The sequence below is a fragment of the Phocoena phocoena genome, chromosome 5 (genome assembly GCF_963924675.1).
Source record: "Phocoena phocoena chromosome 5, mPhoPho1.1, whole genome shotgun sequence".
Taxonomy (NCBI): Eukaryota; Metazoa; Chordata; class Mammalia; order Artiodactyla; family Phocoenidae; genus Phocoena; species Phocoena phocoena.
Genome location: NC_089223.1, coordinates 23789952 through 23862040, shown reverse-complemented (window position 1 = coordinate 23862040; position 72089 = coordinate 23789952).

Here is a 72089-nt window from a genome sequence, read left to right as displayed (position 1 = left end):
GCCAACATTGTTCTCAATGGTGAAAAAGTGAAACCATTTCCTCTACAATCAGCAACAAGACAAGGATGCTTACCCTCACCATTATTATTTAACGTAGTTTTGGAAGTTTTAGCCACAGCAATAAGAGAAGAAAAGGAGATAAAAGCAATCCAAATTGGAAGAGAAGAAGTAAAACTGTCACTGTTTGCAGATGACATGATACTATACATAGAGAATTCTAAAGATGCTACCAGAAAACTACTAGAGCTTATCAATGAATTTGGTAAAGTTGCAGGATACAAAATTAGTGCACAGAAATCTCTTGCATTCCTATACACTAATGATGAAAAATCTGAAAGAGAAATTAAGGAAACACTCCCATTTACCATTGCAACAAAAAGAATAAAATACCTAGGAATAAACCTACCTATGGAGACAAAAGACCTATATGCAGAAAACTATAAGACACTAATGAAAGAAATTAAAGATGATACAAACAGATGGAGAGATAGATCATGTTCTTGGATTGGAAGAATCAACATTGTGAAAATGACTATACTACCAAAAGCAATCTACAGATTCAGTGCAATCCCTATCAAACTACCAATGGCATTTTTCACAGAACTAGAACAAAAATTTCACAATTTTTATGGAAACACAAAAGACCCTGAATAGCCAAAGCAATCTTGAGAAACAAAAATGGAACTGGAGGAATCAGGCTCCCTGACTTCAGACTATACTATAAAGCTACAGTAATCAAGACAGTATGGTACTGGTGCAAAAACAGAAATATAGATCAATGGAACAGGATAGAAAGCCCAGAGTTAAACCCATGCACATATGGTCACCTTATGTTTGATAAAGGAGGCAAAAATATTCAATGGAGAAAAGACAGCCTCTTCAATAAGTGTTGCTGGGAAAACTGGACAGCTACATGTAAAAGAATGAAAGTAGAACACTTCCTATCACCATACATAAAAATAAACTCCAAATGGATTAAAGACCTAAATGTAAGACCAGCCACTATAAAACTCTTAGAGGCGAACATAGGCAGAACACTCTATGAAATAAATCACAGCAGGATTGTTTTTGACCCACCTACTAGAGAAATGGAAATAAAAACAAAAATAAACAAATGTGACCTAATGAAACTTAAAAGCTTTTGCACAGTAAAGGAAACCATAAACAAGACAAAAAGACAACCCTCAGAATGGGAGAAAATATTTGCAAATGAAGCAATGATGAAGGATTAATCTCCAAAGTATACAAGCATCTCATGCAGCTCAATATCAAAAAAATGTACAACCCCATCCAAAAATGGGCAGTAGACCTAAATAGACATTTCTCCAAAGAAGATATACAGATTGCCAACAAACACATGAAAGGATGCTCAACATCACTCATCATTGGAGAAATGCAAATCAAAACTACAATGAGGTATCACCACACAACAGTCAGAATGGCCATCAAAAAATCTACAAACAATAAATGTTGGAGAAGTTGTAGAGAAAAGGGAACCCTCCTGCACTGTTGGTGGGAATGTAAATTGATACAGCCAGTATGGAGAACAGTATGGAGGTTCCTTAAAAAACTAAAAATAGAACTACCCTATGACCCAGCAATCCCACTACTCAGCACATACCCTGAGAAAACCATAATACAAAAGAAGTCATGTACCACAAAGCTCATTGCAGCTCCATTTACAATAGTCAGGACATGGAAGCAACCTAGGTGTCCATCAACAGATGAATGGATAAAGAAGATTTGGCACATATATACAATGGAATATTACTCAGCCATAAAAGAAATGAAATTGAGTTATTTGTAGTGAGGTGGATGGACTTAGAGTCTGTCATACAGAGTGAAGTAAGTCAGAAAGAGAAACACAAGTACTGTATGCTAACACATATGTATGGAATCTAAAAAAAAAAAGTGGTTCTGATGAACCTAGGGGCAGGACAGGAATAAATACGCAGATGTAGAGGATGGACTTGAGGACATGGGGAGGGGGAGGGGGAAGCTGGAACAAAGTGAGAGAGTGGCGTGGACATATATACACTACCAAATGTAAAACAGATAGCTAGTGGGAAGCAGTCACATAGCACAGGGAGATAGGCTCAGTGTTTTGTGACCACCTAGAGGGCTGGGATAGGGAGGGTGGGAGGGAGACGCAAGAGGGAGGGGATATGGATATATATATATATACATTGAGCTGATTCATTTTATTATACAGCAAAAACTAACACAACATTGTAAAGCAATTATACTCCAATAAAGATGTTAAAAATAAATAAATAAATAATGGCAACTAAATCCATATGTTTTTAAAAACCCTTAGGGTCAAATCAAATCAAGGGTACATTTGCAATTTCTTATCCACCCCTTAGTTTTCTGATGTGTAAGAGAAGAATGATAATATCTGTTCTGCCTCTGTAACAGGGTTATTTTGAGTGTCAGATCTGTCTAAATTTGTGTTTGTTTTATTTTAATTTTGAAATGATAAGAGAAAACAAGGTCGAGGAAAGAAGTTGAACAACCCTGGCAAAGCAGGCTGGAGATTCGTAAGGTGACAAGACACCAAGAGGCCAACAGTGCAAGCACCGTGTCTCAACTTTCCTCAGCCTCCATAAAAAGCCGACTTCTCCATAGGCAGATCAGACTAGCCTGCAACCATCTTCAGGAATCATGTGATCCTGAAATAGAAGTAATTGACAAAAAGTAACAGTTCCTTGTCTTGAAACAAGTCTGAGCTAGCTTAATAGATCCAGTTTGACTTTCCTCGTTTGCAACATTATAATTCATCTTTCTCCTTGACTAATGACAATACGAAAAAGTAGCCCACGGACATAATGTACCTACAAATGGGATAAGGTTTCCATGTTTGAAGGTATAAACTCAAAATTCTCAAAAGATAGGTAGATTTCTCTGACACCTTTCCACAAAATATCTCACAGGTAGGATTTGTTGGTGATCCTGCACACGTGTCTCAGTAAGAATATAAAGAAAATTGGGGAAATGCCAGAAAGGGAAAAGCGTAAGGTGACGTCCTGTGTTTTTTACTGTTTCATTTTCAGATTTCACATTTTTCCTTCCATTATGCGGATATACCACTAGAGGGCACCATACAGTTCTGCTTCCACACACCCTGTGGTGTAATGCTGGGTCTGACCTCCAGTTACTTCACTGAAAGCCCCACAGCTTTTGTCTATCTTTAATCAGATCACATAGGGTCAACGTGTCTGCCTGAAGGAAGCTGCAGACCCATCCTTGATCCAAGGTCATTTCTCACTCCTCATGTCATTAGGAGCTATCTAATCCTTTCAAGTGACCAAGGGCAAAGCATCCATTCCTGTCCTGTGGCCTCAGGTTCATGTAGGGGGCTACATATGTCATCCAGTTGCCAGTACCGAGGACCATTTCCTGACTGCCCCTCAGCCTCTGTAGGGTGTTCTGCCAGATGCTGGAACTAGAACAAAGATCACAGGACCTACAGATACAAGAAAAGGGGTCGTGCAGGATAACAAATGAACCAGTGTGTGTAAGTACTGCAGGAGCTTCAAGACTGATGAATGAAGTGATTTTCCAGGAAAGCACGAGGTCTTATGAAGAAAAGGAGGCCAATCAGTCCGGGCTGAAGAAGGTAAGAAATTGGATTTTAGGCTGAGTTTCCTTTTCTCCTTCCTGTCTTATTAGGGACCTCCACACAGGGGGAAACCTGAAGCTAAGGTATGATATAGGGAATATCTATCTATCTATCATCTATCTATCTTTCTATATATATATGTATACATATGTATATATTTATGTGTACATATAGAGAGCAGCTTCTGCTCCCCAGGACTGCCTGAGAGAAGTTACTTTCTTCTGCACTGCAATATTCATTTGTCATTTATTGATTTGACAAGTATTTACTATCAACTGTGCCCCAAACACTCAGTGGTAAATAAGATAGCCACAGGCAGGGCATGCCTGCTTAGAACGTATAGTCCACTGGGGACACAAAAATGACTGCAACACAATATGGTAAGTCCTATAAAAAGGGAGGAAGAGGGTACAGTATGAGTATAGAGCAGGGACCCCTGATGCAGATGTTCGAAGTCAGGGAAGACTTCCTGGAAGAAGAACTATTAAATCGAGATCCTAAGCAGAATAGAAGTAGGTCATGTGAGAAGCGCATAAGCAGGTTTCAGGCAGAAGTAACACAGCACAGAGGAAAAAAGAATCAAACCTGATTTTATTTCTGCATATACAGTTTCCGAGCTTGCTGTTTTCCACTTACCTATTTTATCCCAAGTCTCCATATCAAATATTTTTGAAAACATGATTTTAACAGCTGCCTAACAGTCCCTTGTGAGGATAGTAACTAATTTATTTACTGATTTCCAAAGAGACATAGCATTTTCAAGGCTCATGCTAATTGCTTTCCCCTTAAAAATATAAAGTCATGTGAAATAATCTTTATTGCTCATATTAATATCCAAAAAAACTCCTTTACTTGGCTCTCTGTTGAGAACAATTTCTGCAACCCAGCCTGATATTCCCCCCGCAGCAAATACTGAATTTAAGCCAGTCATTGGTTTGCTAAATATTGGTTACTATGAATTATGTGTAAATTTTGCTGCAATTGTCTTGCATTCATCGGTGGGGCCTTCAGAGGGGCTCCAGGATTCCAGGGCTTTCAGATTTTGCACTGTCCCTCCGAGTGCCACTCCGTGCCCCTCAGCCTCCTCCATGTCTGCATCTCAGCTCCCCATCTATCCCTCAATCTCAGGGAGATTGGGATGTTAACAGATATTTATCTCCACCTTTTCCCCAGTAAATATTTTTCTCAGTGGCTCAGTTTCCTGAAGCTGCAAATATCAGTTTCATAAATATTGTTTTAAAACCATCTTTGGGTAAAAATAGAAGCTATTTAACAAGTTGCTGACTTAGCAAATTGATTTTCTGGGCCAAGCAGGAAAGATTTGCACAGACTCTTAGAGGAAGTGAGGTGTTTGAGGTAGAGTACCCAAACACCTTCTTTTGAGCTGTTTCAGATCTAATTCCACCTTTAAAACTGACCTTTAAAACTGACCTTCCTCGGATGGCCATACTTCACATTTATTGTCTCGTCATCCATTTATGCTTCCTTAGTGAGGTGTGTTTGGAGGGAAACTCACCTCGCTGGTTCTGTGTGGGCCCTAGCTGTTCCATTCAAACTCTATTTTGAATTAAAGATTTCTTGCATCGCATGTATTCTTACATTGCTGTATGACTTGCATGGGTTGGAGAGTTTTTTCAAACCTCAGAGCACTCCAGTGGTAATTCCAGTTCTCCAATACATTTATTTCGTGTAAGAAGTCATTTTCTCCCTGGCCCAAAAGAAACTCCACATTTAAAATGAGAATTTTCCTAGCTCTATTATAGTGACCTCAGCCTGGCTCAGACCCTAGTCTCAAGCCTTCACAGTCTAATTCTTGTTTGTCCAATTGGGTGGCTCCTGACTGCTACTACCTTATCAAGCCCACTGAATTTATGCAAAGTAAATTTAACATGTAGCTGCCAGTTCCCTAAAGTGAAGATTTGACTGAACACTTTAATAATCCCAGTTAAGCAGAAAACCACGTATCTTTATGGATAGACGGTTCACAACTTTGCATCATTTAAAAATGCCACCCGGCCTATCACCCAATGCCTGGAGAAGGTGGGCCTGAAAGATAACAGAGTGCAGGCTGAGGCCACAGACGTCACACCAGTCTTCCTTGGCGGATTTCTTGCACTGACCTTGGCAAGCGAGCTCATGATCTCAGGATGCACGGAAAAATGATCTTTGTGCTACTATTGTCAGGTAAGTGGAATTTTTTTTTCGCAGGGTGCTGTAATATGGGATATAGGATTATACATGCAAAGATAAACTATCCCATTTTAGTCCTATCTGACTTAAACGAATACCTAAATGAGTAGTATCTCAGATCCCAGTCTGGAGGATGGATTCTTATTGGGACTCCGTGAAAGAAATGGCTCCAGGGGGCCCAGTAATTGTGACTGGATCACAGCACAGTTCCAGGATGTGAAGCATGCTTCAATCCTATGCCTAGCCAGAATTAAAAGACTTTTACCAAATACACTGAGAAACATCTCTGTGTGAAGGAATGTGTTGCTTTACCGGCGTTTTCACAAGTTTAACTTCTAAGTTAGAAAGTCATTCGTGAAGGTGATAGTGGATATACAGTCTTCAGTTTTCAAAAAAGTCTTCCAAAAAGTTATGATTTCATCCTTCTCCTGACAAAAATGTACAAGCCGCAAGCATGAACCCTGAATCCATGGGGGAGTTATTTCTCACATTGTGGTCCATTACTGAGGTGTAAGGTGGAAAAAACAAAACAAGAAAGAACTCTTATTGGCTAAGGGGTTATGTGGTTTGGGGAGAGATCGAAATCCATTCATTAAAAAAAGAAATAACATAGGCATATTATGAAGTGGTATCAAATTATCATTACTTTTGGCCTCTTCCCGAGAGTGTTAATGGTTAACGTCTTCTCAAATGGAGTGTTTATGTGTCAGAAATACTGGTGCCCGGCACATAGATAAGGAGCAGGCAATGACTTGAAATGTGTTTAGCCCCTCAAACGTGGTTGTAACTCGAGTTACAGCAAGCATCAAGGATCTACCGGGCGCTCTAGGAGATGGGGAAGGGATCCAGCATTTTCTAAGATACATCAGGGGATAGAGTAGTGTCATGGTTAAAGCACGGGCATGAAAGACAGAACTAGGTTCAAACCTGGCTTCATATCTGAAAGCTGGGGAAATTAAGCAACTTACTTACCCTCTCCTGGCCTCAGCATCCATGTCTGTAAAATGCAGACAATGTTGGTACCTGCCTCCTAGTAAGCGCCTAAGGACTAAACAAACTAATTACTGTAATGTCCTTACTCCAGTGCCTGGCACATAGTAAAGTAGTAAATAAGTATTTAGCTACGATGATAGTCATAAACTAGGAAACAAACCTGGGTATGGGATGGGGATTTCTGAGAAGTGATGGAGAATGGGAAAATTCCAGGAAAACAGAAGATTAACAAAGTTGCTCTAATTTTTTTAAGTGGCAAGGAATGAAAACATTTAGCTTGAAGAAAAGAAAACATGTGGAAGGAATGTGGCAGAATATTTAAATATATTCAGACATTTGTAGAGCTCTTACACAGAAGAGACAAGAGGTATTCATTGCGTGGTTCCAGAGGGCAAAGTGGGGTTACTCAATCGAATTAGACACATTACCCATTTGGGGGAGGGGCGGGGAAGAATATGTGGAAAGGATTCCTGGAAAAGAAAGAAATTCATTTTACCAGTGCTCAAGCCGGTAGTGCAGTAAGGCCTTAAATGAGGCTTCAGGAGGTCAGCAAGTTCAAGTGACTCCAAAGGCTGCCTTGGTCTCCAGGGCCAAGGCTGTCATCATCTTTGCATCTTCTGGAATCCTCCAAAGCAGGGATCCCCAACCAGACTGTTAGGAACCAGACTGTACAGCAGGAGGTGAGTGGCAGGCGAGGGAGCGAAGCTTCATCTGTATTTATAGCCGCTCCCCATGGCTCGCATTACCGCCTGAACCATCCCCCCCAACCCCCATCCCCTGGTACATGGAAAAATGGTCTTCCACGAAACCGGTCCCTGGTGCCAAAAAGGTTGGGGACTGCTACTCCAAAGAAACTCTCTTGATGTGACGACTTTATAGAATAATAGAAAGACACTGGAAAAAATTTCCCCCTCTTATTCATTAGTTGAAGAGGAGAATGTGAAAAGTGTGAGGAAATGGGGAAAAAAACTTATTTGCTTCTCCAGTAATCTTAAGGGTAAAGTCAAAACTTCTAAGAGTATCAGATGTCATCCTCCCAACAGAGAGTAAGTTTTTTTGAAATTATTTTATTCCCAGTCCCTGAATTCATTCACTCATTTGTTCGTTCAGTAATTATGTGTCAGATGACAAACACCGAGGCCACAGCAGGGAGATAAATGAGCTCCCAGAGTTGGAGTTCAGGGCGGGTGGGGGCAGATGGGGAGGGGGATACAGACATTCAGCAGAACAAGTAAATTATTAAAAGAAGAAAAGACAGTGAAAAATAGCACACAGAGAATTAAACCAGGGAAGGTAATGAACACAGTGCAGAAGGCTGATGTAGAGAAGAGGAGCAGGAAATATTTCTCTGAGTTCGTGACATTTCTGATGAGAACTGAACAATGAGAAGAGGCCAACCTTGCAAAATCTGGGGAAGGGCACCGGAGGTGGAGGGGACATGAAGGGCGAAAGCTCTAAGGCAGGAGAAGACATAGTGTGTTCAAGGAAAAGCCAAAGCTTTGATTTGAAAATCGGGTCCTGATGCTAAGAAGCCTTTGGAGAGAGCTCTGTGTCCCTGGACCATGACTAGCCATGTGCACCTTACCACACACGCCTGCAGACACACCATTAGAATGACTAAGCAAAGAAACAAGGCTTCTCCTTTTTCTTCAGTGATCCAAGAGGAGACCCTTTCTCTCCACTTAATTGTTATGGGAATGAGTTCTGAACTGGGTTTCAGGGACAACAGCACTCTAAATTTCTTAAAAGTCAAACCTGTGCTTCCTTTATGCATCCTCCACACTGCTAGGCACATAGTAGGCACTCAATTAATAATAGTTGCAGAAATGACAAGTGACCAGAATTTTGCTGCAGGTTAGTTTAACTGTGGAGAATCAATTGACCCCCATGGTTCCTCAGTTTTCTCCTGCCTCTTAAATAAAACACAGACTAGATGGCATCTAAAATCCCTTTCATCTCTAAACTTCAGTGATACCTCAAAGGTCAGCCTGAGATGATCTGTTAGGCTAGCTACCAAATCTATAAATCTCTAGTTTGATGTGAAATTTTTAGAAAGAAATGAACACTCTCACTATGAACTCCTGGAGAAGGATTTCTAAGAGGGGGAAGAAGAGACAGTATCTCAAAATTGACTTACACTGATTTTAAGTTGGGAAGTTGAATTTAACATTCTTGTAATGAATTTCTTTTTACTTTGGTCTCTAGAGGATGACCGAAAACATCTATGAACCTATTGGGGAAGCACATTTTAAATAATTTTCTCAAATGTCTTTATAGGTTATATTTTTACTAAAGCTGTCGCCACAACTACTCCAGAAATAGGTGTTACAACATCAGGTAAGTTACCAACAAAAGCAGACGGGCAATAGATTTCCAGCCATTATTATCATATCTATATATTTAATAAGTACCTTTCTGTGTAGTTTCTGTGATAAATGAACTAAATTAAAACTAAAGCAACAATACTGAAAAGAAATATTCCAGGGTTATCTCTGGGTGTTGGGATTGGAGGTCATTTTTTTCTGCTTTTTCATACTTTCTAAATTCTCTGTGAAAAGAATCACCAAATATAATTAGGAAAAGTTTTTAAAAACTTTTTAAATTAAACTGAACACACACAATCTTTGCTTTCTAAGATGTCTCTATCATTAAGCAATGCTGACAAACATTAACAGAGGAAAACCTAGACACCAGCATATTCATTTCATTGTGCTTATTACTACTGAAATAAACTTGGTTGTGATGTATACTGAAATTGATTTCACGGATCTGACAGACAAAAGAGCAAGAATTGACAGTAAACGTATGAGATAACCCATGGTTACTATTTTCCCATTTTCTGTTTTTTTTTAAATTGAAATATAGTTGATTTACAGTATTATATTAGTTTCAAGTGTGCAACATAGTGATTCAATATTTTTATAGATTATACTCCATTTAAATCTATTATAAAATATTGACTATATTCCCTGTGCTGTACAATATATTCTTGTAGCTTATTTATTTTATACATAGTAGTTTGTACCTCTTAATCCCCTACCTCTATTTTGCCCCTACCCCATTCCCTCTCCCCACTGGTAACCACTAGTTTGTTCTCTATATCTGTGACTCTGTTTCCCTTTTGTTATAGTCATTCATTTGTTTTATTTTTTAGATTCCACATTATAAGTGATAACATATAATATTTGTCCTTCTCTGATTTATTTCACAAGTATAATACCTTTTAGGTCCATCCTTGTTGTTGCAAATGGCAGAGTTTCATTCTTTTTTATGACTGAGTAATATTCCTGTGTGTGTGTGTGTGTGTGTGTGTGTCTGTGTGTGTGTGTGTGTCTGTGTGTGTGTGTACTGCATCTTCTTTACCCATTCATCTCTTGATGGACACTTAGGTTGCCTCCATATCTTGGCTATTGTAAATAGTGCTGCTATGAACATTGGAGTTCATATATTTTTTGAAATTAGTGTTTTCATTTTCTTTCTATATATACCCAGGAGTGGAATTGCTGGATCATACGGTGGTTCTAGTTTTAGTTTTTGGAGGAATCTCTGTACTATTTTCCATAATGGCTGCACCAATTTACATTCCCACCAGCAGTGTACAAGTGTTCCTTTTTCTCCACATCCTTGCCAACATTTTGTTATTTGTAGATTTTTTGATGATAGCCATTCTGACAGGTGTGAGGTGATATTTCATTGTGGTTTTGATTTGCATTTCTCTGATGTTTAGCAATGTTGAGCATGTTTTCATGTGCCTGTTGTCCATATGTATGTCTTCTTTGGAAAAGGTCCATTTTCTGTTTTTTACAGGGCTTGTTTCTGTTATGATACAATAACTCATCTCCAAGCCCCCAGCTGCCACACTTTATTAGCTAAGAGTATCTGGAAAGTGGCAGCATATAGAACCTTAGGATGCTTTATTCACTGAGACTCCTACCACATCTTGGGAGTCAGGCAGTGTTCTGACCCATGTCTGTTTCAGTAAAGTGAATGACTCCAAAAAAACTGCAAGCCCCAAGTCACAAAACATTGTACATTCTTCCTTCAGTCCCCAAGCACCATACCAACCCCCAGTATAAAATGCAGGAGGAGAGTTCTGGCTTCAGCTTGTCTACAGCCTTATCTCCCTTGATATTTTACATCTTTCCCCTTTTAAATGGTCTGGGCACCCTTGCTGAAAATCAATTATCACAGATATATGAGTTTATTTCTAGACTCTCGATTCTATTCCATTGATCCTTAGAGCAGTGCCACACTGTTTTGATTACTGTTGCTTTGTAGTAAGTTTTGAAATTGTGAAACGTAAGTCATCCATCTTTGTACTTTTTCAAGATGATTTTGGCTATTTGGGGTCCCTAGCAATTCCATATGAATTTTAAGATCAGTTTTTCTGTTTTTATAAACATTTATATAAATATATATGTATCTATTTAACTCATTTATCTTAGTCAATAACTCCATATGATAGACAATTATTATCCCCATTTCATAAATTATGAAACAAAGGTACAGAGTGATTAAATCAGCTGCCCAAGGTCTCAGCCAGTAGTTAGTGAAATTAGTTTGAACCCAGGCATTCAGGCTCTAGAGTCTGTGCATTTAATCCATATATGATATTGCCTTATTTGTCATACACATTAATGTTCCGAGCTTGGCCCTTCCTTACTCTTGCGGCATTGTCACTCAGTGTCCTGCTCGTGCTTTCACTAAAATGAAGCCTATAGTGAAGGCTGGTAGTCTGTCTTCTCCTTTTGGTGCAGCTAATGAGCCCTAATTTTATGACTATGATGTTAACCTTCTGCTCCTTTTTATCTGGACTAGATAACTTTTTATCTAGGGCTCTCCCTTTGATATCGCCACTTATTTCTCTGTCATGATGATATTTAAAAATTGAAAGGAAAGGAAATAAACCCAAAGCACAAAATGTGAACATAGTGCATCTGTTGAAGGCAACTGGGAAGATGGATCGCGGCAGTGACATTGCGTCTTACCAGGAGAAACACGGCACAAATTTGCCTCTTGGTACCCTCCCTGTTCTGTCAGGTACAGATCTCAAAATATCTTGTCAAGCAATTCAGCAATGTACCATTTTAATGGTACAGCACACACAGAAACTCTAACTGCTTTTATAGACCTTATATAAGCCGGATAAGGCTGTTGGAGTATGAAGCTAACTGGCCAATAGCTTGTGGGTGCCTTAAGTGGATTTCAATTGTGACAAGGGCTATTGACTCCCTTAGCCCCTCTGGAGGCCAGGTATTCAGATAGGGTATAGCCAGGTGTATCTATCAACAAGACATATTCAAGGACGATTAACACATCGTGAATGTACATTGCAACTCATTGTACACAGAGACAAACACATAAACATATATATGTATGAAACAAACTTTCACAAAATCGTAACTGTCCTTACAGTGTGTGATGTACTTTCACGTACTCTTCTATTTTATACAATTTAATTTTTTAATGCCAGTGACAACTGAGTAAACTGATTTCATGGCCCCTTATAGCAGGAATTCACTATCTTGACTACATGTTGGAATCATTTGAGGGACTCTAAAAAGTATTGATGACTGAGTTCCACATCCAGAGATTCCAAATACACTAATGCCAGGGCCAACAAACTATAGCCCATGAGCCAAATCCAACCCACCACCTGCTTTTGTATAGCCTGAAAATTAAGAATGATTTTTACATTCTTAAGTGCTTAAAAAACCAAAAGAATATTTTGTGACATGTGGATATTATATGAAATTTAACTCTGAGTGTCCATAAATAATTACTGGAACACAGCTGTACTCACTCATTTATACATTGGCTAATATATTGTCAGTGGCTGCTTTTGCCCTGTAACAACAGAATTATAGAGCTGTAACAGAGACTGACCTGCAAAGCCTAAAATCTTTTTTCTTTACCCCTTTAGAGAAAAACTCTTACACTAAGGGATCCCAACCTAAAATTTAAAAACTCAGTTTTAGGCTGAGGATTCTCCAGCTGAGTGCCTGTGGAGTTCCTTGGGGAAGCTCCCAGGTGGCTGTGGACATGGGGTATGAGGCTCCAGGCCTGGAACCCAGGTTTCCACCAGAGCCATTCCACTTTGTCTGTTTCACACACTGAGGAACTTACCCTTGGGAAGTGCATTACAGTGAAATCAAATGTCGGGGAGATGGGGTTTCCTAAGACAAAACCCCAAGAAATACCATCATTTAATATGGAAAAGTGTGAATGGTATTCTTTCTCAAGCAAATCAGGCTAATATCCAATCATTTTATGAATCTGTGCAACACCAGGTAAGGGTGACATAAGAACCTTTGAAAATGTAAGAAAAGATCTTAAAGATTAAGAAAATGAAGTTTCTACATGTTTATCTAGACTGGGACAATGGTTCTTGCTGCAGGCAACATTAGACTCCAATGTCTGGGTACCACAGATGATTCTAACATGCAGTCAAGAGTGAGTATGCTGATCTAATCTCCACTGTTCCTATTCATGGTTGTCCAGCCAGTGACAGGAAGTCTCGGTGGTGTGAGAACTTTGGGGTAAAGTTTTCATTTTTAATTAGAATTTTTCTCATCCAGTCTAACTTCCTTTAACCCCTAACCTAATACGTATAGGGAGTTTAGCTACAGAAATGCCAATATCTTAAAGCTGACACCTCTAAAGTATGTGAAATCTCCTTTAGTTCTGAGGATTTATGATAAGCAAAGAGTAACTGGACTGGAAGATGCTTCACTGGAAAAAGTGAGATTTCGGTTAACAAATTGTTACCAACCAGAAACATCTGGCCTTCCGTAACCTGGATCTGACACTACAGGTCACTCTGTCACTGTATGTTAGAGGAATAACCCTCCTACCCTCAGCTTCTGCACAGGTGAATTATTATTTTTGCATCTTTTCAGTTAGCCCTGATTTGCTGCAAGGGAAGGCTTGCTTGAGAGTTAGTTGCCTAATTTGGTGAGAATTTCATCTTCTCTTAATGAAATTTATTTGGTGTCCTCATTCTTTATATTTTGCATAGATTATGGTAGACCTTGGCAGACAGTTCTGCAGTCAAGGAGATGGGAATTCAAACTCCAGCTCCACCATCTATCAGCTGCGTGATCTTAGGCAAATTAGGCGATGTTTCTGATCTTTGTTTTTCTCCTCTACACATGATGGTTAATATATAATAATATGCTCTCAGCTAATTGTTTTGAAGAGAAAATGCCTATTATGTAGTAAATATACGTGTTGATTATGAATATTACCATCTCAGACATATGAATGTCTATGATTTTGGAATAATGAAGCACCTTAAAGGACATCTGTTCCTTCACTCTCATATTAGAAACGAGACACTGAGGCCCAAAAAAGTTCAGTGACTTACTCAGATCCCCAACCAATTAGTGGCAAAGCCAGGACCAGAATCCTGATCTCCTTTTGCCCTGGGACGATGAACAGAAATATCCCTTGCTTTCTATCTATCCAGGCTGAAGAATGCACAATGGCTGGGATTACGGGCTGGTTTTTCTCTCTCTTATTCGCTGGCTCAGTAATAGTTTGGAGCAATGAGGGTGACTAGAAGCTGGGCAGGACAGAACCAGGCTATAAAGTTCAGGGTTCCATGAGGGAAACCACTGTCCTCCTAAGCCATAGCAGCTCCAAGGCAGACTCAGGGAGGAGCTGTTCTCTACCAAGTTAAGGAAGGCAGAGGTGCAACCCATTGGCTGCTGGGAACTGCCAAAGCAAGCCACTCTGCAGGTGAGCAGAAACTGGGTCATTGCGTTTGACATCTGGCCCACTAATTGCACCAGTGGATATGCTGTGTCCTTCTTTAAGAGCTATTAACCAGAGAGTGCACAAAATTTTGAGGGCTATTCAAAACACTAAGCTCAAATGTTATCCCATCAACAACTTTATCCTTTAGAAAGTTCAATTTTTCTAAACTGTAACTGGCTACTTTGGCTTACTAAAACCTTTCCAAAAAAGAGAAATGAATAACAAGAGACAAGAGGGACATCTAACTATATTATCACAAGTTGACCCAAAATGAGTTTGTCAATCCTTTGGTTCAAGGGCAAAACTGAGTATTTCTTTTAAAATATTGCTTCGTGGCAACAGCCTTCTCCAAACATCTTTTGGAATAGGCAAGAGCTCTGTTTGTACGTTCGTTCTGTAGAAAACAAAGAAGCCTGGCAGAAGGACATTGAGTTGGAAGCCAGCAGATGTGAGTTTTTTGCCCAGTTTTACCACAAATGAGCTGGGCAGAACTTCCACAAATACATTATCTATCAGTTTTCATGGTCATCACAATGCCAGAAAACTGTAGCACTTAGGAAATTTCCTTTTCTGACTTGGAAACTATTGAAAGCATTTCATAGGGGGGGTGTATCCTTATAAGAGTTGGCTTTTGTGAGATAAGACTTCTATCAACTGCAAGTCAGGAGGGAACCAAACTAAAACCAACAGCTGCGTAAAATGACTTTATCACATCCTGACAGGAGCTCGGCAGCTGAAGTTTGGGCAGAGAGCAAAACTGTAGGGTGTTTGTCCAACGTTGCATTTTACCTTCTTTCTGATGACATTCCATGTAAGCAAGGTCAGCTGTTTGGGGGAGCTGTGTGGTTTAGTGGCTGGAACCCAGAGCAGAGTGCCGGGAGACAGGACCTCCGTTCCCAACTATGTCCCTAACCCCCAAGTCACCCCACCTCCTCCACACACTGGGAACAGTGTCAGGGGCCCTGTCATGTCCCTCCTGCAACACCCAGACACGGTTTTCATGACCAACCGTGAGGTCAGAGCAGTGAGGATAAGACACAAAAGGGGTGAATGTTCTGGAACAATTCCGACGTCAGGCAAATATGAGATGACACCACCGTGCAAATTTGGAATGTTTAATATTCTGGGTGGTATATTCATTCATTCACTCCTTCCTTCCCAAATCTAAAATGAAGTGATTCAGTTCCAGTCCCTAATACGTACTTTGTGCAAAGTACCAAAGCAAACGCCATCTCACTTCTTGGAGAATGAAAAAAGCGTTTTTAACTAGGAGATGGAGGCCCTGCTAAACCTACCCTTCTATTCCATTTTGCGCTAATTCGCCACTTGAACATTAAACTCTTGTAGGTCTGAGAGGTTTGCCAACCTTGGCCTGCCAGCTGCCCCCGAGCCTCCACATAAATGCACCTTGTACTCTTTCTTTCTCCACATTTTAGCCCACGTTATTTCTTTACCTTAATTCCTCCTCCTCCACATTTCTACCGAATACTCCACCCATCCTTCAAGCTTCAGCCAGTGATTCATTGCAAGTAGGCACGGGGCAAGAACTTCAGAGTAAGTTTTGAGAGCCCAGTGCAGCTAAGGAAATGAGCAGTGATGGCCCAAGACCCATCTGCTCCTGGGTGGCCAGATGCTGGAATGTCTTCAATGATACCACAAGGTAAATATGCTTCTCTTGGGGAGAAAGGGGGAATTTTTCAGGTATAGTCTGGATGTGTTCCTGCAACAGAAGTAAAGGGATTAAGGAAAAGACTCTCAGGTCAGTATTGCTAGAGCAGAAAACAGTTTTTCTTAGTGGCTATAGCAAGGGGACACTGAGAACTAAGAGATATAATGGAAGTAGTATAATATATTGGTGTGAAAAAATCATCAAGATGAAGACTACATGATTATTATAACAATTCTGGCCCTTAGGATGTCTGGGAATCTCAAGGACTTTAGTTGCCTTTTTTTTGTGTGTACAATGCACCCCAATGTTCACCAGCTAATATGCTAAAACATCAAAAATCTTGCTGACAAGATCTCAACCAGGCAGAGATCTGGAAAGTGGGAATATTATGGGAAAGCAGCAGAATTTGTTCTCCGTTTTGTTCCTTACCGGCTGTGTTAAACTGAGCTAATCATTTAATTTTCAAATTTCTTTTCTATAAAGTAAGGAAGTTGGATTAAATAATCCAAAAGTCTTTGTAAGGTAAAATGTAAAAGTACATTCTGAATTAATTAGGACAATATTGAAATTGACCTTTATTCAGCGAACAAGGCAGACAGATTGAAAGCTGATTTAGCAACAGAAACGGAGGGACCTAGAGCACAAGAGGAAAAGAAGCAGGAGAGAAACCCTTCCTGTAATCCACCCTTTAAGAGGTTCAGGCAAACCGTGTCTGTTGCTTAATGGCTACACATTTCCTTGGAATCTTTCTACCTAGTTGGCCCAACTGAAGACTATGTTGTAAAAAGCCCTGTTTAAAATCTGCTTTTCATAGAAAGTTTGCAACTTCGCATGACTAAATATAGCCCCGCTTGCCTATTAGCCAATTAGGGCCTTAGGAACCTGGGAGAGTAAAATAAATGTGAGCTCTATTGCTATCGATGTAGCACTAGAACATTCTTGGTGGTTGTTGGAGATATGTTTTGTGGGATTTGGGGTTCCTTCTCTTGAATTGTGAAAGGAGCTCAAGCATCTGAGGATGTATCAAGAGATATTTCTTTTGTTTCTCCTAAGTGACATTTTCCAATTAGGGGCTGGTTTATTTAATTTGAGGTGATGGATAAAATTCTTTAAATTGTTCCATATGAATCTATATTAGAATAAAATTTAATTAAAAGTTTGTCTGTATGATCAGAGCCCGTGTTCTTTCAAGCTGACACTGATTGTGAACTCTGGACTTTGAGGTCTCTGAGCCCTTCTCATACCACTAACCAAGCATGGGTATTCGTATCAAAACACTTATAAGGTTATCTCTTTTTTTCAGAAAACGGAAGAATAACTATGACAAAGGTCATTTCACAGATCAGCTACAGAAATTAGATTGTTAAGCCAATGATGTTAAAAAACATTTTTTATCAAGTTCTTCTTAGGTCATTTATTTACTGACTGCAAGTTAGTATTTATTTATTTACTGTGCTGGTGGTTTTAGGTGATGTTAGTAAGAAATTGTATCAGAGAAACTAAACCTGGAGAATTAAAGCAGGTATTTCTAAGAACATACATGGAAAATTTCAGCCTCAAATCCATTTGGCCACCAATCAGTTTTTATAGCACGTGACACTCACCAATGGAACTTGGATAAAGCATGTGCAATTTTTGGAAATTGCCTCAAGGACACTGTTCCTCTGAACAACTTGTTGCCTTCAATGTTAGATATTCCTGAGTTCTGACTACAATTTAGAGGCTTGGGACTCCAGCCTCTGCTTCTTCAGAACAAAATTTCCACCAAATGGTCCTTTCCCTTGAGGAGTAGCTGGTAGAGAAGAAAGAAGTCTATCTCTTTGCTAGAGGGTTAAAATTGTTTTGCTAAAGTTCAAAACTAATTTTAATGATCTCTCTCTCCTTAAGCATTTTCTCATTTTGATAGCAAAAATGTTACAGACTTTGATTATCCCTAGCAAATTCTGTTTTCCCCTTCTCTCACTTTGTTTAAAATTATTCATATTCTTTTTTTGCTGTAATTTTCTGTCCCTTTAAGCCCTTAATCTATATAGGCCTTCTCCACCAAAGGCAATGCTGACAAGTGATAAGGACCCTCTGTAAGGAGGAGTGCCCTGTTTTCAAAAGGACTGCATATCTTGACCACTATTGAACACAAGATGGGATCCTCTTCTAAAGAGTTCTGGGCATGGTTTTTTTGTTTGTTTTTCCCACATCATCCTTCATGCCATGGACGGTGATCCTCCCCAAATGAAAGTCTGGTTCAAACCCTTCATCATCTTCCCAACTGCCTTGGCCCATGGAAATTCCATGTCATGGCCCACAACAAATGGAACTTCACTGCCTTCATTGCTTCTCACACCATATGCTGTAGCCACATAGATTCTTGTAGTTCCTCCAAACTGCCAGGATGTCTCAAGGGCCAGGACATCACTGACCCTGCTGACTCTGTACCTAAATGTCCACATGGTTGGCCGGGTGAAACCCTAGACTTCCTTCAAGGTGGGTTCAGAAAACCCCTCCATGAGGTCTTTCCACCTCCTCATTTTTCAGACAGAACTGACCACTGTCTCCTGTGCCCTCACTTCACCATCCCCTAAAATACTTCATTACACTTAGATTAAATTTTTATCTCTCTTGACTAAGCTGGAATTTCCTTGATGGAAAGACCATGAATTATTTATTAATTCATTGTATTTCCTAGTACAAAAGAGACATGCCTACACACTTTTGTAAATAAACGAACAAGAAAATAAATACCCAAGTTGCCTAGGAACCATTGTCGGCTGAAAAAAATGCACAACCTAAAAGCTGAGAATTATGTTTTATTCGGCGGAATTTCTGAGGACTTAAGCCCAGAAGACAGCCTTTCAGGTCGCTCTGAGGGACTGCTCTGAAGAGGTAAAGGAAGAGCCAAGATATGTACGAGTTTTACAATAAAAACCAAGTAGTCGGAATATCAAAAGATTACTGTTAATTAAAGAAAACCAGACACCTCAAGTTAATAAATTTAGTGCTTCTCCATGTGTGGGAAGATGCAAGAGTCAGGGCCCATTGAAATCATTCCTTTGATCTGTACCTTAACTGTCTAGGGCCAGTAGCCCGCTTTCCTCCATCCTGAATCCCCTCAGGGTGCACAGTCTGGGGCAGCTGCAGTGGCTGACAGCTTGATGGCTGCAATATCCTTTGTTTACTGATATGGCAGGTGACTTTTTTCATCCACACCATCAAGGCCTATGGAACACATCTGGATTCTAACAGTCTATCGTAAGATTTCATTGAGCTTTACCACACCATGCCAAGCACTGGGAACTTTGCAGAGTTTTTAGTCTAAATCTAAGTAGGGGAGATCAGAGAAGATCTCCCAATATTATGCAACAACCTAAATGGGAAAACAGTTTGAAAAAGAATAGATATATGTATATGTATAACTGAATCACTTTGCTGTACACGTGAAACTACCACAACATTGTTAATCAACTATACTCCAATATAAAATTAAAAGTTTAAAAAAAAGAGAAAGAAAGAAAATGGCCTTGAACTGGGACCTGAAAAGCAGATAACTAGGCAAGTTAGGGCCACGAGAGGATATTTCAGGCAAAGAGAAGAATAGGCACACAGGTCTGGGCATGGAGAAGAGTATGGCTCATTTGAGGAACCAAGAGATGACAGCATGGCTGGACCACAAGAGGAAATTGGAGTGGCAAGCAATGAGGATGGGGAGACGGGGGGCTGGGTCACGCAGGGTCTTGAGGGTGTTCACAAACAGGAGGGGGCACTGTCCCATAGACAGAACACACCTCCCTAACTAACCCCTGCAAATCCTGACTCAGACTGTCAGGAAGCCTGGAGGAGGGCCATCTTTGCACTCAATCAAAACTCCTAGGGCTTCCCTGGTGGCGCAGTGGTTGAGAGTCTGCCTGCTGATGTAGGGGACGTGGGTTCGTGCCCCGGTCTGGGAAGATCCCACATGCTGCGCCGAGTGGCTGGGCCCGTGAGCCATGGCCGCTGAGCCTGTGCGTCTGGAGCCTGTGCTCCGCAACAGGAGAGGCCACAACAGTGAGAGGCCCGCATACCGCAAAAAACAAACAAACAAACAAAACTCCTAGATGGCTTCAGTTAAACTTTTAACTTTTTAACTCATTTACCACTTAAAAACTTTAAATTTGGTATGGTTTTGTTTTTTCACTTCGGGATTTCTTTTCTTCTAGTTGTAAAATTGTGTGTGATCGAAATCTCAAAAATATTTTGTTGGTCTTCTGTAGATGCAGGTTTTCACTATCCTTACACTCATTCTGTGCATGCCACTTTGTTATGTGACTTGTTTAATTCATTGTTATGTTCATTTTAGATGCAATCTGGAAACTCACTTATGTGTTTCTTTATAAGAAAGTGCCCAAACAATACATTGCTGTATGTCAATTATATCTCAGTAAAACTGGAAGAAAAAATTTTAAACCAGAAAAGAAACTGGCCAAACATTTACAATTGTTAGTATTTTACTGAATACCTATTATGTACAGAGCCCTGTTCTAGTGCTGAGGAATTCAAAATGTGCCAGCCCTGGGATCTAGGAGCCCAGGACACTTGTTTCAGAAAAGCTCATTGGTATCCACAAGGGGTTATAAACGTGTGCCCTAAATGTGAATGAATGACACTGAACTGAAAGGTGTAAAGAAGATGTAACACTAACTAAGAGAAATAGATGACTTTTGTTCATTACATATCCTTTTTTATAATGTTTACATACTTTCATTGATTCCTAATGAAAATATTTCTTTCCATAATTTTAATCTGGGTATTTGATGAAACCTCAAAATTCCTGTCATCTGGTTATTGTTTAAAAACACTTGTTCTTAACAGATACACACTGCTATATACAAAATAGATGAACAACAAGGACCTACTGTATAGCACAGGGAGCTATACTCAATACCTTGTAATAACCTATAACAGAAAAGAATCTGAAAAAGAATAGATAGATGGATATATGTATAACTGAATTCCTTTGCTGGATACTTAAAACATTTAAAATCAAGTATACAACAATTTAAAAAACACTCTTCTTCTTATATTATCTTTTACACCACCATCCCTGAATGTTGAAGGATAACTTAGAGATACAAGTTATTTGTCACACCATTTGCCTAATTTGTGTGGCAATTGTTTACATTACAAGTAATGAATCAAGCAGTATGACAAGTCAAGGAACAAGGTGAAAATAGGATCTATAGGAGAGGAGAAAATATTTCAGACAGTGTGGGTTCTTGCCTGAACAATCTGAGGGTGAACTGAGTAGCTGGCAGCTGGTAGAAAGAGGCAGGCCTTGGAAATCTGTCTTTCAGTAAACTGAGCAGAAGTGCCAAAGGTATTTTCAGTTCTTTGTGGATTCTCCAGGAAACCTTGAGCACTTAGCTGAGAAGCTAGGATGATGCTGTCCTGAGAAGTGTTTGCAGGGGTCCTTCCACCCCCATACCATCATACTTGGGTACCAGTTCCTTCACTAAAGTGTCTCAAAAGAATGAGCAGAGATACCTCTGCAGAGTTTCGTGCACTGATGTTTGTCTCAGAATGGTATTAACTCTCATAAGAGTAAAAATAATATGAATGTTCAAAGTCAGAGATTCATAAATAAACTACAGTATTCATACAATGGAATACTATGCAGTCATTAAAAATCTTGTAATAGAAGAGTATTCAAAATATAGTCTATATGTTCATGGTATATATGTTTTAAATGCTATTTACATATTTAAACACAATTATTCCATATTTAGATGCAATAGCTAAAAGTTCAGATGATTATATACCAAGATGTTTAAAGTATCTGTCTCTGGGTGGTGGAATGATAGATGACTTTTGTATTTTTCTTTGCCCTTTCTTGTATTTTCCAAGCTTAATTTATTCAATCTATTGCTTTTATAATAAAAATCTTGTTTAATTTATAAAACTTCATAAAAGAATTTATAAATTTATAAAACTTATTTTAAAATAAATGGATAATTGCTTAATTATAAAAACCAATTTATTATGTATTCAATGAGATCTTAAACGATACATGAGAATACATGTTCTGTATTTGTATTTGTGTGCATATATGTTTGGGGTAAAGAATAACCATGACCTAGAATTCATTACATCACTTGGTTATCTGGATCCTTAGCCAGTAATCTTAGATCGGAGCCAGCATTTCCTACAATTCTATTAGAGCTCGGAAATTCTACTTTTGAAAGAGAGAATGGATGGAGAACCTTAGAACTGACTCATCCTCTATCAAGCTAGAAGAAAACTAAATTTAATAGTGTCTTTGTTTTAGTTTTTACTGGGGAAATAGGATCGTACTGGGGAGGTGGAGGCATGGGGCAGAACTTCAGTCTTTGTATAACTGCCGTGAGTCTCCGTCTTTCTTTAACATGGACAGTTTTCCAAAGTTATGTAAAATGGTAGGCACATGCAGCTTCAAGTCGCCCCCCCTTATAAGAACAATAATAATAGTCAAGCTGAATATAACGTCCATTACATGCCAAGTAATGTACTGACCGATGAGTGTGTGAATACACACACATATATATATTTAACTAACTTAGTCCTCACAATGTCATTTTGAGGCAGGTATTATCATTTTACAGATGAGGAAATCAAGGCTCACTTTCCTCCTCTGTAAGGCCCTGTGATATACAAATTCTGGAGCTGCCATTGGGAGAGATGTGGGATAAATTTGTCTTTTGTGACACGCTCTCTGGTCCACTCATCGCCTCATTCTTGATTCCTCTCTCAATTTCTCTCTTGTACAGCTTCGCTTTCCGCCGACGGCTCAATATCAACCACTCCTAGTGGTCCAAAGACAAACTCTCCTAGTACGCCTGTACCTACTACAGAAAAGGAAGAAGGTTTGTTCATATTTTAAAGCAGTTGCTCTGGAGTCATTGTTATGGTGCAACTCTATTTAATGGGACCTACCACTGTGGGGAAACTGTGACAAAGACTGAGAAATGGAAGCAAAGTAGACACAGTCCCTCCCACAGAGGAATTCTCACTTCTGGACTGTCACACTGAAAAAATACTGTGGGTTAAAACAATTAAAACAATCTAGCAAAACACATAAACAACGAATGTGACCATGAAATAGTGGGCCAGATAAAAGGGATCCAGTAGTGCAGTGGTGAAGGGGGCCTTGTGGTTAAACCCAGCTGGACTCAGCCAAGGGCTTGGCCCTGTCCCAGGTGCTGACCCTGAGTGAGCTGAACTCTGAGTTCCCCAAAGGGCCTCTGTCTTCTTAATTTTAAAGTGGGACTCATTATACTTATTTCACAGTGTTCTCTAAGGATTAAATAAGAAAATGTGTGTAAAATTGCTTGGCTCAGAGCCTGGCACATCATAAGCGCCCAGTAAAATATAAGCCATCTGGGTGCTGAGATAAGAACGGTCAGGTGGCATTCACTCTCTCTCTGGTTATTTTTCTAGGGAGAAGAAGATGACTTTACAAGGGCAGGTTGAAAGTAGAAGGGGAGAGGGTTTTTTGTAGGTGGGGTTTAGGCAGGGTCCTCTGGATTTAAAATAAAGCCTCAAAGAAGACTTAGCGTGGCTACCGGATCTTTAGCTAATAGAATCATTGAAAAAATACACTGAGATAAATGGAAGCAATGGATTTTCAGAAGGACAGAGAGCAAGAGAGGAAAATTAGGCTGAGTGCTTGGAACTAATTATTAGGTTTCTGGGTCCAGTTAAACAATCTAATTTTCAAAGTGACTGCAGTGTGAAGCCAACATGTTAGTGTCAAACCAGAAAGCATTGATGGGTCAACTCCAGACACACATAGTGCTACATGCCTTGAATCCTATGAATGAAGAATGGCATGGTGGGTGGGGCATTGTACTAAGTGTTTTCATGCATTAGCTGGTCTTATCCTCATAGGAACTCAAAGAGATGGGTATTATAATCTTCATTTGCCAAGAGAATACTGAAGCACAGAGAAACTAAGTAACTTAGCAAGGCCACACAATGAGTAAGAGGCATACAGATGACTGAAACCCTATCTGTTTTATTCCAGAGCTCATACACCAGCCACAACTATAAACTGCCACAAAGATAGAGAAGACAAGTCCAGTTAACCTTTATGCATAAGTGCAAAAGAATGACCAAATATAACCAAGTCCTTGATTTGTATGTCATACAACATAGTGTGATATGTTATTCATAATATTTAAATTCAAGAAAATTGTGTGGCTACAGTAGTAAGGCAGCTTCTTGACATGAAATGACGTTTGGAGACAGCAGAAAAAGAAATATTAGCTGTGGACTGATAAGGGGGAGGTTAACTCCAGCGGAGCCTTAAAGCAACCGTATTAGAAACTTCTACAGAAAGGGAATCCAGTGGGACTGCTGGCAAAAACTTAGCTGAGACACAGTAAGGGTTTGGATCCTCATGGTGGCTGTGGCATAAATCTGGAAAATTGATAGCAACATGGCCTCTTTTGGGGTTGGACTGATGTCCATGCAGGATGATGGCTCAATATGTCTCCTTTCTGATCACCGTTTTTACATTTTTAAAAAATGCACTGCTTCTTGTGGAAGTCCACGGATGGTTCTTCCAATACTTTTTCACACCCTTCCCTTTAGTTCATGAGATGGTTTACTAATTTCTGAGTCATGAAAACTTGTTGGGTAGTTGAAAGTAGATACTGGAATTACTAATAAGACTGACATTACCTCATACATTTTACTAGCTCACTGCTGAAAGTTGAACATTAGCTCTCTAAGCACAGTTAAGAAAAAGAAATCCACTAGACAGTCTGATTCCAAAATGGTATTTTTAAAACATGCCTTATGTTTTCTAACTTTATTTTGAAACGCTATCCTTTTAGCCGCAAGACAAAGATATCCACACAATTTCTCACAACCAGGTATGGTAATATTTGACGTGGAATGATGATCATTCCATTTAAAATTTTGTTTTGCTAGTTTTAAATGCCTATGAAAATAGAAATGTCAATTTTATTTTCTATGTTTATTTTCTTTCTTTTTTTGCTGTTTTTTTTAATTCAAGTATAATTGCTGTATGATATTATATAAGTTACAGGTGTACTATATAGTGATTCACAATTTTTAAAAGTCATACTCCATTTATAGTTATTGTAAAATATTGGCTATATTCCCTGTGCTGTACAGTATATCCTGGTAGCTTATTTTATACATGATAGTTTGTACCTCTTACTCTCCTACCCCAATATTGACTGTCCTCCTTCCCTCTCCCCACTGGTAACCACTAGTTTATTTTAAAAACAAGAGAGTATATGTTATTAACTTTAGTCATACAAAATTATAAAGGCAAACAAAATATGCTCTTTTCAAAATTAAAATAGGCATCTATAATTTCCTTAAACATTTTGGAAACAGCAATACATAATTTGATCATCATTTCTCTTTTAAGTCAGATATTTTTTTAGCTTTCTAAGTAACTATGGGTACTTGAGAAAAGTCTAGAGCTTATAAAACACTGGAACTTCTCCCCTCCCTACTATAAAGAAAGCAAGGGGCTTAGAAATCACCTACTTAATTGGCACCAATCCAGAATAAATACAGACCATTTGTGTCTCCATCCGGATTTGTTCCGGGCCCTGTGCTATCAATTTGGAGCTATCTTCCCAATCCTCTCTATCTGGGGACTGTCGCTTCCCCACTTAGGTGCTGCTGTCGCTTTGGCTCTGGTTCATTTATGTGCTTGTTTACTACTCTGCATCTCTAGGCCTCCCTTCCCACTTGGCCTGTGTCCATACTCACACCAGAAAAATGGATTGTATAACTGAGTCACTATCTCATAAATTAAAGCTAAGTGGAGAAGAAGGCTGGACAATACCAGTGATAGGAAAAGCCACTTTTACTTTTTTACCAGTAATAAGGCTTTTAAATATAAACTAGCCAAATAAATATGCTCTTTTCCCTGTATGTCTTGCCCTCAGTTCTATATACTTCATTTGGAAGCACTGCAAATATGCCGTGAATATGTGAGAGTACCTCTAACTTAAATTCTGTCTCACTCCCAACGTGTAAAAGATTTGAAAAAGATTTTTAGTGATTTTATTATAGACTACGCATAAAGATACTATAGAGGGAACAGAGGCTTAGAATATAGGTGAGCTGGATAGTAGTTACCAGTCTACTTCTAACTAGTTATCTCACCTAGTGTAACTTGAACTCATTAGACTTCTTTTCCTTTCACAACGTGATTATACCAGGTTCCTTCCAAATTTTTGATTCTATGATCTGTCCAATACTCTTTTATACATCAAGACATTATTTTCTCCCATATCACTGAAACTATGAAAGAGTCTGTGGTTTCTCCCTTGTTGGGTAGAAGGTCCACATAGCTCTTATCCGTAATTAAACCTCTGAGGTCCTATAAACTCCACCGGACTTGGAGTTGAAACCCCTGGGTCTTGGTGCTGTCGTTAGTTGTGTGACCTTGGACAAAAGATTTTACCACTTAAAGTCCCAGTTTCCCACGTGGTTACTGTGAAAAACCTAATTTTTGAAAAACTAAAATATACATAAAAGTTTATTAATGTACTTTCTATAAAAAAGACAAAGTGATATTACCCTGATTTTACCTGCTTTACTTTTCAATTGCTATGTCATTTACTTCACACTTTTGTAATTTGCTGCTTTATTTTTCTCTCATAGTAATAACAGTCATTATTTATTCTGTGATGGCTGTTATCATTGGAATTATCCTCATAAGTGCTCAGCTTATTGGCCTGCTGATAAAGGTGAGGACTCAGTTTTTAATTTTGCTGTAAATGCTGGTGTAAATAGCTCTAGGAGGGTTTAGTCCTCTGCGTTCAACTAAACTCAAAGAGAAACAAAACTGTGTAAAACTCATCTTTTTCAACTGGACACATAGAAGTCACTGCATTACTCTAACAGAATTTTTTTTTTTTTTGCACTTGCCCTATAAAGAAACCCCAAATATAAATCTATCCCCCCCTTCCAATGAAAGATCCTCCAAACTTTTTGTCTAACTTGATTTAATATATTTTGATGGATATGGATGAAATAGTCAAATTTCTAATTATAGTATCTAGTTTAATTTGTGTATGAAAAATAGTTAAAATAACATGATATATTCATGCATGTTTAAAATGTTTGCTTTTTTAAATTCTCATATTTCCTGAGACAGATTTTTCAAACTCCACCTATGATTTTTCCAGCATGAATGATTTTTTTCACCCCTAAAATTAATTTTGAGTCTGTATGACAGAGTCCAACGCACACAACCTTTACTGTAACTTTCTTTATAAGACAGTTCGGACGCAACATTGGTGTGTGTGATTATAATGCTAGTAATTGGAACTATAATCATAGATCATTAAGTCCCTAGTCACAAAAGAATGGTACAATTGAGTTCTTTTTCACACTATTTGTGATCTCCATACTATAAACACTATATATTCTTTTAAAAAGGCTTGTTTAGATAGATAGCAATATTGCAATGGCAGGGCTATAACAAGTTTGACAGTAAATCTACATAAAGTTCCTTTGCCCTTTTCTTTTTTAACTATTTTTATTAGGTGATTTTGATAATCATACAAATCTATGATTGATTAGCATGACTCCATGTCAACGTATCTTCTCTAAATAATACTTTCTTAATAAAAGCAAAGTAATTGAGAGCAGCTACTCTAATATGAAAGATTTTGTAACGACTTGAATGGGAGATGACCCCTCGTCTACAGTTTAAATGTTGGGGAAAATAATCTCCTTGGGTTTGGGCATAGATGGCGAACTTAAATTTAGTTGTCTTCTCTCTTGGTTGATGATCTAAAATCTGAAAAAGTCAATGACATACTTAGTTGACAAAATTCAGAGAAAATCTTCTATATGGATATAGAAGAATTGGGTCATGGTTAATATGACTAAAAGAACTTATCTCTTTTTAAAAAATTTCCATTTCGTCTTCTCATTACAGCAGGGAAATATGACAGAGTGAAGGTTTGGGGTAATAATTCACCTACAGAAATAACAAATACTATTTAGAAATACAAATACAAGTTTAAATCAAAGTTTGTAAATATCTACAAAATAATGACTTCTCCCACAAAAGAACTCTGCAAAGTGAAGTTTAATCAAAAGAAAACAAACTTTAGCCAAAAAATACATATTTTTAATCTGAGGTATTTTTTCTTTATTGTGTCTAAGTTTATAAAACTGTGGTATTAACATTATTCTGGTTTTTATTCATAGAGAAATCCAACTCCTGGAACAAGCGATCCTTTAACTTCTGTAAAAATAGGAGAAACAGGTTGGTGCTAATATTTTTATTGCCTTTTGTGTTTTTGAAAGGGAAGTAAATTAATGACTTACTTCTTTCTGAGTTAGGAAGGGTGCACCCAATTAGGATTCATTTATATTCTATTTTATCAACGCCTCCTCTGTAAGAATTTTTTTTGTGAATGTTTATCTACAGCATAATGAAATTCTCCCTTAGGCATAATGTATCTTTTAAAAAGAAAAAAGTAAAACAAATATGATAAGTAAAGTAAAAACCAAGTTATTTGTGTACTTCTTATTTTCCAAACTGCAAAGTTGTGTATAGGAGACCCTCCAGTGGGTATAGTTTAATAGTCCCGTATCTGGAGCCAGACCTGGATTTGAATACATACTCCAACACTTATCAGCTGTGTAATAGCTGAGAGAGCTATTCACGTGGAGATGATGACAGTGAATGTGGAGATAATTTAACATGGACATGGTGATGGCCTTCATCTCATAGAGTTTCATGAGGATTAAATGAACCAGCTCAAGTAAAGCACCTAGAACAGTGCTTGGCCATAGTAAGTACCTATGGCCTATTTATATTATAAATAGTGCAGGCTCCATTTCCAAATGACTTCTGCACAAATGGCCAGTCACTTGGCTCTGTTCTCATTTCCACTCCCAGGCGCAAAGGGGGACACGAACACGGGGAAAATAGCGGGTGTATCTTGCTCACCCAGAATAGTATCGACTCACCCAATACTCTTTCCAAAAAGAGCACTCATGCCAACCTTAAAAAGTGTGAGATTTTTACATTTAAAAACATCCAGATATTAGTACTCTCTTGCAGAAAAGAAAACAAAGTAAACTCTAACAATGCTGGAGCATCCATACCAGCATGAGAGCAATTCATAAGAGCTGTGTAGTAGTTGCTGCCTCTATGTGTTTAAATACCTAGCCAATTTTATTAAATATGGCCTGTTGTATAATCTCACTAATTGAGTATATAGTTCTATTAAAATTTGCCTCAGACATAAATGCAAGTGACATCTATTTGGGGATATGTCCACCAAGAACAAGTCTCTGTGGAATGGGCTTTTTTTTTTTTTTTTTTTTCGGTAGGCGGGCCTCTCACTGTTGTGGCCTCTCCCGTTGCGGAGCACAGGCTCCGGATGCGCCAGCTCAGCGGCTATGGCTCACGGGCCCAGCCGCTCCGCGGCATGTGGGATCTTCCCGGACCGGGGCACGAACCCGTGTCCCCTGCATCGGCAGGCGGACTCTCAACCATTGCGCCACCAGGGAAGCCCTGGAATGGGCTTTAAATGCTCAAGCAAAAGGGAACTGATTCTGCCTTCTACAAAATCGATTGAAGTTTTTCCCATAATTAACAAGGGCTATAAATTTCTAGATTCCAGTTTTAACCCTATACCTAACATCTATCTTCAAAGGACTTGCTAGGACTTTGGGGTCACAAAAAATAGAGAGTTTTAAACTTCTACCCCCAACCACATATGCGGAACTAGCCTCATCACATTATCTTATAGCTTCTTAAAGCTTAATGATGATCGTTACATAATTGTTTAGTCCTAGGAAATTCATGCTCGGTAGGCTGAATGGCCTACATGTAATTCTCAGCTAACAGGATTCATAAAACCCAATCTGCAGATACTTAAAACAACAAAAGTTTTGAGTCATGTAACAGATTCACTTCATTTACTAAGGTTACTTCCTTATAGGACTTGCAGCTAGAACAAATATGCGTTAAGTATTTATTTTATCTACATTATGCATTGCTTAAAAAAAATGTTTTGAAGCTGCTTTTAAAATGGAGAATTTGCCAGTCAAAACCTTTTTGTTGTTGTTGTTACCTAAATTTCTATATGCTTTTAACTACTGATTTATTTTGATGACAAATTTAGCGTTTAGTGTTTTGTCTGCTTTTTTTTTCTTTTTTTTTTTCCATACAATCTTGAGCCTCTCTGTGGAATAGCCCACAAAAGTTTGGGACAATTTAATCCATCAAAGCGCATTAATATATCCTTGTTAGTTATTTACCACATGCTTACTGTGGGCTGGGCACCACACTCGCATTAGATATACCAATAGGAATCTCTGTCCTCTAGAAGCTGAGAATCTAGTTGGGGAAACAGACTGTGGTCATTGTAGGGAACAAGTTTTAAGGTAGCAGAGGCGTTAGCGTCTAAAAAAGACCGGGGCAGGTAGCAAAAGCTTCTGGAAATGAAATCACCAGAGGGCAGTCTTAGGGGACAGAGAAACATTTCTGGGGGAAAGTCAGTTCTAAGCAAAAGGGGAGCTTGAGCAAAAGCATAAAAGAAGACAGGATATGGTGTAGTCAAGGAATTGGGTGCATTTCCACACTAGCAAGATTAATGCCTCAGTTCGCCATTCATTTCCCAAATATTTGTAAAGGCAATGGGAAGTCAGATGAATCAGATTTTAGGCTCAATTCATTTCCCCATATTTGTGCAAATGAAGTTATTAAATGTGTCTTAGTAAGTTAATGAAATTGTTACTGGAGAGTAGGTTCTTGTCTCATCGCAGAAAGAATTCAGATACGAGACACGGAGGTCAAGAAAATAAAGTGAGGATTTATTAAGCGATAGTGTGCTATCAAGGGGAGAGCGGGCAGACTCAGGTGAGTAGCTGCCCTGAATTCCTTTAGCAATCTGGTTATACGGGGTACAAAAATGAATGGGCAGAATATTCACTGGGGAGGGAAAAGTTTGGAGTTGCATTCCCTGATTTTCATCCCAGCTCCACCTTTCCAAGGAGAGGAGAGATTTTTGTCCTTATTTAGCCTTGATCAGAAGTGTCACAGCTTCGGTGCATGATGGCAACATTTTATCTGCAAGGCTAATTTTATTGTAATGAGGGCATAATGAGCAAAAGGTTACGTTTGGACACTGGAGATTCCTGACTTTTCCCACCTTTCTTTGTCTGCCTCCTGGACACCTGTTACCCCAAAATGTGTGGTTTCCTGTCAGTCCTGGGTTTTTTTGTCTGCCCAAAGACCCCCTTGTTTATAAACTGTATGGTTTCCTGCTGTTTGGCCTGTGCTTCCCTTTCTCTTCTCTTATCTAGCTATCTGTCTGCCCTAACAAAATAGGTTATAAAATCTAATCCCAAAAAAAAAAAAAAAAAAAAAAATCTAATCCCCACACCTCACAGGAAATTTTGGGAAACACATAAGATTCCAAAAAACTGTTTTAGCCCTACTTTTGTAGAATACTGCTCTAAAGTAACTTACAAGTCAAAGGCAATAAGAGATTACAGTGATTGTACCATCTCAATGAGAACTAGAAATGGTAGGGTATAAAGAATGAATTGCTTTAACCTCCTTGAACTTGCACACAAGTCATGGTTGGTGGGAAATGAGAATAAGTGAATCTGAGTTAGCGGCCCACAGTGGCGGCCACATGTGACCCCTGCCAGCCCATTTTGTATGGGAGAATTTTGAATTGCACAGTTCCTATAATTCCCCAATAGAAGGAAACTGTGAAGAATGCTCTGCTTCCATAACAGCAAAAGTTCATCCCATCCCTTTCACACAGTCTGCGGAAGTAACATAAATCCAACCTACCAGCCAAGAAAGCTGGAACGTCAGATTTGGTGCAGGAGATCAGCCCTTCTTTCACATGCTAGAATCAGAGAGGAATCTAGCAGTGAGTTTCTGTACAGACTTGCCCTTGCTTACGTCTAAGAAAAAAAAATTATTCCTAAAAGAGATTACAGACTACTTGTCTTAAATTCAAACACACATCTGTAATTCAACTCACTTATCATTTATGGCCTTCCCACTATATTCTACCCCTACACGAGTTCTCTCTTAGTTGCTCATCTCTGCAGAAACTAGAAACAGAGTGATTATGTTTGTTCCTTACCTAAGGTTTTTACAATAGATTTCCTAAGAAATTTTTTTTCATTACACATAACTCTAATAGAGCTAATATGAAAAGAAATTCCTTTCATTTCTTAACAATTGTATTCCAGGACAACTCTGATAGAATATAGAATCCTGAAATTTTTTTATGCATTAATTTCCTGTTGTATTTAAATATAACTACGTTTTATACTACTGTTTTGTTTTGTTTTTCTCTATAATCCTTCTACAGTATAGTAACTGATGAGAATCTGTTCACCAAGCCAAATTTTGGAAGAACTCAAAGACAAGACTTCAGTCAAGTGAAAAATAAACATGTAAATTTTGGTCAAGTGAAAAATGAGCATGTAAAAAAAACCCAATAAATTGTATATCTTCCAAAGTTGTACAATTTCAGGATGAAAATTTCATTGTAATGAGTCCGGTGACAAATATTTTCTTTCACGCTTGTTTTTGTGTGTTAGCATAATTTTTATAATTAAGTAACTTGGAATTCTTATCCAAAACTTTAGTTGGCTTCGTCCACAATTCTTTAAGACTGACATTCTATTCTTTTGTATTTTAATGATTGTGCTGTCAAATGAAAGGCTTGTAACATCTAGATAAAATCTAAGTTCTCTTCTCATTCTAAACTTCCAAGTCTATTTTCATTGTTTTGAACAAATTAAGAGGACAGCGAAATGCTATTATTTCCTTCATTGCTGAACAGGCAGGGTATGTATTACACTAATGATGATGATGTTTTAGTCACACTAATAAAGCTTGTGCTTGGAAATGCCTTGCATCATACATACATACACACACATATACATACATACACATATGTACATATACATAAAGATGTTTTAGTCACACTAATAAAGCTTGTGCTTGGAAATGCCTTGCATCATACATACATACACACACATATACATACATACACATATGTACATATACATAAAGATGTTTTAGTCACACTAATAAAGCTTGTGCTTGGAAATGCCTTGCATCATACATACATACACACACATATACATACATACACATATGTACATATACATAAAGACATGGACATAGATATAGATGTATGAAATGACACCTACTTTCATCCTATAATGCATAAATCAACACAAAAGATTTTTCCCATTAAAAAAGTGAGGTGTTACACATGTGTAAATGGCTCATTTAAAATAACTGTCTGATAGTCTAGAGCATTAACTTGTTCAGGGCACTGACTGATGCATTGTGTTCGACTGGGAGAGTTAGTTATGTCAGTGGGCAGAGTATCCTGAGAAAGAATTAATGATTTTTTTCTTCCTAATAACTCTGTAAATGCAACAAAATGTGAAAATTTAACATGCAGGTAAATATATTAAAAGGTTACTCTGTATTGTCAATTAAATTCTTTAATCTGTCCAGTCCTAGTTTCTCTTATTAGTAAAGTTTTGGAAACTGGTTTAAATAATCTAAAAGAAATTTCTGGATACGAGACTAAGGCTTTGTGACTATACAGTTATCACTCATTTACAGTAAAACTTGAAAAGCAATGTAAAAACAAAGTACCTTCTTGTGATGTTCTATTTCCAAACGAACAAAAATCCATATAGCTTTTCATTGTTGTGTGATAATTAAGTAAATAATATTATGTACATATTTGAGCCTGGGAATGTAGATTTACTTTTTAATAAGTTAAAAAAATCTAAATCTTAACCTATTTGTATGTTCAGAGAGTATTCTTGTACTAAATTGATTATATAAAAATAAAGAATAAGAACAACATATTTCTGTTGGTATATGTATTTAAAAGTTGTTTTAACAGTATTATTGGGTTAAATTAATCAAAAGAATGACCCAAGCATCAAGCCAACTTTAAATGTATTTTTAAAATAAAAACAAAATGTTGAACCAAGAGAGAACATGAGACTAACCTTGTCTCTAAAGTAATTTACGACTCAGAGGCAATAAGTGATCAGAGTGACTGTGCCATCTCTACCAGGGCAAGAGAGGCCAGAGAATAACTGAAATAGGAATTGCTTTAACCTCCTTTAACTTTTCCTCAATTTCTCTGTACTTCTATCAAAGGATTTTTCACATTTAAATTTAATATTTGTGGTGGAAAAAATGACCTTTACTCTTCATATTTTTATAATTAAATCATCATAAGATTATAGAAAAGAAATCTCACCTATGAGGTCATCATGCCCCTATGAATGGTTCACTTAGAATTTTTTAAACTTTGGGACTGGAGTGGGGGTGGGAGGGAAGCTGATTAGGAAACGTCATCCTTCAGGCCTGGGTGTTTGTTTGCCTAAGTGTGAGCAAAGGGTCTACAGTAGGGAGAAAATGAATGGAGAAAGGGGAGAGATGCTTGAAGGCAGAACATGGGGAGGCGAGGAATGACGTGGTTAAAGGGTTATTGTAATGATACCCATAATAGTAATTGAGGGAGAGCCTTCCGAGTTATTCTAAGTATTTGTCTTATCAAATTTTGCAAATTTCATACAAGAAACTCCTAAGAGCCAAATGTCACTTAAACAAAAATCAGTACAAAATTCTGTCCAGTATCATGCATAAGCCTCTTATTATGTCAACACAGTTCTAATGAATCTGTGTTCTCAGCTCTATTTAGCTGGACTTTGTCTACTGGCAACTGATAAAAGATTTTCAGCCTCTAGCTTTAAACAAGTGCTCTGAATTCTCATGTGTTGCTTGTACTATTATTTGGGTTCCATCCCCTACTTAACTGGGTGTCATTGAGAGCAGGGACTTTTCATTCGTTTTTGTAATTCCTGTGAGGCTTGATAAAACTCGCTTCTTATTTCATGACGCTTTTCTTAATATTTAAAATGCCATTATACATAGTGATATCTTGAAAGTTTCACGTGGCATGATATGGAAAGAGAATCGATCTTGGAGCCAGAGTTTGAACCCTTGCTTATTTATTCACATAATTTCTGTTTCCTTATCTGTAATGTGAGGATGAGAATAACCACCTTGCAAAACTGTCTTGAGATTTATTCAAAATGAAGTGCATAGGGTGGTCAGCACCAAGGGAGCGCTTGTGTCCTCTGAACACTACAGAAGTCTGACTCTCACTTGGGAATCTAAACAATAGATGCCCCAGTCCTGCTCCGACAGTGCAGCCAGGACAGGTAGTGATGCTGGGGATGACAAGCATTCCTAAATTTGGTGGGGAGGGGCCAATGGGAAAAAGACTTTCCTATGGGCTTTCTATGGGTTCTGGGTTGTGGGGGACTGTTGGGCATATCAGACATGAATTCCTAGAGGAGGGACTAGCTTTAAATAGAAAGTAGAAGTGCTGCCAGATACCTTAGGAGTGAAGAAGATGGAGACAACCAACTGAGACAAAGATGGATTTACAGAAGCCAAGAGAATAGTAGGTGAGCAGTCCCCAGTGATGGGAACGTTTTGCAGAACCCACAAAAGCACCTACAAAAGAAAGATTTGAATGGAAAGCTCTGCCAAGAGTAGAAAGCTGGGCCGCTGTGAAGATATTGGTCTAGTCAGAACTTTCCTACCCCCTTACCCAATTTTTCCCTTACTGTGTTCGTATGAGAGAGGGGTCAGAAACTTTGGGTAGCAAGATGCAGGAAGAGGAGTGAAAGCTCTAGGTGGGGTGAGGGAAGGAATTTGACCATCTCTTTCCTGATCTTAGGTGGGAGAAGGAGTAAAAATATTAATTTAAAATCAGAATGGAAATTTTGATTATTGCATTGGTATAAATTAAAAAAATTTTTTTTAGTTTTTTGTACAATTTTTAAAGGTTACCCTCCATTTACAGTTGTTAGAAAATATTGGCTGTACTCCTCATGCTGTACAATATATCCCTGTAGCCTATCTTACACCTAATAGTTAGTATCTCCCACTCCCCCACCCTTATATTGCCCCTCCCCCACACTGATAACCACTATTTTCTTCTCTCTATCTGTGAGTCTGCTTCTCTTTTTTTGGTATATTCACTAGTCTGTTGTAGTTTTTAGATTCCACATATAAGTGATATCATATAGTATCTGTTTTTCTCTGTCCAACTTATTTCCAAGTCCATCCATGTTGCTGCAAATGGCAAAATTTTGTTCTTTTTTATGGCTGAATAGTGTTCCATTGTATATAAACACCACATCTTCTTTATCCATTCATCTATTGATGGACACTTAGTTCACTTCCATATCTTGGTGATTGTAAATAATGTTGCTATGAACACTGGGGTGCATATATCTTTTTGAATTAGTGTTTCTGTTTTTTTCGGATATATACCTAGGAGCAGAATTGCTGGGTCATATGGTATAGATATTTTAATTACTAACTGGAGGACTATTTGTATTACTTAATAGTGACCAGAATAGTAATGGAGTCTACCCAGGTTTTGACAGAACAGTGGAAGAACCAGTTCCATAGAATACATTTTAAATGACACAGGAGACATAACTAAAGTTATTTTTAATTTTCTTCTGTGAGTCTTATTCATTCAATTTAACCATTATACTGATAGAATTATTAACGTAGGAAAACCATTTGTTGATGAAAAATAGATAAGGCATAAGGATAAAAACACATACATTATCAGTATAACTCTCTAAATTGACTCAGAAACAGTAGAAAAATGTATCCCCAAATTTACAAGTTTGCCCATACATTTTGGCTCAGTATTTCCATTTTGAAGAAGGTACTCCAATAAAAAATAGAAGAGCAATTTGTAATTTATTATCTTGTAATTTATTACAAAATAATATATACTCATAGCAGTGGCTAATAACATGAATAAAGAAAACAGCACAAATGTCCAACAACTCAGTACTGTCTGTATGTCAGTCATATTTTTGTTAGTATCTTAACAAAATAGACTGTTCCATAACCATAAAAAGTTACAAGTATGTTGACTCTGTTTCCGTGTGAAAATGTGTGTATAAATTACTTTTTAAGTGAAAAGGTAGAAAACATAGCCTGTTTACTCTGAACAAATCAGAAGTACAGGTGCATAAACGAACAAGTTCAGAAAAAAATGGGCAACAATATTCAATAGTTTCTTTCTTCCTGTTGTTGTTTAAGAACTAGTGCCACTAGTTTAAAAGTAAAATGCTACCAGTGTTTGTGGGTTCTTGCTGAATATCTTTAAGCTAGGGCTCTATTTCAAAACTGAACACCAGAGACATTTTGGCATACCATTACCCGTATCTCATGAAACATGTTTTTGGGTGTGATTGAAATGTGTGGTGACTCTGCAAATATAGTTCTTGGAAGTTGAAAGAGAAATGTTTCAAAAAAGGGTGAAACAGAAAGATTTTGTTTCCTAGTTCATCAATAAGATAACTTAGTCTGTACACCTTAGGAGGAATGTGATCCTATTTTTTTAATGTGCTGTAGTCTTAAAAACTTTTCTTTTCATATTAAGATGTATATCTGTTTGTTGTAATGTTAGCAGCCAGTGTGCATATGATATTTCAACAACTTAACAAATTTTACCTCATTCAAATCCTAGTTTAAAAGAATCAAATGAAATGTCATCTGCAGCAACATGGATGGACCTAGAGATTATTATACTAATGAAGTAAGTCAGAAAGAGAAAGACAAATACCACTTATATGTGGAATCTAAAATATGATACAAATCAACATATCTATGAAACAGAAACAGACTCACAGATATAGAAAATAGACTTGTGGTTGCCAAGGGGAAGGGTCTAGGGGAGGGAAGGATGGGAGTTTGGGATTAGCAGAGGCAAAATATTATATATAGGATGGATAAATAACAAGGTCTTACTGATATATTCAATATCTTGTGACAAATCATAATGGAAAAGAACATGAAAAAGAATATATATGTATGTATAACTGAGTCACTTTGCTGTACAGCAGTAATTAACACAACACTATAAATCAACTATGCTTCAATAAAATTTTTTTAAAATTTAAAAAATGAGAAGAATCAGGCTACTTTTCCCTCTTGGAAATCCAAAGAAACAACAGCAATGTCACCCCAGCAACAGAAGGCAGAAAACTGTGTCTGTTTCCCCTTCCAACAATGCAACTCCAGAACAGTGTTTATTTCTAGTTATCTAATGGCCACCTCATATAGCAGTAACCATGGTTCCCACAGAGGCTTATAAAGAAAACACAAAAGGAAAGCAAATGAAGCCCTCATCTCTCTCACTGGGATCATGCGACCAAAAGATATAGGAGTTTGTGTTCCCCATTGATCCTGACATGTAATAGTTCTTGTTCGCTTCTAAAGCTAAACACAATCCACTAAGAAATGATAACCTGTAATAATTTCAAAACCCTTTAATAATTTGTTTTGATTTACTTACCGCGAGGTTTTCACAAAACTTCCAGTATATTGGAGGTAAAAGTTCCCAGCGTTCTTCCTCATTCCTATTTAATACAGCTACACAGCATGAACTTCTATCATCATGTGATTTGCCTATTCTTTCTTCCATGAGAGTCTCAAGGCAATGACAGAGCATCTTCCCATCCTAACTTCTTCACTGTTCCTAGAGCAGAGCCCACCAAAATGGTACATTATTACATAGATGACTCGTAACTCTTTTTGAAATCACAACTAAGACAGACCAGGAGTTCATGTACTTTTTTCTCAAATATTCTATAGGTAGATAGGGAAATACAACTAGTACTGTGTTTCCTCGTAGTTTAAAAAAATTTTTAAAGCAAAGTGATTGATACTTTATTCATATTCTTTTCCATTCTGGTGTATTACAAGATACTGAATATAGTTCCCTTTTCTACACAATAGGACCTTGTTCTGTATCTATTTTATATATAGTGCTGTGTATATGTTAATCCCAAACTCCTAATTTATCCCTCCCCACCTTTGCCCTTTGGTAACTGTAAGTTCGTCTTCTATGACTGTGAGTCTATTTCTGTTTTGTAAGTCTGTTTTCATTTGTATCATATTTTAGATTCCACAAATAAGTGATATCATATGATATTTGTCCTTCTCTGTCTGACTTACTACAAAAAGTGATCAATATTGATTTAAAAAATGGCTTATGAAATCCTGGCTCAGGGTCTCTTCCCTCTGCTGTCACGGAACTTCCCCAGAGCCCGAGGGGAGGGCGGCCTCACTGAGGCTGCCGGCTCTGGAGGTGTCCCAGCAGCCAAAGCCGTGACACTCCTGGGGACAGCGGGCCAGTTGTTTCAACAAGTAACTTAAAGACAAAATGGAAAACCAAGGAGGTTTGTGCCTGAGATCATGTTGATGTGAACCCAGGGATGGCCACCTTGTGCCAGACGTCAGGGCTGTGCCTCTGAGGTGGGAGAGCCAAGTTCAGGACTCTGGTCCACCAGAGACCTCCCAGCTCCACGTAATATCAAACGGCAAAAATCTCCCAGAGATCTCCATCTCAACACCAAGACCCAGCTCCACTCAACGACCAGCAAGCTACAGTGCTGGACACCCTATGCCAAACAACTAGCAAGACAGGAACACAATCCCACCCATTAGCAGAGAGGCCACATAAAATCATAATAAGGTCACAGACACTGCAAAACACACCACCAGATGTGGACCTGCCCACCAGAATGACAAGATCCAGCCTCATCCATCAGAACACAGGCACTAGTCCCCTCAACCAGGAAGCCCACACAACCCACTGAACCAAACTTAGCCACTGGGGGCAGACACCAAAAACAATGGGAACAATGAACCTGCAGCCTGTGAAAAGGAGACTCCAAACACAGTAAGGTAAGCAAAATGAGAAGACAAAGAAACACATAGCAGAGGAAGGAGCAAGGTAAAAACCCACCAGACCCAACAAATGAAGAACAAATAGGCAGTCTACCTGAAAAAGAATTCAGAATAATGATAGTAAAGATGATCCAAAATCTTGGAAATAGAATAGAGAAAATGCAAGAAACATTTAACAAGGACCTAGAAGAACTAAAGAGCAAACAAACAATCATGAACAACACAATAAATGAAATTAAAAATTCTCAAGAAGGGATCAATAGCAGAATAACTGAGGCAGAAGAACAGATAAGTGACCTGGAATATAAAATAGTGGAAATAACTACTGCAGAACAGAAAAAAGAAAAAAGAATGAAAAGAATTGAAGACAGTCTCAGAGACCTCTGGGACAATATTAAACGGACCAACATTCTAATTATAGGGGTTCCAGAAGAAGAAGAGAAAAAGAAAGGGTCTGAGAAGTTATTTGAAGAGATTATAGTTGAAAACTTCCCTAATATGGGAAAGGAAATAGTTAATCAACTCCAGGAAGCACAGAGAGTCTCATACAGGATAAATCCAAGGAGAAACACACCAAGACACATATTAATCAAACTGTCAAAAATTAAATACAAAGAAAACATATTAAAAGCAGCAAGGGAAAAATAACATAGAAGGGAATCCCATTATGGTTAACAGCTGATCTTTCAGCAGAACTCTGCAAGCCAGAAGGGAGTGGCAGGACAAATTTAAAGTGATGAAAGGGAAAAACCTACAGCAAGGATTACTCTACACAGCAAAGATTTCATTCATATTACATGGAGAAATTAAAACCTTTACAGACAAGCAAAAGCTAAGAGAATTCAGCACCACCAAACCAGCTTTACAACAAATGCCAAAGGAACTTCTCTAGGCAGGAAACACAAGAGAAGGAAAGGACCTACAATAACAAACCCAAAACAATTAAGAAAATGGTAACAGGAACATACAAATCGATAATTACCTTAAATGTAAATGGATTAAATGCTCCAACCAAAAGACATAGACTGGCTGAATGGATGCAAACACAAGACCATATATATGCTGTCTATAAGAGACCCACTTCAGACCTAGGGACACATACCGACTGAAAGTGAGGGGATGGAAATGGAAATTCCATTTCCATGCAAATGGAAATCGAAAGAAAGCTGGAGTAGCAATTCTCATATCAGACAAAATAGACATTAAAACAAAGAATATTACAAGAGACAAAGAAGGACACTACATAGTGATCAAGGGATCAATCCAAGAAGAATATATAACAATTGTAAATATTTATGCACTCAACATAGGAGCACCTCAATACATAAGGCAAATGCTAACAGCCATAAAAGGGGAAATCGACAATAACACAATCATAGTAGGGGGCTTTAACACCCCACTTTCACCAATGGACAGATCATCCAAAATGAAAATAAATAAGGAAACACGAGCTTTAAATGATACATTAAACAAGATGGACTTAATTGATATTTATATGACATTCCATCCGGAAACAACAGAATACACTTTCTTCTCAAGTGCTCATGGAACATTCTCCAGGATAGAATGTATCTTGGGTCACAAATCAAGCCTTGTTAAAGTTAAGAATATTGAAATTGTATAAGTATCTTTTCTTACAACAATGCTATGAGACTAGATATCAATTAGAGGGAACAATCTGTAAAAAATACAAACACATGGAGGCTAAACAATACACTACTTAATAACCAAGAGATCACTGAAGAAATAAAAGAGGAATACAAAAAATACCTAGAGACAAATGACAATGAAAACACGACAGCCCAAAACCTATGTGATGCAGCAAAAGCAGTTCTAAGAGGGAAGTTTATAGCAATACAATCCTACCGTAAGAAACAAGAAACATCTCAAATAAACACCCTAATCTTACACCTAAAGCAACTAGAGAAAGAAGAACCAAAAAACCCCAAAGTTAGCAGAAGGAAAGAAATCATAAAGATCAGATCAGAAATAAATGAAAAAGAAATGAAGGAAATGATAGCAAAGATCAATAAAGCTAAAAGATGGTTCTTTGAGCAGATAAACAAAATTGATAAACCATTAGCCAGACTCATCAAGAAAAAAAGGGAGAAGACTCAAATAAATAGAATTAGAAATGAAAAAGGCGAAGTAACAACTGACACTGCAGAAATACAAAGGACTATGAGAGATTACTACAAGCAACTATACGCCAATAAAATGGATAACCTGGAGAAGTGGAGAAATTCTTAGAAATGCACAACCTTCCAACACTGAACCAGGAAGAAATAGAAAATATGAACAGACCAATCACAAGCACTGCAATTGAAACTATGATTAAAATTCTTCCAACAAACAAAAGCCCAGGACCACATGGCTTCACAGGCAAATTCTATCAAACATTTAGAGAAGAGCTAACACCTATCCTTCCCAGAGTCTTCCAAAATATAGCAGAGGGAGGGACACTCCCAAACTCATTCTACGAGGCCACCATCACCCTGATACCGAAACCAGACAAAGATGTCACAAAAAAAGAAAACTACAGACCAATATCACTGATGAACATCATAGATGCAAAAATCCTCAACAAAATACTAGCAAACAGAATCCAACAGCACACTAAAAGAATCATACACCATGATCAAGTGGGGTTTAGCCCAGGAATGCAAGGATTCCTCAATATATTCAAATCAATCAATGTGATACACCATATTAACAAACTGAAGGAGAAAAACCATATGATCATCTCAATAGATGCAGAAAAAGCTTTCGACAAAATTCAACACCCATTTATGATAAAAAACCCTCCAGAGAGTAAGCATAGAAGGAACTTAGCTCAAAATAATAAAGGCCACATATGACAAACCCACAGCCAACATCATCCTCAATGGTGAAAAACTGAAACCATTTCCACTAAGATCAGGAACAAGACAAGGTTGCCTACTCTCAACACTATTATTCAACATAGTTTTGGAAGTTTTAGCCACAGCATTCAGAGAATAAAAAGAAATAAAAGGAATTCAAATGGGAAAAGAAGAATTAAAGCTGTTACTGCAGATGACAAGATACTATATGTAGAGAATCCTAAAGATGCTACCAGAAAACTGCTAGAGCTAATCAACGAATTTGGTAAAGTAGCAGGATACAATATTAATGCACAGAAATCTCTGGCATTCCTATACACTAATGATGAAAAATCTGAAAGTGAAATTAAGAAAACACTCACATTTACCATTGCAACAGAAAGAATAAAATACCTAGGAATAAACCTACCCAAGGAGAGAAAAGACCTATATGCAGAAAAGTATATGACATTGATGAAAGAAATTAAAGAGGATACAAATAGATGGAGAGATATACAGTGTTCTTGGATTGGAAGAATGAACATAGTGAAAATGACTATACTACCCAAAGCAATCTACAGATTCAATGTAATCCCTATCAAACTACCAGTGGCATTATTCACAGAATTAGAACAAAAATTTTCACAATTTGTATGGAAAAACAAAAGACCCCGAATATCTAAAGCAATCTTGAGAAAGAAAAAAGGAGCTGGAGGAATCAGGCTCCTGGACTTCAGACTATACTACAAAGCTACAGTAATCAAGACAGTATGGTACTGGTGCAAAAACAGAAATATAGATCAATGGAACAGGATGGAAAGCCCAGAGATAAACCCATGCACATATGGTCACCTTATCTTTGATAAAGGAGGCAAGAATATACAATGGAGAAAAGACAGCTCTTCAATAAGTGGTGGTGGGAAAATTGGACAGCTACATGTAAAAGAATGAAATTGGAACACTCCCTAACATCATACACAAAAATAAGCTCAAAATGGATTAAAGACCTAAATGTAAGGCCAGACACTATCAAACTCTTAGTGGAAAACATAGGCAGAACACTCTATGACATAAATCACAGCATGATCCTTTGTGACCCACCTCCTAGAGAAATGGAAATAAAAACAAAAATAAACAAATGGGACCTAATGAAACTTCAAAGCTTTTGCACAGCAAAGGAAACCATAAACAAGACGAAAAGACAACCCTCAGAATGAGAGAAAATATTTGCAAATGAAGCAACGGACAAAGGATTAATCTCCAAAATTTACAAGCAGCTCATGCAGCTCAATAACAAAAAAACAAACTACCCAATCCAAAAATGGGCAGAAGACCTTAATAGACATTTCTCCAAAGAAGATATACAGATTGCCAACAAACACATGAAAGAATGTTCAACATGATTAATCATTAGAGAAATGCAATTCAAATCTCACACCGGTCAGAATGGCCATCATCAAAAAATCTACAAACAATAAACGCTGGAGAGGGTGTGGAGAAAAGGGAACCCTCATACACTGTTGGTAGGAATGTAAATTGATACAGTCACTATGGAGAACAGTATGGAGGTTCCTTAAAAACTACAAATAGAACTACCATATGACCCAGCAATCCCACTACTGGGTATATACCCTGAGAAAACCATAATTCAAAAAGAGTCATGTACCACAATGTTCATTGCAGCTCTATTTACAATAGCCAGGACAAGGAAGCAACCTAAGTGTCCATTGACAGATGAATGGATAAAGAAGAGGTGGCACATATATACAATGGAATATTACTCAGCCATAAAAAGAAACAAAATTGAGTTATTTGTAGTGAGGTGGATGGACCTAGAGTCTGTCATACAGAGTGAAGTAAGTCAGAAAGAGAAAAACAAATACCATATGCTAACACGTATATACAGAATCTAAAAAAGAAAAAATAAGGTCATGAAGAACCTAGAGGCACGACGGGAATAAAGACACAGACCTACTAGAGAATGGACTTGAGGACATGGGGAGGGGGAAGAGTAGCTCGGACAAAGTGAGAGAGTGGTAGAGTATATATGGACATATATACACTACCAAATGTAAAATAGACAGCTAGTGGGAAGCAGTCGCATAGCACAGGGAGATCAGCTCAGTTCTTTGTGACCAGCTAGAAGGGTGGGAGAGGGAGGGTTGGAGGGAGGGAGACACAAGAGGGAAGAGATATGGGGATATATGTACACGTATAACTGATTCACTTTGTTATAAAGCAGAAACTAACACACCATTGTAAAGCAATTATACTCCAATAAAAATGTTAAGAAAAAAAAAAGGCTTATCCCATAATTCCTCTACCAGGTTTGGAAAATGAACTTCAATCCTAACTCTTTTGTCTGGTTTCTGACCACTTGGATAGCCCTCGTCTTGTGAGTAGATATTTCTCTGTATCCTCAGGCCCTGATGACATTGTGGGCCCAAACCTACTTAGTCTGTTTGCTGTCACCCATTTGAGTCGGTGTATTTTCACTGCTTGAGATTACTGCTAAAATATCCCATGGACTTGATTGTATATGGTATTAATTAGGGCAGCTTAAAACCCAACTTATAATGGTGCTAACACAAAAGTTGATTTCTTGCTCAGGTAATGGTACAGAAATATTCCAGGTCAGCAGGGAATAGAGATTATCTTTCATGTAGCCATTCATGCATCTAAGCCAATGGCACCTCTGCCATCTTCAACACATGGTTTCCAAAGTTACCCTGGGCATCATTATTCCAGTCAAGAGGGAAATAGTAAGAAGGAATACACATGGGAGGCTTAATCACTACGAACTAAAAGGGAGTGGAGGGGGAAGTGGGGGAGAGGATATATCATCTTCACTCACATTCTGTTGATTAGTACTCAGTCTCATTCTTCACTTAACTGCAATGGAGTCTGGGAAAAATCAAGCCCTATGCCCAGTACTAAGGGTAGAATGGATCTTAGTGGACAGTTGACAGTCCCTGCCATGACCTCATGCTTCTGGTCATGAGATACTCGTGTACTTCCCTATTCTCACACAAAAATCACACTCTCCTCCTCTCCCCTCTAGCACAGCATGTAGCTGAAAGCCTAGGATCTCTTGATGGTGAACGGTTTTCTCATGAGGTTAAAATGTAGTTCCTCATGGTCAAACTATCAAGAAACTAAGAAGACAAGCTATCTGTCCCTGCCACCCCCCATACACAATGGTGGAGCTGGGCTAGGATGTTAGCCGTAAAAATTACCATTCAAAAAAAGAGATGAATGTGAAACACACGTCAGTCATTGGTGCAAAGCAATGAGAGAATCTTATGGACAAGAACTGTGAAGCCCAGGATGGAGAAGATGTGTCTATTGTTCTCCATAGCACTTGGCTTTGCATTTTGAAAGGCTCTTCCTGGTGATTAAATATCACAGTCACATTGAAGTGAGTTTTGAGCAGTGGGCCCTTCCTGAAAACTGTACACATTTTGCAACACATTTTCTAATGGTGCCAGGGTTGTTTTAGATAAGAAATAGGCAAAGGCTTTTTCAAGCCAGGCTCAGGGTTACTTTGGTAACACAAATCCCTTAGAAACTTAAGTGACTTCTAGTCAATTTGCTTTCAATCAGCTCCATCTGCCTGTAACTACACCCAAAATTATTTCTGAGACACAATTCCAAATCTCTTAATTTCTCTGTGTACTTGCATTAATCCTTGCCTCTAACTTAATGATAGCTCCTTCGAGACACCTTCAATAATGGGCTAAGATGAAAAGCAATATTCTTGATATAATCTTAGCCATAGGGATGGATTATTTTGGTTAATGAGAAGCACCGATACATCTTTTTCCTCTAAGTTTTTTTCAGTCTTATCTTCTACTGTTTTAGGTCCAGAAGCGTTTGGTTTCTCCAGCATTCTGAGATCCTTAATTTCTTCTTAAAAATAAAAGCCAATTCTTTCCTGAACTAATTATTTTCTTAAAATATATTGCTAAAGGCAGTGTTTAAGGAAGGAGGGAATGAAAAGTGTCCACCAAGCTAAGAAGACATCTTGAGACCAAAAAATGAGGCAGGCAGCTCCATATAATCAATAGATCAATTTATTATTGGGTAACTAACTCACAAGGTGGGATTGGCAGGCAATGATCCAGAAGCATTCACAGCTGCACTCTGCACCAGTGAGGGGCCATAGGGACAATTTTACAGTTAACCGAGGTATGGGGTAGGTGCTTGGAAACAGGACAAGTATTCCTAAGTCAAGATTCATGAAAGGGTAACTAGTCTCATGGGATCCTGGAATACATCAGCAAAGGTTTTCATCATTGTTTGGGGACTAACAGAGCATAGAGGCCACCTGATTCTGATTATTGTTAAACAATATCTATTAACTACAAAGCCCTTGATGACAGAGAAGTGATTTACTGCACAGTATAGTTCTGGGTAGAGTCAACGGAAGAAAAGGAAAAACTGTAAGTGCCCAAGATAGTGTCAGTTATGATAACAGCCATGCAAGCAGTAAAAATTAACAAACACCAGAATTTGGGCTCTCTCTAACCACTCTCCTAAACTACAGATGCAGAAGGCACATTCCTTCTAAGTTGTTGTAGATAACACTCACCAAATAATAATATCTAATTCTTTGTCTCCTGACACCCAAATACTAACCCAATGCCATATATTTCAGGGGTTCGCTATGGTAGCATCCCTATTTCTGTATTAGATAGGTTAAATGCTATAACAAAGAGGCCCCAACTTTAAGGGCTCAGCACAATTAAAGTTGGTAATTTTGCTCATATAAGTGTGCAGTGTGAATCTGGGTGGGGAGGAGAGAGATTTCTGCTCCACACAGTCATTCAGGGATCTAGGCTTAGTGCCTCTTCAACCTGCAAAGTCACCTAGCCAGGAAAAAGAATGGAGAAATGCTCAGGTGAAGTTTTCTGGGCCAGACTGGCAAATGGAAGAAGTGGTAACCTTCACTTACATGCAATTGGCCAGACTTAGATGCACAACCACAACTAAATGCCATGGAGGCTAAGACATGTTGTTTTAGCCACTATGTCCAGTAATACATTATATAATGGCAGTGACAGTTGGCATCCTTCTTGCTCCTTTTCTTAAAGGGAATATGTCTGAACTAAAGTTTCTTCATTGAGAATGATGTTTCCTATAAGTTTTCAGTCTATAACCATTATTGTTTAAGAAGCTCACTCCTAGTTGTTAGGGGATTTTTTTTTCATTGTAAGTAGTTATTAAACCCTACCAAGTGCTTTTTTTCCCACAGCTCTTGAGAATTTGTAAATTTAAATCTTCCTTTGTCTTGTAATTATCATTTGAACACAACTGCACCTGGTTTCAAGCCCAGGTTTCTTCCACTCCAAAAGCATCTGCCAACTACTCATAAGAAGCTTCTGTGCAATGTAGAAAGGAAATTATGAACAGGCATGATTATAATAAAGAGAAAACATGATGCACATCACTAGTGAAGTACCACAAGTGTTCCAGGAATTGAGATGGGGGAGAAAGATTATCTTCATCTGTGGGTTATACAATAAAAGTCATTAATGTTTTCAAAGTTAAAAAAAAAAAATCATGACAAGACAGGTGCTAGAGCACATTTCCCTAATGGATAGCCTGCATTAATCTGCATGGGGTTTTACTTATAACTGATAAAAACGGTCATCCAAATCTATGAGTTCTTTAACTCTGTTGCACGTCTAATATGTTTCAGAGACTGTTTAGTTGTGTCTTACTGAGAACTTAAGAGTAAGTTCAAATTAGACACAAGAATTTCATTTCCACAGTGGAGATCCAAAAAGTTCTTCAGTACAGAAGGGTTTAGGAATAGAACTTGAGATGATGAACATCTGTTGAGTGGTTCCTATTTTTTTGAGTTTAGCCTTGAACTTATCTGCCTCTTAGAGTCATTCTTAGAATTGATCTCATGGCCAGGTCAGTCACTGCACAATGAACAATATATAATTTCTCAAACTTCCCTTTTTCCAAGTTCTACGACTAGACTTCAACCTGAGTTCACATTATCAGTTAAAGAACATCACTCAGTGGAGCTTATTGACTAGGGTTGTTGTCTCAGTTTGGGTCTCTTCCAAATGCTTTTGCCAGATGCTATCAGTGCATCATATATTAGGAGAATGTGTTATTTCAGCCTCTATTTAAGTTACTCATAGGATGCCCTTGAACCATCTCATGGCTCTTTTCTCTTGTGGGTGGTATTATTTGTAATAAGATGTGCTCTGAGGAAAGCTAATAAAGTAATTTTTAGACCTTCTGTTTTAACTGGAGTTGAGTAATTATTTCAAATATTTCCAACTATATGAAAATTATTTCTATTCTCAATTCAAAGGTATCATCTTTAAATCGAAAGCAATCAGTTTAATGTAAGTCTTACTTAACCTAAATCAATGAACTTCATTCTAGGCCCACTCAAGCATAAAAGTGCTGAATATTTTAATTTCCTCAGGTCAAAGTACCCCTATCCCTAGGTATTTTGAAATTAAGAAAAGGGAGGGCACTGAAAAGCGACCAGTATCATTTATTCCTACTAAAAAGAATAGGTGAGATTATCTGTATCAGCCCCACGTTTTGTCTTCCAGCCTCTACTCATGTTTCTTACACTCTCTCCGTCACAAAGCAATGAGAGTAATTTTTCTAGAATGTAAGTTAGATCATGTACTTCCCCTACTTAAAATGTTTAGTGGGCTTCTCATTACACCAGAGTAAACCCCACTCCTTAGCGTGCTCTTCAAGGATCTGATCAGCCTTATCTTCCCTGCCCCATCCCTCTCCAACCCGCTCCTTGTTCACTGGTCTCCAGCCAAACCCTTTCCCTGAAACGCCAACACAGTTCACTTGCTCCTTTCTCAGGAATTGTATTCTTTTTTTTCCTCCTTTTTACCTCATACCTTTGCTGGGCTGCCTCCTTCACATCATTCCTGCCTCACACCTTCAAAGAAGATTGTTGATTTTATTTTTTTGTCTGCTTTGCTTACTACTATATCCCCAAACCTGGGAACAGTGAATGAAATACAGAAAAATTCAATAAAATGTTGTTGAATGAACTAGGTCTCCCCAGCCACGCCAAGGCAAAGCAGCTTCTTCTCTCCTCCTTCCATTCAATTCTACCTCTTTTCTTTCCTTTATTTTCTTCATAGCACTCAGTCCCTAGGACTATCCTCTTTATTTGTAAACTGGTTATAAAGAAGTCTCATTTCGGGCTTTCCTGGTGGCGCAGTGGTTGAGAATCTGCCTGCCAATGCAGGGGACACGGGTTCGAGCCCTGGTCTGGGAAGATCCTACATGCCACGGAGCAACTAGGCCCGTGAGCCACAACTACTGAGCCTGCGCGTCTGGAGCCTGTGCTCCGCAACAAGAGAGGCCGCGACAGTAAGAGGCCCGCGCACCGCGATGAAGAGTAGCCCTCACTCGCCGCAACTAGAGAAAGCCCCCACACAGAAACGAAGACCCAACACATCCCAAAATAAATAAATAAATAAATTTATTTAAAAAAAAAAAAAGTCTCATTTCTTTAAAGTAAAAAAATTCAATCTTTTATTCACTTAGGCTATATGGAATATACCTTTCTTATTCCTTAGATACATCTTGGAGAGTTAATAAACTTTCCAGTCCCTTTTGTTATTAAAATGATTCCAATTTCAAAATGCTAATCTCGTACCTAATTCAAAGTTCCATGGCTACTACCCTCTTCCTTCTAGGCTTTAGCTCCCCTGGGTTGGAAGCAGAGAACAAAAAGCATAGAACGGACATCGTTTTATTTAACTGTATGTGGTTGTGGTCATTTGCTTAATGGTTGTAGCTGCTGACCTGGCTTACACAATCCAGCCACCAGTGGACTCTGGGAGTCAAAGTTCAGTGCTGGATTATTAAAGAACATATATGAAACAAAAAATAAAATAAGATTAAAAAAAAATTTTTGTTTGTTGGAAAGGTTAAAAAAAAAGGTCAGGGACTTCCCTGGTGGTCCAGTGGTAAAGAATCCACCTTCCAATGCAGAGGACGGGGGTTTTGATCCCTGGCCGGGATCAAACATAAGATCCCACATGCCTCAGGGCAACTAAGTCCACGTGCCACAACTACTGAGCTCGCACGCCTCAATGAGAGAGCCCACATACCACAAACTACAGAGCCCACATGTCCTGGAACCCGCCCGGCACAACTATAGAGAGAAAACCCGCACACCACAACTAGAAAGAAGCCCACGTGCCACAACGAAGAGCCTGCACGCCGCAACAAAAAAAGATCCCGCATGCCACAACTAAGACCTGACACAGCCAAAAAAATAAAGAAAATTTTAAAATAAATATTAAAAAAAAATTTCAATGCTGGATTTCTCAAAGTCATAGAGGTAATCTCAGAGGGCTTTGCCATAACGTGGGGATTCATGCCAGCTCTGCCTCTTCCATTCTTGTTCAATTCCCATCACCAAGTTCTTATCCCAAGGCTCTTACTGTTAGTGTCTCCTGGCCTGGGGGGCAGGCTTCTTGTGTAAGATACCAACAGGGTAATTCTTCAGCTACTTTCCACTTGATCCCTTGGCTATTCTGGCATCTTTTTTTTTTTTTTTTTTTTTTTTTGCGGTACGCGGGCCTCTCACTGCTGTGGCCTCTCCCGTTGCGGAGCACAGGCTCCAGACACGCAGGCTCAGCGGCCATGGCTCACAGGCCCAGCCGCTCCGCGGTATGTGGGATCTTCCGGGACCGGGGCATGAACCCGCGTCCCCTGCATCGGCAGGCGGACTCTCAACCACTGTGCCACCAGGGAAGCCCTATTCTGGCATCTTTACACATCAAATGGATGGTGCTCAGCCACTCAACCCCTGCCCTTCTCTGAGCCCTCTTGTCCAGCCCCAATTCTCTCCCCGCTACTCATGTAGCAATAGGAGCATCCTGGCAAAATGCTGCCCAAACAGAATGTTAGTCTTGCCCACCTCTTCTGCAAGCATCACCAGTCTTTATAAGCTTTTCTTTCAGAGCTTCCTTCTGCCTTTTCCCACTTAGATTCTGGGAATGGGGTGGAGTGGGCCTCACCCTTTACCACACCAAGTCACTGACAATGAAGCCCCAGTGAATCTCTTCTGTCTACTTTCCTCTTATATAGACTAGCCCAGTAGAAGGTCTGGTTCTATAAACTTTAAGAAAGCCCTGTGAGGAGGTCTGGCACCAGCAGTGAGACCACCTCAGTGGTTCCCTTTAGAAAGGGGTGGTTTTCAGTCATTCTTGTTTTCAGTTATGGATCTTAGTGGGCAATTCCAAGAGAATAGAATAGTCTCACAACATCCTGTAGCATTGGTTTCCCCACTTATTATATGCCACCTACAGACACCAGCATGTAAGTTTCTCGAGGGCAATGACTGGGGGGGACCTCTCTGTGCCTAGAATAGTGAGTAGAAAAGAGATATCATTACAAAAATTATTTGTGGAATGACTGATGGACTGACTAGAAAGTTTCAGACACTTCGGACAGGTAAAATTTGCTAGAGCAATTATAACATCTTATGAAAATATTTAACACTTCAATGTTGTTTTTCAAAACATCTAACTTGTTCCAAACTCATTCTACCTTCTGACCGATAAACTTTTATTCAACTTTTTAGGCACGCATATTTCAAAATTGCATTAATTTATTTTCAGCCTCGCTAATGTTTTAAAATGCAAATTAAAACAATAGGAAATTGCTTGATTATCTATGAAACTGAAAGTGTTATTTTTAGTATAATACCACATATGCTGAGGCTCTCATTGTTATAGTAAAGTAATTTGGAGCAATCTTTTAGAAAAATGTTTAGAAATATCTTCCAGCATCTCCAAAATATCCACTAATTTTCCCCCTTTATAAACTCTGATAAATATTAAAACTTTATAGGGCAGACATATGCTGTTGTATACTGATTACTTCTTCCTGTCTCACACCCTACACACACACCCATATGAAGTTTTTCATATAAGATTGATACATTTCCTCTATTTTTATACTAGTAGCTACAAGAGAACTGCCAACAAGCTGGAAATGAATTTACACATACAAAAGCAAGGAAAACATTTGGATAGGTCGATGGTAAATAAAAGAAAATAAATGCTGCTGTAACTATAAAGAAAAATTACTAAGAGCAAAATGACTAAGAGATGAGTAGCAAGACCTCAGCTTTTGCCTGTATCAAAGCAATGTATGGGAGATGGAGATGGAGTTACAGGGCAAATAGAGGGGACTGCATGGTGCATACACTGGCCCCAGGCAGGAAGACATCATCCCAACATATCCATCCTCCTCAGATAACACGAAATGTTTAGTGATTTATTCTACCATCTTCAAGTATGAAAAAAAAAGGCAATTAGTGTGTTTATATATCAGGTTACATGGGGCTGCTTGCAAGAGGCAACCACAACTCTTTTTTAAAAAGGGCTACTTCTATGTCTCTATCTTGTAAATAAATTCATTTGTATTATTTTTTAGATTTCACATATAAGTGATATCATACAATATTTGTCTTTGTCTGACCTATTTCACTTAGTATGATATTGTCTATGTCCATCCATGTTGCTGCAAATGGACTATATAAAATAAACAACAAAGATTTAATGTACAGCACAGGTCACTATATTCAATATCTTGTAATAACCTATAATGGAAAAGAATCTGAAAATATATGTATATAACTGAATCACTATGCTGTACACCTGAAACTAACACAATGTTATAAATCAACTGCACTTCAATTTTTTTAAAAAAAATCTTTTTGCAGTTTAGTGTAAGGAGGGGAATGACAATTTTTATACAATTTTAGTTGTTTGTGGTAAATACTAAGGAAAGTGCCATAAGCTTGTAAGAAGCCAAAATAATTGCACAAAAGGTAAAAATCACAGTCCATTTTTGTACTAGTTCCCATTGATTTCCAACAAAACAGTTGCTTCCAATCCCAAATTCACTATTAACATCACCCCCTAATGAAAAAGGATAAAATAATAAATCATTTGGAAACCGCAAACATTAGCAGACTAATTAAAAACAGATGAAGAAAAAGAAAAATTTTAAGTAGTTCTGTAAAAAGCTGAACATGTCTAGAGAAGTTAGCAGTTTAAGAAAACACTCACAAAGTCCTTCTATTTGAAATGTGCTTGAATGAACCAAAAGAATAAAGAAAACTGTAAAATAAAAGCTAATATTGTTCAAAATTAGGAAATAACCCCAACTTCATACTAGAAGCTCTGTAGACTATTTGCTTTGGACCAAACAGAGAGAGGGCACTGGCGTTGGCGTAACATTTCTACCTGAGGGCACAGAGTAGAGCTTCAAGAAATAAACAGAGGAAATTGGAAGGACCCTACTTCTATTTTTCGTTTATGTGTGCTGATTAAGAAAGAAGCACGACCCTATGAAAAAAGCTGTGAAGCTACTGAGGAAGCTAGAAGAGAACTAGAATAATGGAAAGGCCATGTCTGGTTCTTTGAAAGGAGGCTGCAATGTCCCAAAGAGATCACTTCTGCCCCCAGATCAGTTAATCCCCCAAATCAATGCAATTAAAATATCAATGATATATGATATCATGTATATGTAGAATCTAAATTATGATACAAACGAACTTAAATTTAAAAAACAGAAAAGACTTACAGACATAGAAAACAACCTTACGGTTACCAAAGGGGGAAGGAGGGGAGGGATAAATTAGGATATATACTAATATATACATACTACTATATTTAAAATAGACAAATAACAAGGTCCTACTGTACAGCACAGGGAACAATATTCAGTATCTTGTAATAACCTATAATGGAAAATAATCTGAAAAAGAATTATATATAATATATAATGTATATATATATTTCATATTATAATGTATATATAAAATATATATGCATTATATATAAAACAATCACTTTGCTGTACACCAGAAACTAACACAACGCTGTAAGCCAACTGTACTTCAATTAAGAAAATAAGATTACAAGAAAACCATAGCTAAAAAAATAAATTAAATAAAATATCAAAGATATATTTTGGAAAGTGAAAAACTGTAAGTTGATATTTATTGAAAACTTACTACATTCCAGGCACTATATTCTGTGCATTTTATAAAAACAACTCAATTAATTCTCACTATAACCTGTCAGGTATATTAATTCCCATTTTACAGATGACAAAACTGAGACACACAGAGCCTGAGTAATTTTCCAAGAGTGTGAGTATGTAGCAGAGTCAGGGTTCAAGCCCAGGCAGCCTGACTCCACAGCCTGCACAGATAACCACTGTGCTCTGCTGTCCCTCTGACAAAATTATTACTAAATTTAGTAGACAGTGGTTCTCATACAGGCCAATTTCCCCCCTGGAGACATTTGGCAATGTCTGGAGACATTTTTGGTTGTCCCAACTGGTGGGGTGGGGCTACTGGCATCTAGTGGGTAAAGGTCAGGGATGCCATGAAACATCTACAATGCACAGGTCAGACACCCACAACAAAGAATCATCCAGCCCAAAATGTCAATAATGCTGAGGGTGAGAAATCCTGACCTTGAAGAATTAAAGTGTGCTAATAGCCAGGAAAATCCTGACACTAAAGAACAATGAATGGGAAATTCTCCAGGTGTGTATTATAACATAACATAAAGCTATGTTCATTAAATGTTAACCAAAAGAACATAGTGTAGGTAAAGAAATAGATATTCTGATAAATAGAATGTAACAGAGACTATAGTTCATGTATAGACACAAATGTACATAATAATTTAATGTGAAAGGAAAGTTGTTTTCAGATCAATAAAAAAGGTAGATTGTTCTTTGTATTAAGAAAACTTGTTAGAATCCTCAAGAAGAAAAAAAACGGATGTCTATTAATTATTCTTTACCACATTATACATTTAGCATAATTAAGTTGAAGATGTAAAAATAAAACCAGAAAAATACTAAAAGAAAATACGGATTGAGTCTTTTAGCATAAGCAGTTAAGGACACCCTTTTGCAGACACACAGAAATTCTCAATAATTATTGCTAACCTACTTTTACTCATGGGGGAGACCAGGGATGAAGGATGTTGCTGATATCTAGTGGCTTAGGTTTTAATGTAATTTTATATAAATAAATAAATACATTTTATTGATTGAATATAAATATCTATTTACTACAGTTTTGGGAAAAGTTACACATTGTTTAAAAGAAAAATCTTTCAAACTAACGACACAGAGGGGTTGAAAGTAAAGGGAATGAAAAAGATGTACACAGAAAATATCAACTGAAAAAAATGCTGGTGACTCTCTGGGATGCTTAGAAAAGTTCTCTCTCTTGATCCACATGGTGTGTACATGGCTGTGTACTTAAAAATTTCATCGAGCTCAACCCTTAAGATTAGCGCCCTCCATGCTCTTTGCTGTATGTGTATTAAATCTCAATAAGAATGTAAAGAAACTATAAAAATATAGAAAGCTGGTGCAGCTATATCAACATCAGATAAAATAGACTTATGGATAAAGCATTTTCAGAGATAAATAGGACCATCACATGATGAGAAAAAAATAATTTTCTAGTAAGTCATAACAATTATTAAATAGCTTACCAAAATATAAAGCAGCAAATAGGAAAACATTAAGCATTTTAAACCATTCAATACATCATTTAGAAAGGCTAAAAGTTAACTAAATATGTTAACATATTTAGAAAAAGAACAACAGAATAACCAAAAGAAAGGAGAGGGAAGGAAATAATAAAGAGCAGAAGTTAATAAAACAGAAGGTGAACTGAACTGCCTGGATCAAACAGCTGGAGGGAAGATGGAGAAACGGGCGAGGTTTATTCTCCTGTGTGAAACAATGACACTAAATAAAGAAGCTAACAAACAAAATATATGAAACAATGCTTTTCAGACACTGGACATCAGGCAGCAGCAGGACAGTGACTCCCAAGAGAGGGGAAACAAACTCTTACAGCCTTACAGATGCATTTCCCAAGAGAGGGGAAACAAACTCTTACAGCCTGATGCATTTCCAGAACACCTGCTGGGACTCCACAAGATGAGGAGACAGCTGAGTCCAGGAAAAGCTGAAGCAGCTGCAGTTCACAGGGCAGAGGATCCCAGAGGAAAATCCTGCACAGAGACCTCTAGAAATGTGCAGAGGTTCCCCTGAAGTCTTCAGTTGAGCACTGAATAACACAAGCATTTGAGAACACTATGCATATGTTTCAAAACTTTTCTGACATCACAATGACCAACTGAAAAGTCTGGAGCTTCCTCTGGGTCTTAATTTTCTCATTTAGAATATAAGGTAAGGGTGGAGTGACTGTCAGCACTAAAATGCTATGACCTTCCTGTAAGCTATTTCTTTAAATGGATCCCTTTTTGTTCTTTTGGGGGCATACACATTGATATTTTTTGCTCCTAATTCAGGTGAAAGAAAAACTCAGCCTCTCCCAAGATGCCTTTCAGTGTAACCCTACAGCTTTTCTACCTTTCATGTGTAATTCTGGATACCATCAAATTCTTCCAATCGTGAGAGAAAAGTGAGCCTCAGAGCATTAGCAAAGCTTTGTCCCTCCTGGAAACAAGTGTTTAAAGTCAAGAGCAGAAGGCATAAATGAAAGGGCATAGTAAATACAGATACCATTTTCAATGACTTAATAACCGCCTTTTACCCTGTTTTTCACTCAGTGCAATAAACCCAGAGGTCAAAACGCAGATGTTTTCTAAGTATTATTCTCCAGAAATGTTAGAAACTACAGGAACAAAGGAGAAATTTTAGAGGATACTAAGTCATTTTGTCCTTAATTAATTTTGTCACTGTCATTGGTAACAAAAGTGAGACTCTCAAGAATACATAAGAATGTGGATGAATGAAAACTCAGAGTTTTATTTCATTTTTCTGACTCTGATTTCCAGCCTGTTCTAGAAGTGACCCTATCAAAGGAAAGGAAAAGTTGTACATGGAGATACAGATTTTTATAGATTAAAATTCAAAAAATTGCTGTGAACATGGAAAACAAATGAAATTTTAGAGATATCTCTTCAGCAAGCTGACTTTTTGAGTGCACTATTACATTTTTTTTTATTTTAAGTACCACCTCTGAGTCAAGGAATGCAAATGGAAACAGGGGAAGCCGGTGGAATTTCAATTTTCCGGCCCACACTGACATTGCTATTTATAGCTGTGTGTTCTTGGAGCAGTGTCAGCAGATCTGGATTTAACTCCACCCAAAGGAGTTGAAAATTTATATCTACACAAAAACCTGCACTTGGATTTTCATAGCAGCTTCATTCTTTTTTTTTTTTTTTTTTAATTTATTTATTTATTTTTGGCTGTGTTGGGTCTTCGTTTCTCTACCAAGGGCTTTCTCTAGTTGCGGCAAGTGGGGGCCACTCCTCATCGCGGTGCGCGGGCCTCTCACTATCGTGGCCTCTCGTTGCGGAGCACAGGCTCCAGACGCACAGGCTCAGTAATTGTGGCTCACGGGGCCAGCTGCTCCGCGGCATGTGGGATCTTCCCTGACCAGGGCTCGAACCGGTGTCCCCCGCATTGGCAGGCAGATTCTCAACCAGTGCGCCACCAGGGAAGCCCCGCAGCTTCATTCTTAATCGCCAAAACTTGGAAACGACCAAGATGTTCCCCAGTAGGTTAATGGATAGATAAACCACGGTACATCCAGACAATGGAATATTATTCAGCGCTAACAAGAAATGAGCTATCAAGCCATAAAAAGACACTGAGAAACCTTAAATGCATATTACTAAGTGAAAGAATCCTTCTGAAAGGGCTACGTACCATACAATCCCAACTACATGACATTCTGGAAAAGGCAAAACTATGGAGACAGTGAAAAGATCAGTGGTTATCAAGGGTTGATGGGGGGAAGAATAGGTGGAGCACACAGGATTTTAGGACAGTGAAAATAATCTGTATGAAACTATAATGATGAATACATGTCATTATACACTTTTGCAAACCTACAGAAATGTATAACATCAGGAGTAAAATCTAGGGTAAACCCTGAACTTTAGGTGATTATGATGTGTCAATGTAGGTTCATCAGTTGTAACAAATGTACCACTCTGTTAGGGGATATTGATAGTGGGCAAGATTATGCATGTGTGGAGACAGGAGAAATCTTTATACTTGCCTTCTAATTTTGCTGTGAACCTAAAGATGCTCTAAAAAATTGTCTAAAAAATTAATTAATTAAAATTAATTTTATAAATAAATTTTATTATAATTTTATAATAAAATTAATCAATTTTACATTTTGACTTTTTTTGCACACCTGATTTTTGCTTACCAGTGTACTAACTGAGCATACAAGAGAACATCCAAGCATCTACACCTTATGAGGGCTTGTCTTAGTCTGCTCAGGCTGCTGTAACAAAATACCACAGACTGCATGGCTTAAACAACAGAAATTTATGTTCTCAGAGTTTTGGAGGCTGGAAAGTCCATGCTCAAGGTGCAACACAGTTCACTTCTTGGCTTGTATATGGCTGCCTTGTTGTTATGTCCTCATACGGTGGAGAGAGAGAGAGACAGAGCAAGCTCTCTGGTGTCTGTTCTTATAAGGACACTGATTCTATTGGATCAGGGTCCTACCCTTATAACCTCATTTAACCTTAATTACTTCCGTGAAGGCCCTATCTCCAAATAGTCACATTGGGAATTACGCCTTCACATATGAATTTTGGAAGAACACAAACATTCAGTGCATAACATAGCCCAAGCCTGAAAAAAAAGAATGCATCTAAATATTGAATAATATGCTCTCGAGGAAGGATCTTGGGGGTAACTGAATATACAGCATTCAGTACCCCAAATTCACTCCAGGTGAGGCATGCCACTATCCAGATAGCAGCTAAGGTGTTACACAAGTCCACACATCACAGTAAACTTAGCTGATGTTAGTTAATAAGTCATTTTATCTAAGCCTCGATTTCCTTATCTGAAAAATAGAAATATTATTTACCTCAATATTAATCCTGTAAGGATTAAACAAAATTAGAATATGAATACTAACTAAAGAGCTTGCACATAAACTTGATAAATATTAGTAGAAATGAAGGAATGACAACTGTGTCAGATCACCTCAAAGAATATCCAGTTGCTTCTGTATTTGCTAAGGTTTATTAAGGTGTGCTCCAGAGTTCCCACCAAGAACCAAGGAAAGAGCTAGATTTACTCCCCGATGACCATATACCGAACACCTGCTTACTCCACCCCAGGATCTGTACTAGGTACCGGGTTCACTAAAGCATATTAGCTTAGGTAGAAACGATCAGATTTAAGGTGTTTAATTACAGCTAAAATAGAGTTAGGCATGCACACTGAAGGGCAGTGTCTACTGGTTACAGTCTTTTAGGGCCTTGGAGCTGCAAGTCACTTGTTGTAAGAAGTGAGTCACTCTTTTTAATGGTTAGTAAACCCAACAACAGTGACCACACGTCCTGAGTGCGTCTCAGTACTAGAGCTCATTCGCTTTCAGATGCCTCTGGTTGGTTGCTCATACCCGAGAAGGGGAGCTTCAGTAGCTATAAGACTGGAAATACCCCTTTATGACACCATCAGCAACATCATGAAAATTGTAGCTTTCCACTGAGCAATTCCCAAGTAACAGACTCTGAGCTAGGTTCCCTGCTTATGTTATCTCATTTAAGTCTCACAACTACAATCTTGAGAAGGAAAAATGGAGCTGGAGAAATCAAGCTCCTAACTTCAGACTATACTTCAAAGTTACAGTAATCAAAACAGTATGATACTCACACAAAAACAGAAATATTGGTCAATGGAATAGGATAGAAAGCCCAGAAATAAACCCACGCACTTATGGTCAATTAATCTACAACAAAGGAGGCAAGAATATACAATGGAGAAAAGACAGTCTCTTCAATAAGTGGTGCTGGGAAAACTGGACAGCTACATGCAAAAGAATAAAATTAGAACATTTTCTAACACTATACACAAAAATAAACTCAAAATGGATTAAAGACCTAAATGTAAAATCAGATACTATAAAACTCACAGGGAAAACATTGGCAGAACACTCTTTGACATAATCTCAACAATATCTTTTTGGAACTGACTCCTAGAATAATGGAAATAAAAATAAACAAATGGGACCTAAGTCTCACAACTCCATGAGGTTGGCATATTCATTATCCCATTCCATGGGTGAAGAAAAAAGCATGGCTTCAAAAGAGACCTGGTAAATTAAAACCACAAGTAAGGAGATGAGTAAAGTTTCAACCCCAAATATGAGCAATTCCAAAGACCATGAGTAAGTCTACCACAGGTTGGTCTGGGAGGAGCAACCTAAAATCCAGAAAGACTGACCATTTAGAATTCTAAATTGCTGGCAAAGACATCTCCTTTCATAACTTTCATAAAGACTTAGAGCTGGACTATATCATACTACTCCAACTTTGTATCAGAGCTCTGACAGGAATGACATAAAACAACTATTATAGGCAGAGTGTGGGGGAAAAAATGAGAAAGTTGACTCTTCAGAGCTATTTATTTTCACCCAGAGATGGAACCAATATTAAACTCTTGTTTATATTGGGTAAGGATTCACCCTTATTGTTGAGATCTGTACTTCAGTATAAACAGAATAATTCTGAACCTGATTTAAAAAACAAAACACTTTTTTAAAACTACCTGCAAGGGGAAATTATAATTTTTTTTTGGTCGCTTTCTTCTTTATTGGTGAGCATTTTTGCATTTTCAAAGACATCGAAGTAACTTCTTTAAGGCTCAACTCACATGTGACTTGTGCTATATCTTTCAGTGCTGCCGAAAGGCTGTATGATGACAAAGCCTATCTCCTTTGGTGGGAGGTTGGTCAAAGTAGAATCACTGGGCTTGAAAACAAGGCAGAATTTTGGGGTGTGCTGAAGATAGCCCATGTTTTTCTCTAGGGAATGTAAAAGTTGTAAAGGTGAAAAATAAATGATTGGGAGAAAAAGGATGAAGGAAAAGTGCTTTTTTTGTTAATATGTAAATATTTAAAAACAAATTCTATCCTGAAATATGAATCATACAAGAAAATTAATGTCGTACTACTAGCAAGATCATCCACTTTATGGCTCACTCTTTTCCATAAAGCTTTCCCAAGTTTGGAGAACATGAAGAATATTATTTGGAAAAATAGATGAGATAACTTCATAAATACTTTTCAAATATCCCTTTGCCACCAGAATTTAAAATAGATCTGCCTGCCATGGCCTCAGTGAAGTTAATGAGTGTTACCCTTTCCCCTTCTAGTGATTCTCACAGACTTCTACATCTTTTTAAACCAAGAAGTCACAATGCATCTGCCTGAACAAAATATATACAGCTATCTCAAAGGCACATCTTCCAAGAAAATAACGTTAAAAATGCAACTCCTTTAAGATAAAAATTTATTGACTTTTTTTTTCTTCAGGGTTTCACCTATGTTCTTCAAGTCCATTTTAACATCCTCTAGGTCTTAGGATAACGGGTACATTAAACCAATAGATCTTGTTCACATATTTAAAGAAAATGTGTAGCCTAAAAGAAACGAAGCGAAGAGAGGATATAAGCGTAAATTTTATGCATAGATGCAGGATAGAGTCAATTTTATGCACTGGTACAGATGTCATCTACAGGAGTAGATATAGCCCTTCTTTCACGACTGCTTCTGATCGTGCGTTATAGGCATCTTATACTCAGTGTAACACAAGGTAGCATTCGTCACTGACAAAAGTGTATTCCAGGACATCTTCATGATGCCAGCTAGAAAAAGGGATCTGGGCTTAGTTCTCTTTGTTCAGTGTAATTATAGCCCTGAGTCTCTCCACCTACCACTTTTCACTTATTTTATTGAAATTTCAGGGTTATGAGCAACTAAATCCTGGCTAAGATAAATATTTCCTCCATCCTCTTCGACATACCCAGTTCCCGATTTAATCTCAAACTCTGATTAAATTGCACACCGTAAACTTAATTCTTGAAGACTTACAATGTCTTAAACTTTCTTTAAGTAGACTTTCAAATCCTAGGGAGACCCAAAGATAATTACTTTTAAAATCTTTATAACTCTCCTCACAGCCATGTGCAAATAGATGCTCTGTTATCAAGAAATAGCTAGATTAATGCCCAGGAGCTGTCAGCCTATCTTTTGAGCAGGGGAAGCAAAGCACCACAGTGATTAGTTTGAGTGGCAAGCTGTCTAATTTATTTCTGCTGAGTGAAATTTATTCATTTGCCAGGAATAATAGTAACACAAAATAAAAAGCCCATGCAAATGCCAAGAAATTAAGCATGGTAATAGAATTACATCATGCTGCTCTGTGGGGTTCAGGTTTCAGTACAAGGATAGGAAATTGATTTTTATTATCTAGATGATCATGTCTTCATATGTCTTATACTACCAAGTTGAAATATTTTGATCTTCTTCATTGTTTTTTCCTAAGATTAAGGCAGCTGAAGGACACATTCTTTTACATTTACATGTATAGTCTGTCAATGTACAGAAATTTTCTTGTCATCCAGAGATACAACAATAATATAAAACACTGAAGTTTCTCTGCCTATAGAATTACCTTAAATATTTGACTGATAAGTTTTCAAATTAAAAATCAGACCAGCGGGGCTTCCCTGGTGGCGCAGTGGTTGAGAGTCTGCCTGCCGATGCAGGGGACACGGGTTTGTGACCCGGTCCGGGAAGATCCCACATGCCGTGCAGCAGCTGGGCCCGTGAGCCATGGCCGCTGAGCCTGCGCGTCCGGAGCCTGTGCTCCGCAACGGGAGAGGCCACAACAGTAAGAGGCCCGCGTACCGCCAAAAAAAAAAAAAAAAAAAAAAAAAAAAAAAAAAAATCAGACCATCAAGACTCTATTATCTATCCATATTCTAAGTAGAAATTGCAAAACATGTTGTCACAGGGATAAATAATAGAATAATAAGGACCCAGTTTACAGAAAATAGTGATTGACTCTATCCTGTTTTTATATCCTTCATACCCTTTAGAATTTTTAGTACTTTTATGGGTGGGAACATGGAGATATTTAGAAATGGGTTCTTTAAGGAAAGCAGCTCAACAGCGCACACATCTCTTAAAAAGGCAATAATATCTTGGTGTCTTGGCCCCAGTTAAAATGATAATTACTCACACATTATATTCTGATGGGTCTCCTACTCTCCCATCCTCCCACACACCCCCATCCCATAAAATGATAGTCCATCAAGAGGTATTGTGTGTATATGGGATACTTTTCCTCTTTTAATTATTCCTCTTCTAAATAAAAGGTATAAACATTTATGTAGAATTGTATGTGAAAATAGAATATGGAGTTTGTACAACTCTCTTAGTAGATTCAGTAATGGAGCAACAAAATTTTGCTAAGGAATAAATAAGCAAGTTCCCACAGATCATCGATCCAGTCTAGTGAGAAAATACAATAGGTGATTGCTATGTCTGTGTTCCCTATCCTAGAGAAAAAACAGATGTGATCCCTCATAATGTCATAAAACTAAACTGCAGAAGTCCATCTTCTCCTTTCTTACCCTTCTACTGTTCACAGAAGGAAAAAAAAAAATGTCCTCACTGGCAAGAAATTTCTAGTGCCAGGATCTAGAGCTTTCAAGCCTTAATATTTTCACATTGAGGTATGTCACTTTGCAGACAATGTATTTCATTGTTTGCTTTATTTAGAAAGTGGAGTTTTCTACAGATAGCAATCAATGTGTGTTTCCCAGCTAACCCAGGGATCACCTCCAGTTGTTGTTAACAGGCTACAGCAGGAATGAGAAAAACATTTCTCAGTATTTTACTACTGTTTAGAATAACACTGATTTATTAGATTAATTTGTTTCCTTTTTTTTTTCTGAGTGGAAAAAGAGCCGTGTTCATATTTCTTACCTAAGTACTAGTTTAAGGTTAAATGAAGAATCAATACACCAAAGATATCTTTACAGGAGTAAGGGAGGCAGTGTAGAAATTGGAGAACGTGTAATCACATTTTGACACAACCTTATGAATCCAGAATCAACACATTTAAATAGAGCCAGACCATTAGTTTCATTTGGAAACTTGGGCTTAACTACCTGACTTAGAAGAAATTCAATACTCTATTTTGGCTCTGAAGCAGCATAATATAAACAACAATTTCATTAAAGCAGCTAAGTGTCAAACCATACAATTTTACAAAGCAAGACCTTTCTGTCCCCAAAGTTTTTGCATTAGTCTCAACATTTCCTACCTTCCCACAGAAAAGTTAAAATTGGAAATGGCACAAAATTATTCAGTATTACTTGAAATCAAGCTCCATTTTGTGAGCACTTGAAAACTGAGTGTGTGGCTATTGGGGAAAACGAGTTCCATTGATGTTGGTGTTTTTGTTCCTTGGACAGTATGGTGAGATTTGCCTGGTGGCCCAATACATTGCTCTTTATCAATGTACTTAAACTATCTACATTTTTTCCCTTGGACGAAACTCCACATATATATATAACTCCTGTTCGCTCAACTGGCTATGGGGCTGACTCATATCATCAGTTTGGCGGGCAACTGGCCCTTATCTCCTTCCCTGAAGTCCCTTTACGTTTTCCTCAATTAGAGTTGAGACAACTTGTGTTTCCTGGGAACTAGAAGATAAGAGAGTCTCAGAATAACTTCCCTAGCAAGGAAATGTTTACTCATCTAGAATGACATTTCCCAATTTATAGGACCCTCTCCTCTGAGCCAGAATCCTCTCCCATTTCCAGCTCTCTCCCACCCAGAATCCCAGAGAATATTGGAGATATCGGACAGTGGAATGACCCACAGCGAACACTCGGATCCACATCAGGGTTGAGTCAGTTCCAAATTAGTATTTTTTTAGAATAGCTCTGACTGGATTAAATATGTTTTGTAATGTTTTAAAGAAAACCTGATGCCATTTTCTGAATGCCACCTGTTTATAACTTGATCACTGATGATAATTTTACCACTGATTATAACTAATCACAATTCTTAAGGACAGGAAAGCTGAGTGATGTATGGGAAAAGCACTGGATTAGGAAATTTGGCTTCTCACACCATTCTTACAAATTATGTGCTGGGTTTCCATAGTTAATTATCTTAACTTCTCTGTGCCTCATACCCTCATTGGTAAGCGGAGAATGATGATAACTATCCCACCTACTACATACAGTTCTTAGGAAGATTAAACAAGATAAGAGATTCCAAAGTGATTTGAAAACTATAAAACACTGTGTAAATTCAAAAAATTACTTTTAATAACCTCAGAGACATATAACCTACCAAAATTTTTAAGCCAATGGTAACTAAAGGAAAAACATGCTATTGAGAAGCAGCTACATATTTCTCATTTACTACCTTATAGTTTGTGATTTAAATATGTTTTTCTATGTGGATTGGATATGTGAAAGGAAAAATTGTTTTTTCATCAATCATATCTCTCCTTGGGTTAAAAACATCACAAGCTATTCAAATGACTTCAAAGTCAGCTTTGTGTCCTCTTTCTCCCACAGCCTCCACGTCCAGCCAATCGAGTCGTCAATTCCTCTTGATCCTCTTCCTGAGAGGTCTTTACCTCCTCCCCCCACACCCACTGGTACTCTCCATGTCATCAGGCCTATTTTAGCTGCAAGCGGCTTGAGGAGAAAAAGAATGAACTGATTTACCTATCCAAAACTTTCAGAAGGAAACCTAGCTTCAGGCACATTTGGATTCAGGAGATCAGATGATATTGTCCTGACTCTGTTGTCTCCATCAAAGGGCTCTGCTTGCCCCAATGTCACTCACAGGCCCTACACTTGCAAGGGCAAAAAGGCCACCAGCAGCTCGGGCTTATACTCCCAGCTGAGCAACTTCAGCGGAAACACTACCTCTCTCCCAGTAATTTTTTTTTTTTTTTTTTTTTTTGGCCACCACGCAGCTTGCAGGATCTCAACTCCCCAACCAGGGATTGAACCTGGGTCACAGGCAATGAAAGCCCAGAATCCTAACCACTAGGCCAGCAGGGAACTTCTCCCAGTAATTTTGATAGAAGTCCAGCACTGACTTTCTTTGTGCTGACTTGGTCCCTTTTCTATCCCAGAACCAAGTCCTCTGACCAGAGAGATGGAACAACTCATTGGTCAGCCTGGATCACATGCCTGCCACACACACTCACCTCCAAATATCAGGCCCCAGGGACTGCGTCAGTTCCACCCCCAATCACACGGACTGAGAGTGTACAGGAAGTGGCTTTCCATATAATAAAAATGATAAAATAATCAGAGGAAGAAGAACAGAGGCTGGTCAAGCAAAACTTATGTGCGTTATACTCTCCTAGCCTACGGTCTCATAATATACTATCCACCTGCAGGTTTAATAAAACTGACCTAAGGTTACTCTTTGGTAATATTAATTTTAAAAGAATTTTTAAATATATTTTTTAATTTTCAAAAATATTAAATTTATTTTTTTTTAATTTTTAAATTAAAAGAAGCCACATGTATGTATTATCCCCAAAGTTATCTAACCAGGCTGCATCCATCTATATATCGTTACAAAACCACAATCCTGGTTGCATTGTTTCCTTGTGTTTCCTCTTCTCAGGTTCCCAATCAATTCCTCCTTCTGCACTGGATAACCCTAATACAAATTCTTTTTTTCTTTTCAAGTGTGTACACATCATAATTTACTTCTGTCGTCAAGATTATGCAAAAGTCCAGACACTTTCCTTTAAAACTTATAGACATTATTTGGGGTTAAACTGACCCATCTGCTTTTTTCTACTGTTTTGCTTCCTTAGGCTCTTTTTTTTGATGCAAGATTTTTTTTTTTCATATTTATGAGTCTATTTGTTCTAAAATATTATTTGAATTTGAACAAATGCATCCATGTTATGTTAAAATTCCCTCGTCCTTCTTCACTTCCTGTGTTGAGTATCTTTTGTTGTCTTACAACCTCTAGGCCTATCATTTTTCTCCAGAGATTGCTATACTAACCAGTTGCAAACAGGTGTAGTCTGACCCCTCATTTCATCTGGGCCCCATTTCTCTTGCTTTCTTCCTGGCGCTTCTCTTCCTCCTCGGTGTACAGTGGCTACAGGAACACACTAAGCCATGCTGGTCTGTACAAAAACCTGAAGGTGTGAGAATTTAATCCCCTTTGGGTCAATACTTGATTAATGAGGGCAAGAGCCAGTGAACATATATTCCCCTCTTGCACACTTTGAGCAAGCAATACCAAGAGACATTTTCCATGGTTCCCCAGAGGGACCCCAGTGGAACTGAATGAACCCCAGTTGTCCACACCAGTAATCCAATTTAGTATATTCCCTTGAATTTGCTTTCCTTCTTTCCCTATTTAACTATTCTCAGTGCCCTTTCTCCAATTTCCCAGTATTACCAAACCCCCCAATAGTCTACCTGCACCCAAATCACTAAACAGTGCTCAATTTGGGGGCTTATAGGAGCATCCCAAGTAAGATACTCCAATTACAGTTCTTACCTCCCCTAACAAATATGAACCCTTTGATGCCAGAAATTATATTTTATTCATCCTTATAACTCTGACATTTAATACAATATTTGGAATATAGCAAGTATTCAATAAATATTTGTTTCAACAGTAAATAATCAGTTGAATAAGTATGATCACTTTTACCTGCAATGAAAGTTGCTTGTTGCAGACCATTCTTCATGCCAAGAACAATAAGAAATTCCAACTAAAAAAAAATTTTTTTAAGTTATTTGTTTGAAGGCACTGGAGAGCTGCCAAGGCAGCCAGAACTTGAGGTGTCAAGATCCTAGTGAGAAGAGAAGTGCAGAAAGGTGAGATGACAGTTCTAGAAAGATATAGGCTTAGAACTCGATTTTGGTTTTTTGACTATCTAATTCCTCAGTTGGAAACCAGGACGACTGAAGGCTGGTGGGGCAGGTTTTCTGTAGTTGAAGGAATTATACACATGCAGACATTAAATATCTATGCAACACACTGTCTAGAGGCATAAATCTACAGTGATTCACATGAAAAGAAAGATTTAGACTTTAAAAAAAAAAAGAAAGGTGAGATGAATTCTGAATGCTACTTGCACCTCAGGGCATTTGCCAATTCTAGATTTCAGCAGATAGGTTTAGAATCCTTAGCCACTGCTATAAAGTAGATAATGTTAGGGAGTTTTTGGTAATCTCACAAGGCTTGAAAAACAGCAATTAGAGTTTGGTGCTGTCAAGGCAGCCAAGATTTGAGAGTATTGACTGGAGGGAAGAGAGATGTAAAAAGATAAACATGATACTCAGCTGGTTTTCCTGTCAAGACATTTTCTGAATTAAGCTGATTAGGGCAAGAAGCTAAGAAGCCAAACATAAAGCCACTGAAAATAAAAACAGATTTAAAAAAAATCTTTTAGTGTTAAGAAGACAAAATTGGAGGCCATGATCCACCAAGGGAGATTCACTCTAGTGACTACTTCATGCACTCATTCGAAAACTTCAGGATGCTGTACCAATCAAGAAGGAGGTTAAATCTTCAGAAGACTGAAATCCAGATTCCAGTCTTCTAAGTTCACTTGATTAAGGTGATTTGCCTCCACTAGAGCTACCTAGCAGAGGATAGAGTAAACTCTCTTTAGATAGAGATAACACAATCCAGATCACCTCCAATTTTTCATATGCAGTGCCTGGTAGTTAATAAAAATATACCAGGTATGCAAAACAAAACAACATCACAATAACAAACAGGAGCAAGAGAATAGGAATAGAATCAGAGTTAGAATAGAAAAGAATAGAGAAGAATAGAATAGAATAGAAAAGAATCAGAAATGATTCAGATAAACTTCCTCCCTCTAGGGTTTGCAAATATCCCAAGTCATGGCCTAGAGTCAGACCCAGGTAGGAATGGGGAGTTTCATACTCCCCATCACACCACCATTGCAACCTCTTGGAAACAAACCAAGGATGTATTGGCAGAGAACCATTGTCATTTTGTTAGTTGGAGGCGTCATTTCTGATTATTTATGTTCTTTCAAACTAATAAAAATCAGTGTCTAACAGTTGACAAACCAACAAGAGAAAGGGCAGGCTGCCCAGGGAATATAATCTAAGAAAGGAGATTGAAATAGTTAAGACATTCCAAATTCAACCATGGGCAGTTACTGAAAGAGAACCCTGGGGCAAAGCACTTATCAGAAATATATCTTAGTCTCTGTCTCAACACTAAAACCCAGCTACAACCAACGGCCAGCCAGCACCAGTGCTGGACGCCCCATGCCAAACAACTAGCAAGACAGGAACACAACCCCACACATTAGCAGAAAGGCCGCATAAAATCATATTAAGTTCATAGACACCCCAAAACACACCACCAGACACAGCCCTGCCCCCCAGAAAGACAAGATCCAGCCCCACCAACCATAATACAGGCACCAGTCCCCTCCACCTGGAAGCATACACAAGCCACTGAACCAATCTTACCCACTGGGGGCAGACACCAAAAACAACAGGAACTATGAACTTGCAGCCTGCAAAAAGGAGACCACAAACACAGTAAGCTAAGCAAAAAGGGAAGACAGAGAAATATGCAGCAGATGAAGGAGCAAGGTAAAAACTCACCAGACCAAACAAATGAAGAAATAGGCAGTCTACCTGAAAGAGTATTGAGAGTAATGATAGTAAAGATGATCCAAAATCTTGGAAATAGAATGGAGAAAATACAAGAAACGTTTAACAAGGACCTAGAAGAACTAAAGAGCAAACAAACAATCATGAACAACACAATAAATGAAATTAAAAATTCTCTAGAAGGGACCAATAGCAGAATAACTGAGGCAGAAGAACAGATAAGTGACCTGGAAGATAAAATAGTGGAAATAACTACTGCAGAGCAGAATAAAGAAAAAAGAATGGGAAGAATTGAGGAGAGTCTCAGAGACCTCTGCGACAACATTAAATGTACCAACATTCTAATTATAGGGGTTCCAGAAGAAGAAGAGAAAAAGAAAGGGTCTGAGAAAATATTTGAAAAGATTATAGTTGAAAACTTCCCTAACATGGGAAAGGAAATATTCAGTCAAGTCCAGGAAGGGCAGAGGGTCCATACAGGATAAATCCAAGGAGGAACACAACAAGACACATATTAATCAAACTATCAAAAATTAAATACAAAGAAAAAATATTAAAAGCAGCAAGGGAAAAGCAACAAATAACATACAAGGGAATCCCCATGAGATTAACAGCTGATCTTTCAGCAGAAACTCTGCAAGCCAGAAGAGAGTGGCAGGACATATTTAAAGTGATGAAAGGGAAAAACCTACAACCAAGATTACTCTACCCAGCAAGGACCTCATTCAGATTCGACAGAGAAATTAAAACCTTTACAGACAAGCAAAAGCTAAGAGAATTCAGCATCATCAAACCAGCTTAACAACAAATGCAAAAGGAACTTCTTTAGGCAGGAAACACAAGAGAAGGAAAAGACGTACAATAACAAACCCAAAACAATTAAGAGAATGGTAATAGGAATATACATATCGATAATTACCTTAACTGTAAATGGATTAAATGCTCCAACCAAAAGACACAGACTGGCTGAATGGATACAAAAACAAGACCCATATATATGCTGTCTACAAGAGACCCACTTCAGACCTAGGGACACATTCAGACTGAAAGTGAGGGGATGGAAAAAGATATTCCATGCAAATGGAAATCAAAAGAAAGCTTGAGTAGCAATTCTCATATCAGACAAAATAGACTTTAAAATAAAGACTATTACAAGAGACAAAGGACATACATGATGATCAAGGGATCAATCGAAGAAGATATAACAATTGTAAATATTTACGCACCCAACATAGGAGCACCTCAATACATAAGGCAAATGCTAACAGCCATAAAAAGGGAAATCGACAGTAACACAATCATAGTAGGGGACTTTAACACCCCACTTTCACCAATGGACAGATCATCCAAAATGAAAATAAATAAGGAAACACAAGCTTTAAATGACACATTAAACAAAATGTACTTGATTGACATTTATAGGACATTCCATCCAAAAACAAAAGAATACACTTTCTTCTCAAGTGCTCATCCAACATTCTCCAGGATAGATCATATCTTGGGTCACAAATCAAGCCTTGGTAAATTTAAGAAAATTGAAATCATACCAAGTATCTTTTCCGACCACAACACTATGAGACTAGATATCAATTACAGGAAAAAACTGGAAAAAATAAAAACAGATGGAAGCTAAACAATAGG